Source organism: Glycine max, chromosome 19, assembly GCF_000004515.6.
Source record: "Glycine max cultivar Williams 82 chromosome 19, Glycine_max_v4.0, whole genome shotgun sequence".
Taxonomy (NCBI): Eukaryota; Viridiplantae; Streptophyta; class Magnoliopsida; order Fabales; family Fabaceae; genus Glycine; species Glycine max.
Window position 1 is genome coordinate 15,138,439 of NC_038255.2, and position 67,518 is coordinate 15,205,956.

At 38.8% G+C, this 67,518-nt stretch overlaps 1 protein-coding gene, 38 non-coding genes and 2 pseudogenes across 43 annotated transcripts; 1 reads left to right on the forward strand and 40 right to left on the reverse strand.

Annotated features, from left to right (window-relative positions):
- Nucleotides 1-10,337: 10,337 nt before the first annotated feature.
- LOC100780803 (putative JmjC domain-containing histone demethylase) lies at nt 10,338-25,596 on the forward strand. Of its 5 annotated transcripts, none has more exons than XR_005890091.1 (13): nt 10,338-11,211; nt 11,312-11,427; nt 11,716-11,815; nt 11,901-12,039; nt 13,161-13,224; nt 13,301-14,054; nt 15,226-15,555; nt 16,100-16,588; nt 17,135-17,207; nt 17,294-17,379; nt 17,775-17,894; nt 21,524-22,472; nt 22,572-23,340. XR_005890091.1 is itself a non-coding variant. In XM_006603977.4 (13 exons), the coding sequence occupies exons 1-13, from the start codon at nt 10,522-10,524 to the stop codon at nt 25,386-25,388; spliced, it is 3,048 nt and encodes a 1,015-aa protein (XP_006604040.1). In that variant the 5' UTR covers nt 10,338-10,521; the 3' UTR covers nt 25,389-25,596. The 5 variants fall into 5 exon arrangements, 4 of the variants coding, with proteins under 4 accessions (XP_006604040.1, XP_006604041.1, XP_014627239.1 ...); XM_006603977.4 differs by lacking the exons at nt 21,524-22,472; nt 22,572-23,340 and adding exons at nt 25,137-25,195; nt 25,361-25,596; XM_006603978.4 differs by lacking the exons at nt 21,524-22,472; nt 22,572-23,340 and adding exons at nt 23,467-23,575; nt 23,671-23,890.
- A 5,677-nt stretch (nt 25,597-31,273) lies between these two features.
- LOC113000528 (5S ribosomal RNA) lies at nt 31,274-31,392 on the reverse strand. The gene has a single exon (XR_003265861.1). It is a non-coding gene; the product is annotated as a 5S ribosomal RNA (ribosomal RNA).
- Nucleotides 31,393-31,594: 202 nt separating this feature from the next.
- On the reverse strand, nt 31,595-31,712 carry LOC121174239 (5S ribosomal RNA). Its single transcript, XR_005890135.1, has one exon. It is a non-coding gene; the product is annotated as a 5S ribosomal RNA (ribosomal RNA).
- Nucleotides 31,713-31,912: 200 nt separating this feature from the next.
- LOC121174241 (5S ribosomal RNA) lies at nt 31,913-32,031 on the reverse strand. The gene has a single exon (XR_005890140.1). It is a non-coding gene; the product is annotated as a 5S ribosomal RNA (ribosomal RNA).
- A 200-nt stretch (nt 32,032-32,231) lies between these two features.
- On the reverse strand, nt 32,232-32,350 carry LOC113000572 (5S ribosomal RNA). Its single transcript, XR_003265905.1, has one exon. It is a non-coding gene; the product is annotated as a 5S ribosomal RNA (ribosomal RNA).
- Nucleotides 32,351-32,550: 200 nt separating this feature from the next.
- On the reverse strand, nt 32,551-32,669 carry LOC113000561 (5S ribosomal RNA). Its single transcript, XR_003265894.1, has one exon. It is a non-coding gene; the product is annotated as a 5S ribosomal RNA (ribosomal RNA).
- Nucleotides 32,670-32,868: 199 nt separating this feature from the next.
- LOC113000550 (5S ribosomal RNA) lies at nt 32,869-32,987 on the reverse strand. The gene has a single exon (XR_003265883.1). It is a non-coding gene; the product is annotated as a 5S ribosomal RNA (ribosomal RNA).
- Nucleotides 32,988-33,188: 201 nt separating this feature from the next.
- LOC113000619 (5S ribosomal RNA) lies at nt 33,189-33,307 on the reverse strand. The gene has a single exon (XR_003265951.1). It is a non-coding gene; the product is annotated as a 5S ribosomal RNA (ribosomal RNA).
- A 200-nt stretch (nt 33,308-33,507) lies between these two features.
- LOC113000632 (5S ribosomal RNA) lies at nt 33,508-33,626 on the reverse strand. Its single transcript, XR_005890136.1, has one exon. It is a non-coding gene; the product is annotated as a 5S ribosomal RNA (ribosomal RNA).
- A 200-nt stretch (nt 33,627-33,826) lies between these two features.
- LOC113000620 (5S ribosomal RNA) lies at nt 33,827-33,945 on the reverse strand. Its single transcript, XR_003265952.1, has one exon. It is a non-coding gene; the product is annotated as a 5S ribosomal RNA (ribosomal RNA).
- A 76-nt stretch (nt 33,946-34,021) lies between these two features.
- LOC113000628 (uncharacterized) lies at nt 34,022-34,139 on the reverse strand (annotated as a pseudogene).
- A 200-nt stretch (nt 34,140-34,339) lies between these two features.
- Nucleotides 34,340-34,458, reverse strand: LOC113000631 (5S ribosomal RNA). Its single transcript, XR_005890138.1, has one exon. It is a non-coding gene; the product is annotated as a 5S ribosomal RNA (ribosomal RNA).
- A 199-nt stretch (nt 34,459-34,657) lies between these two features.
- On the reverse strand, nt 34,658-34,775 carry LOC113000623 (5S ribosomal RNA). The gene has a single exon (XR_003265955.2). It is a non-coding gene; the product is annotated as a 5S ribosomal RNA (ribosomal RNA).
- A 166-nt stretch (nt 34,776-34,941) lies between these two features.
- LOC113000606 (5S ribosomal RNA) lies at nt 34,942-35,058 on the reverse strand. The gene has a single exon (XR_003265938.2). It is a non-coding gene; the product is annotated as a 5S ribosomal RNA (ribosomal RNA).
- A 200-nt stretch (nt 35,059-35,258) lies between these two features.
- On the reverse strand, nt 35,259-35,377 carry LOC113000617 (5S ribosomal RNA). Its single transcript, XR_003265949.2, has one exon. It is a non-coding gene; the product is annotated as a 5S ribosomal RNA (ribosomal RNA).
- A 425-nt stretch (nt 35,378-35,802) lies between these two features.
- LOC113000500 (5S ribosomal RNA) lies at nt 35,803-35,919 on the reverse strand. The gene has a single exon (XR_003265836.2). It is a non-coding gene; the product is annotated as a 5S ribosomal RNA (ribosomal RNA).
- Nucleotides 35,920-36,116: 197 nt separating this feature from the next.
- LOC113000611 (5S ribosomal RNA) lies at nt 36,117-36,235 on the reverse strand. The gene has a single exon (XR_003265944.2). It is a non-coding gene; the product is annotated as a 5S ribosomal RNA (ribosomal RNA).
- Nucleotides 36,236-36,363: 128 nt separating this feature from the next.
- On the reverse strand, nt 36,364-36,482 carry LOC113000626 (5S ribosomal RNA). Its single transcript, XR_003265958.2, has one exon. It is a non-coding gene; the product is annotated as a 5S ribosomal RNA (ribosomal RNA).
- A 202-nt stretch (nt 36,483-36,684) lies between these two features.
- On the reverse strand, nt 36,685-36,802 carry LOC121174238 (5S ribosomal RNA). Its single transcript, XR_005890134.1, has one exon. It is a non-coding gene; the product is annotated as a 5S ribosomal RNA (ribosomal RNA).
- A 201-nt stretch (nt 36,803-37,003) lies between these two features.
- On the reverse strand, nt 37,004-37,122 carry LOC113000642 (5S ribosomal RNA). Its single transcript, XR_003265967.1, has one exon. It is a non-coding gene; the product is annotated as a 5S ribosomal RNA (ribosomal RNA).
- A 195-nt stretch (nt 37,123-37,317) lies between these two features.
- LOC121174240 (5S ribosomal RNA) lies at nt 37,318-37,434 on the reverse strand. The gene has a single exon (XR_005890137.1). It is a non-coding gene; the product is annotated as a 5S ribosomal RNA (ribosomal RNA).
- Nucleotides 37,435-37,639: 205 nt separating this feature from the next.
- On the reverse strand, nt 37,640-37,758 carry LOC121174231 (5S ribosomal RNA). The gene has a single exon (XR_005890127.1). It is a non-coding gene; the product is annotated as a 5S ribosomal RNA (ribosomal RNA).
- A 209-nt stretch (nt 37,759-37,967) lies between these two features.
- Nucleotides 37,968-38,086, reverse strand: LOC113000595 (5S ribosomal RNA). Its single transcript, XR_003265927.2, has one exon. It is a non-coding gene; the product is annotated as a 5S ribosomal RNA (ribosomal RNA).
- Nucleotides 38,087-38,292: 206 nt separating this feature from the next.
- On the reverse strand, nt 38,293-38,411 carry LOC113000624 (5S ribosomal RNA). The gene has a single exon (XR_003265956.2). It is a non-coding gene; the product is annotated as a 5S ribosomal RNA (ribosomal RNA).
- Nucleotides 38,412-38,620: 209 nt separating this feature from the next.
- LOC121174232 (5S ribosomal RNA) lies at nt 38,621-38,738 on the reverse strand. Its single transcript, XR_005890128.1, has one exon. It is a non-coding gene; the product is annotated as a 5S ribosomal RNA (ribosomal RNA).
- Nucleotides 38,739-38,945: 207 nt separating this feature from the next.
- Nucleotides 38,946-39,063, reverse strand: LOC121174233 (5S ribosomal RNA). Its single transcript, XR_005890129.1, has one exon. It is a non-coding gene; the product is annotated as a 5S ribosomal RNA (ribosomal RNA).
- A 201-nt stretch (nt 39,064-39,264) lies between these two features.
- Nucleotides 39,265-39,382, reverse strand: LOC121174234 (5S ribosomal RNA). The gene has a single exon (XR_005890130.1). It is a non-coding gene; the product is annotated as a 5S ribosomal RNA (ribosomal RNA).
- A 202-nt stretch (nt 39,383-39,584) lies between these two features.
- LOC121174243 (5S ribosomal RNA) lies at nt 39,585-39,703 on the reverse strand. Its single transcript, XR_005890141.1, has one exon. It is a non-coding gene; the product is annotated as a 5S ribosomal RNA (ribosomal RNA).
- Nucleotides 39,704-39,902: 199 nt separating this feature from the next.
- Nucleotides 39,903-40,020, reverse strand: LOC121174235 (5S ribosomal RNA). The gene has a single exon (XR_005890131.1). It is a non-coding gene; the product is annotated as a 5S ribosomal RNA (ribosomal RNA).
- A 204-nt stretch (nt 40,021-40,224) lies between these two features.
- LOC121174236 (5S ribosomal RNA) lies at nt 40,225-40,342 on the reverse strand. Its single transcript, XR_005890132.1, has one exon. It is a non-coding gene; the product is annotated as a 5S ribosomal RNA (ribosomal RNA).
- Nucleotides 40,343-40,539: 197 nt separating this feature from the next.
- On the reverse strand, nt 40,540-40,656 carry LOC121174237 (5S ribosomal RNA). Its single transcript, XR_005890133.1, has one exon. It is a non-coding gene; the product is annotated as a 5S ribosomal RNA (ribosomal RNA).
- A 187-nt stretch (nt 40,657-40,843) lies between these two features.
- On the reverse strand, nt 40,844-40,951 carry LOC121174242 (uncharacterized; annotated as a pseudogene).
- A 200-nt stretch (nt 40,952-41,151) lies between these two features.
- Nucleotides 41,152-41,270, reverse strand: LOC113000625 (5S ribosomal RNA). Its single transcript, XR_003265957.1, has one exon. It is a non-coding gene; the product is annotated as a 5S ribosomal RNA (ribosomal RNA).
- Nucleotides 41,271-41,346: 76 nt separating this feature from the next.
- Nucleotides 41,347-41,466, reverse strand: LOC113000627 (5S ribosomal RNA). Its single transcript, XR_005890139.1, has one exon. It is a non-coding gene; the product is annotated as a 5S ribosomal RNA (ribosomal RNA).
- Nucleotides 41,467-41,682: 216 nt separating this feature from the next.
- On the reverse strand, nt 41,683-41,801 carry LOC113000583 (5S ribosomal RNA). Its single transcript, XR_003265916.2, has one exon. It is a non-coding gene; the product is annotated as a 5S ribosomal RNA (ribosomal RNA).
- A 215-nt stretch (nt 41,802-42,016) lies between these two features.
- On the reverse strand, nt 42,017-42,135 carry LOC113000615 (5S ribosomal RNA). The gene has a single exon (XR_005890122.1). It is a non-coding gene; the product is annotated as a 5S ribosomal RNA (ribosomal RNA).
- Nucleotides 42,136-42,351: 216 nt separating this feature from the next.
- Nucleotides 42,352-42,470, reverse strand: LOC113000539 (5S ribosomal RNA). Its single transcript, XR_003265872.2, has one exon. It is a non-coding gene; the product is annotated as a 5S ribosomal RNA (ribosomal RNA).
- A 216-nt stretch (nt 42,471-42,686) lies between these two features.
- LOC113000634 (5S ribosomal RNA) lies at nt 42,687-42,805 on the reverse strand. The gene has a single exon (XR_003265959.1). It is a non-coding gene; the product is annotated as a 5S ribosomal RNA (ribosomal RNA).
- A 214-nt stretch (nt 42,806-43,019) lies between these two features.
- On the reverse strand, nt 43,020-43,138 carry LOC121174229 (5S ribosomal RNA). The gene has a single exon (XR_005890125.1). It is a non-coding gene; the product is annotated as a 5S ribosomal RNA (ribosomal RNA).
- A 216-nt stretch (nt 43,139-43,354) lies between these two features.
- On the reverse strand, nt 43,355-43,473 carry LOC113000506 (5S ribosomal RNA). The gene has a single exon (XR_003265840.1). It is a non-coding gene; the product is annotated as a 5S ribosomal RNA (ribosomal RNA).
- A 216-nt stretch (nt 43,474-43,689) lies between these two features.
- Nucleotides 43,690-43,808, reverse strand: LOC113000517 (5S ribosomal RNA). Its single transcript, XR_003265850.1, has one exon. It is a non-coding gene; the product is annotated as a 5S ribosomal RNA (ribosomal RNA).
- Nucleotides 43,809-67,518: the final 23,710 nt, after the last annotated feature.

Genomic DNA, 67,518 nt, shown 5'->3' on the forward strand with positions numbered 1-67,518 from the left:
AGGTCTACAATTCTGCATGCCTGTCTCCTCCAAAATGTCAAGGGCATACTTCCTTTGAGAGATCACAATACCATCTCCTGACTGAGCCACCTCAATACCAAGGAAGTACTTCAAATATCCCAAGTCTTTGGTCTGGAAATGACTAAATAAGTGCTCCTTTAGCTGAATAATCTTAGAAGCATCATTCCCTGTAATCACTATATCATCAACATATACTATCAAGTAAACACATTTTCCAGGGGATGAATGACAATAAAAAACAGAATGATCAGCCTCACTACGTTTCAACCCAAAAAGTTGAACAATATGACTGAATTTACCAAACCAAGCCCGAGGGGATTGCTTCAACCCATAGAGAGATCGACGCAGCTTACAAACAAGACCATACTCCCCCTGAGCAACAAACCCAGGAGGTTGCTCCATATAAATTTCTTCCTCAAGATCACCATGAAGAAAGGCATTTTTAATATCAAGCTGATGAAGAGGCCAATGACGCATGGCAGCCATAGCAAGAAAGAGACGGACAGTAGTGATCTTAGCTACCGGAGAGAAGGTGTCACAATAATCAAGGCCATATATCTGAGTATAGCCTTTAGCTACTAATCGAGCCTTAAGTCGATCAATTTCACCATTAGGCCCAACTTTAACTGCGTAGACCCATCTACAACCCACAGCCTTCTTACCAGGAGGAAGAGAAACAAGTTCCCAAGTACCACTATGTTCAAGAGCTTGCATTTCATCAATCATAGCTTGTCTCCATCCAGGATGACTAAGTGCCTCATGAATATTAGAAGGGACAAAATGTGAAGATAGAGAGAAAACAAACGAAGAATATAAAGGAGACAAACGATGATAACTCAAAAAGTTATAGATAGGATGAGGATTACGAGAGGATCTAGTACCTTTTCGGATGGCAATGGGCCAATCTGAATCAGAGGGATGAGAAGTGGCAGGATCCATGGCTTGAGGATTGATTGAAGAAGGAGGAGAATCATGAAAAGAAGCTTCAGGTATTGAAGGACCAACTTGTTGTATCCTGCATTGGTTTGTGAGAAGAGGTGGAGAAGAAGGAACCTCACTGACATCTGGATTTGAGGTATCTAGAGGACATGGAGAGGGAATTGGAAGGACATTCTGGATGGAAGAAGAATGGTCAGTAGATGATGGGTAGAATGGTGTGTCGATGATGGGTAGAATGGTGTGTCTTCAAAGAAGGTTACATCTGCAGACATGTAGTATCGCCTGGTGGATGGTGAGAAGCATTTGTAACCCTTTTGAAGACGAGAATAACCTAAAAAGACACATTTAATTGCACGGGCAGAAAGTTTGTCTAAACCAGGGGAGAGATTATGAACAAAACAAGTACAGCCAAACACTTTAGGTGGAACATGGAATAAATGATCATGAGGGAAAATGATTGAGTGAGGAATTTGATTCTCAAGAGAGGAAGAAGGCATTCGGTTAATTAGGAAACAAGCAGTAAGCACTGCATCCCCCCAATGGTGTGTGGGAACATGAGAGGCTAACATTAGTGATCGTGCGATGTCAAGGAGATGACGATTTTTCCTTTCGGCGATACCATTTTGTTGTGGTGTATGGGGACATGTAGATTGATGTAGAATGCCTTTTGAAGATAACAAAGAGGAGAAATCATGAGAGAAATACTCTTTGGCATTATCACTTCTAAAAACCTGAATTGTTGTTTTAAATTGGTTTTCAATCTCATTGAGGAAGGAAATGAAAATAGGCAAAAGTTCAGATCTGTCTTTCATTAAATAAACCCAAGTACATCTAGAAAATTCATCAATAAAAGTTACAAAATATCGAAAACCAAAAGAGGAAACACGACTTGGTCCCCAAATATCAGAATGAATGATAGAGAAGGCTGAATTACATCTTTGAACAGTTTTTGGAAATGAGGACCTAACATGTTTTCCTAGTTGACAAGGTTCACATTCTAAGACTCGAAGATTCTTCAGACTAGGGATCATCATTTTCAGTTTTGGTAGACTTGGGTGACCTAGACGATCATGCAAAAGTTTGGGGTTTGAAGTTGCTGAACAAGAAACAGAAAAGTTGGGCTTCAAGTAGTAAAGTCCTCGTGATTCACGTCCTTCTCCAATCAATCGACCCGTGCCATGTTCCTGGATAACAAAAGATTTAGCAGTAAAGGTTACTGAGCAATTTAATGAACGGGTTAACTGACTCAATGAAATTAAATTGTAGGGACATTGAGGAATAAACAAAACAGAATCCAACTTCAATGAGGAAGATAAAAACACATGACCACTCCCTTGAGCTGCAACTTTGGAACCATTAGCCACAGTAACAAGATGAGGAATTTTTGGAAAAGAAATGGATGTAAAAGAAGACTTGTTACCAGAAATATGATCAGAGGCACCTGAATCAAGTATCCAAGGACTGGGACCATCAATAGATTGAGAAATACATGCTGTTGAATAACATGGTACAGAGGAAGATGAAGTCTGGCTGCTGGATTTCTCAGATTTCAGCTTCAAATATTCTTGATATTCTTTATCAGAGAACTTAGACTCTGATTTTTCGGTTTCGGTCTGAGTTACCTGAGCTACTTTGTCAGGGAAGCCATGCAAGGAGTAGCAAGTCTCTTGTGTGTGGCCCATCCTCTTGCAATATGTGCATTGAGGACGTCCACCTCTCCCACCACGGCCTCCTCTACTGTTACGTCCTCCCCCTCTCCCACGAGGTGCAGCCATGGCTGACGTCTCCACTACATCAGCCGGATTTTCTTCTTTCAATGCATGGGGAACACGAAGCAGCCTAGTGATGAGAGAATCCATCGACGGAACCTGATCTCCAGCTAAGACTTGATCACGAACGTGATCAAAGTCTGAATGTAAACTTCTCAAGATGAGAACCATATAGAACTTATCTAGCTTTCTATTCACTTCCTCCAACGATTCAGCCACAAGGAACCTCTTCAATTCTTCCACTGCTGCCCGAGCTTTACCTATGTGTGCAATCATATCGTGGCTGGTTTGTTTGAGAGCTGTGACCTTCAAGGTTGCATCAAACAAACTCTGAATATCATTGGCAAAGATTTCCCGGGCCTTTTTCCAAAAGGAGCAGCATGTTTTGAACGATCTGAGAATCTCCAAAACATCTGCCTCAACTGACTGCCATAAGACAGCACAGAGCTGATAATCTAACTTTTCCCACTCAGGTCTTCTATCATCCGGAACTGCCTCAGCATCTTTTTCAAGATGGTCATGATGCCCTTGCCCAAGGAACCACAGTTCTACTAAAGCAGACCAGGATAAGTAATTTTTCCAATTGAGCTTTGCTGTTGTGATAGTGGGAGTTCCAGAAAACGAAAGTATTGGGCCAGACGAAGCCATTTTCACTCACAGATCAAAGGAAACTAAAGTAGAGAGACAAGGAAGGCACAAGGTCACTCAACAAAGTGCCGAAACCAAAAACTAATGGCTGATATGGACTCAGGAGAGCCCGACGAGACGGCCGGAAGCAAACGCGCGCGTTTCCGGCAAGGGGAGGGCGGCGCGTGGTGGTCACGCGCCGGCGTTTGGCGCGCACGAAGATGGTGCGTGACGGCGCGTGGGGAAGCTCCTGGCCCAGCGGTTAGTTGCGCTGAGTTGCGCTCCTCGAGGCGCACAAAACCCTGTAGTCGCCGGTTGAAACGGCCGGCGGACGGCGGCGGACGGTGGCGGACGGCGGCGCGGACGGCGGTGGATACGACCCGCTCTGGTACCAACTTAAAGTTTGAATATGTGAGGAGAGAAACTTTTCCCTCAGTTGCTTAGTTTTATTTCATTCAAATAACATATATATATACAAATAGGAGAGAGACAGCTTGACAAGCTTTGACAAGACATTACACACTGCTGTCTTCTTCAACAAGATAAAATAGGGAAATCTACTCTAAAGATACATCTAATAATACCCATAATTATAACACATACAAAACACTGACAGAAACAATGGTTATCCAATTCAAGAAGGAAACAACTATAAACAAAACAAATATTCACAAATAATAAAAGAATAACAAATAGACACTTAAAGAACTAAAATAAACTTCCCAAATAGAAAGAAGTTCCTCGGCAACGGCGCCATAAACTTGTTCGACGACCGACAAGTGCACCGGATCACGCAAGTAGTATAACACGGTAAGTGAATACCGAGTATCGAACTCTCGAGGAACTTGTTTTACTTGGTAAAGCTGTGGTTTAGTAAATAAGTGTCTTTGGGTGAAAGCTTGGTGTCTGGTATGGACAAGTATGCAAACTAAACTATTCAAAAGTAAATCACGTGAGTAGTGGTGTGTGAAGACAGATAGACAACTTGTTGGTCTTCCTACAGGGTGGACTAATGTTATTAAGGATGTTCTCTACCTAACAATGTTCCTGTGTTCTATGTTGTCTCCTAAACTACTAAACCCCGATGTCTCGCGCATGTTTAGCCAAATCATAATCAAGCGTCGTCCTCAGATCCCTCTTGTTGGACTACTTAACCAGAATCGCATTAAGACATAACATAACGAAAACTAGGTTATTGTACCCTGATGTCTCGTGAAAATACGATAAGCTAGGCCTATCCTATCAAGTTCTAAGGATCAAACCATTTCCCAATGTTGAGTGACCCTAACTAAGCATGCTAGTGTGTGATCAAGGCAGAGGCACACTAGAATTAAGTACTGATAGCACAGTGAACACATAAAACATCATTAGATAGATATACAAATATTTACATCAAGTACCCCATAGGAAAAACCAACTGAGGATCTAGCTTTCCATAACAGGGAATCTTCCTTTACAACAATGAGAAGAGAAGATGAAAGATAGAAGAAATACAAGTAGTGGGGATGTCTCCTCCACCTCTAGAAACCTCACAATCTCTCAAAATCTCCTCCAAAGCTCCGCAAGATGGCTTCCTCGTCAAGCTCAACTCTCTCCCAGTCTCTCCACAACCAAAAAACTCCCAAAAAAACTCAACTCTCCCTCAAAAATCGTGATTTTATCTTAAATAGGCAATCTTGTCGGTGGACGTGCGCTGCAGAAGATGAGCTCGCTTAGCGCACGTAAGTGACTTCTGGCTTAGCGCCAGTCACACTTGCTCAGCCTGAAGGTGAAGATGGTGCGCTTTACGAGTTGGCTTTCGCTCAGCGCCTCTATACAGCTCATCCTTCTTCCAGAATTGTCCATGCGCTTAGCCATCAGATGGGGCGCTTAGCGGATGATGCGCTTAGCCAGAAGATGAGTGGCTTAGTGAGTTCATGAAATCTGCACTTCACCAATCTTGCCTATTTTACCTGAAATTAAAGTGGAATGATCATTAAATACACCGAACTGGGATACAAAGTACCTATTACCTAAATTATCAAAATGTAATTACAATACTACCAGAAACAACTATACACGGGAGGAGTTGTATACAATTTACAACAGTTTTTTACACAAAAGTTAGTCTTATTAACCGACTAACAAGCCCAATCCGAATAAATACCATATGCAAGATAGTACCTCATATTATATGGAGTTCCATTAATTGTAAATTGTACTGGAGGAGCTCAACCTTGCAAAACATCATCAAACACAAGCGATTGGTTTAACACATTAATGTCATTGTTTGAACTTGCAACTCCAAAAAATGCATGCCAAATCCACAAGTCTTGTGAAGTGACGACCTCAAATATTATTGTGGATTTGCAATGATCACCTCTACGATATTGGCCCTGCCATGCAACTGGATAATTTTTTCACTCTCAATGCATGCAATCAATAAAATCTAACTTACCTGGAAACCCTCCTGCATCTCCAATTTGTAGTAGGCGATTGATGTCATTGTTGTTGGGTCTTCTCATGTACTCTTGTCCAAATATCTCATTGATACCCCTTACAAATTTTTGTAAGCATTGAGTTGTCATGCATTCACCAATTCTAACATACTCATCCACACAATCAGCATGTGATTTGTATATCAGTATACGAATAGCTGCAATGCACTTCTACAATGGTTAGAGACCCATTCTACCAATAGCATTAGGTCTCATTTGTAAATATTCATCATGATTACTAAGAGCATTGACAATTGGATTGAACAATTGTCGCTACATTCGGAACCTACATCGGAATTGAGTCTTTGTGTATACTGAATTTTCTGAGAAGTAGTCATTCATCAATCATAGATGTCCATCTTCACGATTGTGATTAATGACTCTTCTAGGCCTTCTGTGTTGACTATTGTTGCTTCCTTGTTGTTGTATCACACGTAAGTAGATCATGATTTGTTCATCACTATTGTCGTCAAGTGTTTCATAAACAATTTGTTTCCAAACTCTATCGAAATCATTATTTTGACCCATTGTATGAATGATTGATTGCATAAACAAGTGAAAGAAGAATATTGTTTGAAAGAAACTTACAACAATGAATGAGAATTCAACAATTAAATAACAAATTGTACAACGGTTAATTTCATAACGACTAGTTTTACATCAACTAGTTTCATAATGACTAGTTTCACAAATAAAAAAAAATTGAACAAATTAAAATATGGTTACAAATAAAAAAAATACAAGTCAAACATGATTCCTAAAAATACAAATTAAAAGACAATTACAACAAATTAAAACTACCAAACAAATTAATACTAGATTCCTAGTTTGTGCCTAATTATTTTACAAAAGGCTTGATGGTCTTCGAGTTAAGTTTCAAACATTATAGATGTGTCTTTCATTATAATGCCGTAATACTCATTTCCCAATTTTTTCTCCCTTAAGGCTGCTAGTTTGGAATTGACAATATTTCTTTCCCTTATTGCTTCCTCCAGGCTAGTCAAGTCCACAGGATTGGTAGATATTCTTACTCCTTTCCCCTTGCTTTTCCTTTTGGCTGCCTTTTGCCCCATTGGACAAATAATTGGAGATGGTGTGTCAGCTTCAGCATCTTCAACAGGTGTTTCTAGATTACATGACGATGAATATGCCCTAGATGCGGAATTCTTCGTCCTTTTAAAGCAATTTTTAGTAAACTGTTGTAACCATTTCGGTTGATCTTTCAAAAGTCGCCAAGCATGTTCCAAACCGAATTTGCTTCCTTCGTCTTCCTTTCAAATGGCATATGCATTAAGAATCACATCATTATCCGTGCAACCACTTTTCTTCAATGATATCGCTTGCTTGTAATGACCCTTGAACTTTTGCACACCCATATTAATTTTTTGTCATCGTGATTTCAGTTGATTCGCTGCTCTTTTGCGTAGTTCCCCTCGAAAGTTGTTATAATTTTTTGTTACTCTTGTCGAAAAGCGGTCTCTTGCTTGACCATCACCAACAATTGTATCCATTGAGACATTAAACCACAAACCAATAAGATGTCTATCCTCTTCAATAGAAAAGAAAACTCACAACTTTTTCTTTGTAGAATACTCTCCTCATTCCAATGTCATGTTTTCTAGCCGTTGAGTAGAAAATTATGGAAATTGTGTTTCAACGTCATCATTGGAAGGAGTTTGTGGACCACTAGAACTATTTGGAGGGTTATGAAACATGGAAGAACTGTTTTGTGGCATTGAAGAAAAAGTTTGAGAATTTTCAGTGGAAGGGGTTTGATTATTTTGCATATAATTCATTGGTGGTGGTGGTGACAAGTAGGAAAAAAATGAAGTAGGATTTTGAGAAATTATGTTTGAATGAGGAAGTTGATAATTTTGTAAAAAATTGTAATAAACTTTCCAATTATACTGATTTGGATCCATTAAGAATGAAACTAAAAAAGAGATTGAGATTGTAAATAAGAGATTAAGAAATAAATTATGATAAGGAGAAATGGTGTGTAAAATATGAACAACATGTGTTCAATTTATAGGTTACAAAATATTTTTTTTTATAGAAAAACAATAATGGTAATTTTTTTGAAAATTTGGTGGTCCAACATTCATATTTTTTCCTCCAACGATCATTTTAATTTTTAATTTTTTTCTTCTTTTTTCTCTCCCCGACTATTCCACTTGCCCTCTCCCCTTCCTCTTTTTTTTTTTCTCTTCCTCTTGCCCTCTCCCCTTCCTCTTTTTTTTTCTCTTCCTCTTGCCCTCTCCCCTTTCTCTTTTTTCTCTTCCCCCATGTGACTATTCCTTTTCCCATCTCCCTTTCCTTTTTTTTTCTCTTCACCTCCCCTTCCCTTTCCCCTTTCTTGGAGTCTTCCCCTCTCCATGATGTGACGGTGCCGCCAAATCAACACACGTTTGCCGGTGCGATGACGCATCTTAGCCGGTGCGACGACGCACCTTCGTCAGTGTGAAGGTGACATGCATCTGTTCAAGTATTTTTCTTCCATTGCATCTTTTTCTTGTTGCTTCCCTCCCAAATCCGTTAAACTACTTTTGGGATCTTGTGCAAGATCCATGGTGCCATGCTAGAGATCCTAACTCTCTCTATTACTAGATCTTCACAAAAATGGATCTTAAGTGCAAGAACACACTCCAAGTGCCCTAAATTTGCTCGAAGGTGTTTCTAGTGGATTAAAGATAGACCAATCCACATGTTTAAGCCCACATCTTTTCATTTGTTGCACAGTTTCTCGTCAGAAAGACACATCACTCAATCTGTACTTGTTCCACTACTTTTTCTTGGACCCATATTGGATTTAGGTGTGACTTTTGTCCTTCTATAGTTCCATCCATTCAAAATTTATTGGGTAAATAGTCACTTTTGTCCCTCAATGTGTAATTCGTTGATAAATGTGTCACTGAAAGATGAAAATACAAAAATTTAGTCATTTAAAGTGTAAAAAGTACAACAAATATATCCGGATATTATTAATAGATTGTGACTAATTATTATTATTATTATTATTATTATTATTATTATGTGTTTGTAATTTATTGCTCCTATTCGTTTAGTACTTATATAATATATTTTTTAAATTGCCTTTTAATATATATATTTTTATTATTTTGATTTCTTTGTCAAACTTTAATCTTTGTTGTTAAAAAAAAACTTTATCTTATATCTTATAATTTTATCAAATTTTTACTAAATTTCTCACTTTTAATCTTTAAAATTATTTCATATCTCAATTCCAACTTAAATACCCTTATATTTAGATTAAAAATAATATGTTGAGAGTTTTGAGTAGAAAAAATACAATCGACCGCGAGACTAAATTTATTTATTTTAAAAAATGAATTTAATCAACTATGTTTTTTTAAAAAAAGTCTCACAAAATTTTAACCAAATAAAGCTAAAGTATAATTATAAGTCTTTTTTCTTAATCAATAAAATGTATATATATACCTCAAATATGAAAGCATCCCTTGGATAAATCTTATGTGCTTTCACTCGAGACAACACTTATTATACATAATATGAATGAAATGAAAACAGTTTCTAACAAATAAAGAACCCAAATAAATTTAAATAAAAAATACAATAATGCTCAAATTAATACAGAGGTTAACTTCAAAATAAAAAAACTAATATAAAGGTTTATTTTTTATCTTTGGGACGTAGAGTTGTATCTCTTGTTGATTTAAGGGCTGCAACGATCTTACATTTCATTTGACATATTGTGACAGCATACGTAATAAAGATTGATAATTAATTGAAGAAACAAAAAATTTCAAGAAAAAAAAGGCTTTCATTTTTTAAATAGTAACTCAATTTTTATATATCATAAAACTAAAGAAATTTATTTTATTTTGGAAAATAAGTAGTTATATTGATTAATTAAAAAACTAATTAACAATTTGATAGATAGATAATCAAAGTATAAGAGTTCAAATCTTAAGTTGTATTTTACTGTTTTTTTAATTCCTTTTTCCCTAGCTTCTTTTCTATACAATTCATTATTAACGTTCAAATATATTTGTCGCACTTTTCATACTTTCGGAGACTAAATTTTTCATTTTTATCTTTCAGGAATACATTTGTCAACGGAAGACGAAAAGTAAAAAAATATTATAACAAATATGTCCCTATGTTGGCAATCCACGTTGACCATCATTTCAATAACAAATTTGTCCCTCCGTGCCACATAACTATTCTATTAATGGTGACAGATGAAAATTAATGATCGAATATATTTGTCGCATTTTTTACATTTTAAGGGACTAAATTTTGTATTTTCATTTTTTAGTGATGCATTTATCAACAAGTTACACATTGAGAGACAAAAATGATTATTTATCTAAATTTATTTATTCAATCGATTAATTAATTAATAATTTATTATTCCTTAAAATTAAGATTGGCGCCTGTTATGAAAACCCTCGCACTCTCGTGTCTTCCAGAGTTTCCGTATTTATTAATCGACCCCCACAACACAGTTGAGGCACGTGTCGCTTCGCTTGTGTGAGACAAAAACACAAGTGAAATCAAATTAAAATCTATAAGACCAATCAAATCTATTAAGACCCAACCAGAAAGAAAGCTAGGGTTCACAATTTGGTTTATGCTGAACACTTTCTCACCACCATCACTGTGATTCTACTGATACAAACGAAAAAGCTTGATTCTTTCCATTCATGGGGCGTGGGCTCCGAAGGATGAAGCAGCGGAAAGAAACAAAATCTTTGGATTTTGATGGTGGGTGTGAGGCCGATGAGGCCAAAAAAACGACCAATTTCGCCGAAAACAATGATGACGTGGCAGGGGGTTCTTCTTCTTCTTCTGATCGAGAAGGCGTGAGAAAGAAGCTTGGCGAAAAAGGTAAAAAGGATAAAGAGGATGTGAAAGAGAAGGAGATGTTAGAGGGCGATTTGATGGACAAGAAAGATGATGTTCAAGACGAAAATCGCGGTAGAAAAAGAAAGATGTTTCCGAAGGATGACGGTGAGAGTGAGGCCGATGAGGGCAAAACGGTGATCAAGTTTGCTGAAAAGAATGATGATGTGGCAGGAAGTTCTTCTTCTGCTCAAGAGGGTGGAAGGAAAAGTAAAGTGGATAAGGAAGACGTGAAAAAGAAGAAGAATAAGATATTAGAGGGCAATTTGTTGGACAAGAAAGACGAAAAGGGTGGTGAAAGTGGGGTTGATAGAAAGAGAAAGAAGCTTAAGAGTGATGAGGGTGAGATTGAAGTGCCTGTTTCTACTACTGATTCTTCACAAAACGGCGTTCAGAAACTGTATAGTCTTAGGGCGCGTAAAGACAATACACAAGAGGGGATGCTGCTGCCAAAAGTCATCAAGAGAAATTCTGATTCACCATTCATCAAGGTGACGTGATTTATCATTCAACAAGAAAGATGAATGTTTGTTTGAGTTGTTTTACTTTGCATATGAACATTGTATTTGATTTCTGTTTCTCTATCTACAGTTTGTTGAAGAGGAGTCCTTAATGTGCCATCAATGCCAGAGGAATGATAAAGGGAGGATAGTAAGGTGCACAAAATGTAAGCGGAAAAGATTTTGCTTGCCCTGTTTAAGAAATTGGTATAACTTCACCTCTTTTTCATTTTTTTTATCTTCTTTTCTATGACTGTTTTATAATATATCATGTTATTGTATGTCTTGTTTGGTAGGGTAAGATCTATATGACGTTTATCTGAGTCCCCACTGCATTGCCAGCTACAAGTCCTGTGCCCATTTCATCTTAACTTATTTCTTGTTACTGTTTTGACAGTGTTTTTGGTTATTGCGAAATTTGCAAGTTTTTGTTTTGAATGATGATGACTTGACCAATGTTGTGAATCCTTGATGTTTTTGCTGTGGCTTGTTAAGGTATCCTCATTTGAAAGAGGAGGATATTGCTCAGGAATGTCCTGTGTGCTGTGGTAATTGCAACTGCAAAGCATGCTTGAGATCTGATGAACCTATTAAAGTTAGCTCTTCCCCCCTTCTACCTTGACTTTTCCTTGGATTTTCTGAATTCTACATTGGAAATGTTACTGTTTGGTTTACTGTAGAAAATGAAAGGCAAAACAAATACTGATGAAGATGACAAGATTGAACACTCTATGCATTTGCTGCAAGTACTTCTTCCGTATTTAAGGCAGTTGGATGAAGAACAAATGATTGAGAATGAGATAGAAGCTAAGATGCAAGGTATTTTTTTTTTCCTTTAAGAGTCTTGATTAAGGTTATTAATGTGTGAATCAATATTTTTATGTAAAGAGATGAATTTCATGCCGAAGCAAAACTAGGTTTGATTGGTGCATGTTTGTTCCAATACACATTATGCTATACACAAATAATCCATTGTTTTGAAGTGATGCCATGAAGCCACAGATCTCTTTGCAATGAAATCTGACCTGCAAAAAAGAAAAAATTATCTGTTTTATAATCATTGACAAGGTTATCAAACTCGAGAGTTTACGTAAACTGATGAGAGTTCCATAAACTTGACTTGCGGATTCAACTCGTAGACTCGTAAGAGTCTACTTCATATAAAAATAATAACAAAATATCTATAAATTACATACCAATTAAACATTTCAACAATATAATAAAGCAAAATAGTAAATCATAAATTTCACAATACATAAATAACCAAGTCTAGTAATGCATCATTGCTAGATAATAACTTGCAGATGTTATAGTAGTGGTAGATCATTCCCATTGAGACTTTGATGTTATTAGAGAACAGGGGTTTGATGTTATTAAAGACGAGAATTTTTTTATTCGGGAACAACACATTAAATGAAGATATGTTGAAACACTAAACAAACAGAAAACAACCCAAAATGACTTACATTTTGGTCTAATTTTTTTTAACTTGTTGACTCGGTGGTAAATTCGAGAATCTACTGTGGTTACTTAGAGTTTATAGAATATATCCAGAGTCTACTAAAAAGAGTTTACTCACGAGTGAACTCGTAGGGATAAGTGGACTTGTAAACTTGTAAGAGTTAGTGAGTTAACTCGAGAGTTTAATAACTATGATCATTGATAAACTTTTAGCTTCTGAACTACCTAACTGTTACATGTTTCAACTCATTTCTTCCACTTTTCCCCCTTCTTGTTAATGTAGTTTGTTTTGATAATGTTTGCTTGTTTTGGTTCTTTATTTATGTCTCTCTCAATCTTGGACCACTTACCTACTACTGTTTTTCTTGAATGCACAGCATAGCTTAAGTTTATATCTCAATTCATGCTCTGGTCAGAGTTAAGTACAGCTTCCTTATTTTTTTGTTGTATAATTTGCTTTTGGGATGTGCACTGTGCAGGGCTCTCGGTCTCAAAGCTAAATATAGTAAAGACAGATTATGCAAAAGACGAGCGTGTGTACTGGTTGGGATTTTTCTGACTTATTGTTTTTTCCCAGTTATCCCCATTGTTTAGTTGCTAACTTACCACTCTCTTGTAGTGACAACTGCAAAACATCAATATTTGATTACCACAGAAGCTGTACAAAATGCTCTTTTGATCTTTGTCTCATCTGTTGCCGGGAGCTTCGTAATGGGCAGCTTGTAGGTGGTGCAGATCCAATTGAGTGGGAGTTTGTCTTTCAAGGTCATGATTACATGCATGCTCAAAAAGAAAAGGCTCTAAAGGAAAGAAAAATGGTAAAGCAAAATGCATCAAATGCTGATGCTAAGCCTGAGGTTCGTGAATGGTCAAGATGTGGGTGGCATGCAGAAAGTAATGGTAACATTCCTTGTCCAAAAGTCAATGGTGAATGTAACCATGGTTTCCTTGAACTGAGAACCATATTAGGCAAACATTTTATCACTAAGATAGTGCATAAAGCAAACAAACTAGCACAGGCATTCACTCTTCAAGATGTAGTTAAGAACCCTGACAACTTCTGTTCATGTTTGAGGCTTGATAGAAGCACAGATGTTATTTATAACAATATGAGGAAGGCTGCTTTCCGTGAAGATTCCAGTGACAACTATTTATACTGTCCTAGGGCTGTAGATCTACAGCCCAATGATTTAAGGCATTTTCAGTGGCATTGGGAAAAGGGGGAGCCTGTCATTGTCAGCAATGTGCTTGACTGTACATCTGGTTTAAGCTGGGAACCACTTGTCATGTGGCGTGCATGCCGTCAGATAACTAACACTAACCATGATCAACATTTGGATGTGAAAGCAATTGATTGCTTAGATTGGTGTGAGGTTTGTTTAATTTCTCAATCTTGAACTTGGAGCTATTCTTGCACAAATTCCATTGTTCACCTTCAATCTCATGAAGCTCATGTTTAAATTATTTAATGTTGTACTTAATTTAATTGGAATCACTATGCTCGAAAATGGCATTTTGAGATCATTTAATTGAAGCAGTTTTTATGTTGTTGAATTTCCTACATGTTTCTTGAATTTGGTAACTGCACCCTTTTCTGGATTCAGAGTTGTTTTAAGTGCATTTAATATTGTCAATTACTGAATTCAATAGAATGATCAGAATTAAAATATGTTGGTGGATACTTCCATGATAAGAAACAATTTTAGATGTTCTGCTGTCTGTGGGTCATAAAGAGATACCAGTTCAAGGTAGAATGTTGGTCAACAGATCACGCACATTAGGGTGGTAACTAGAATTAGAAGTGTTGAGCTGTATACATTATGTATTAAATGTAAAATGTTGAGGAGAAAATTGAGGGATACTAACAAGGAGAAAGTTTATGAGATGTATTCGATTAGGGGTGATTTGTTTCCTTTTTGGAGGCTTATATTATTCTTTAAATACATGTTAAATTCCTCTTTGAACAATATATTGAAATAAATTTATTACCACATTTCTAGATTTTTCTGTGTTTAGTCCATATATTAGTCAAAACTGTAAGCCCTTGTTGCTTGCTTTATTCTGTCTATCCCAACAACATTATGGGTATTGTGTTAGCTACTATCATCTTCAACTTCATCATCTTCTTAGTACTAGGTTTTGTTCCTTATCATATCATTGTAGAAATTTATCTCAATTCCTTTCTATCTGATGTCGCTGCCCCATTTGGCTGTTCTTGCTTGGCCTACCACGATGCTTTCTTGTTGCCCTTGCATCCTTTGTGCCCGTTTTCCTATTTGTATGTTTGTCTGATTCCTAGGCTTAGTCACAGCATCTAGGAGATGTTGTGTTAAAGTTACTTTTTAGGTTTTCTTGCCATTGTTGAAAATATTATTTCAAACTTGTACTCATTGTTTTTTGCTTTGTAATCGGACTAGAGTAAATCATGTATGCTTTATTTTACTGACTCAGTAATTTTCTGCTGCTTTTACTTGATATGTCTAATTGCTTACTATTCTGTTGCTTTTGATTTTGGTATTTTTTACTTGAGTTGGTTACATGCAGGCAGTAATTAATATCCACCAATTCTTTACTGGGTATACAAAAGGTCGTCAGGATTGGCTTGGTTGGCCTCAGATATTGAAATTAAAAGATTGGCCGCCTTCTAATTTATTTGAGGAACGTTTGCCTCGTCATTGTGCTGAGTTCATATCTTCCTTGCCCTTCAAGGAATATACTGATCCTCTCAAAGGTGCTCTTAACCTTGCTGTGAAGTTGCCTGATGGTTCTCTAAAGCCAGACATGGGGCCAAAGACATATATTGCTTATGGATTTCCTCAGGAGTTTGGACGTGGTGATTCAGTGACTAAGCTTCATTGTGACATGTCTGATGCAGTATGCTCTATTTTCTTATTTATTTCCTGGCCTGTTATTTTCAATGATTTCTTCTGAATTATTTGAACTTTAGATTGTTATTTAAGGTATGATATTGGAAGGAAGGTGCATAGTTTGTAGGATGTATTAATTGTTGTCTTTGATAAGCATAAGCCATTGCAGTTCTCTGTTCTGTTTCTTGTGAGCAGATTGTCGCTCAACTCCATGTTATAGTTTTTCTGTTCCGTGCAATGTCTTCAGTCCATAAACTCCCATTTGATTCTATATTTGATATGTTGTTGTGCTGGCTGTTTTAATGTTGATTGATTATTAGAAAAAATAATCTTGTTATGATTGGTGGAATAATTATATTACTATTTTTAAAGGCTTGAAATGAATGATGCCTTTGAATTAGAGATCTGTAATTAGCATATACTTCTGTCAGTTGCTTAGCTTTTCCGGATCAAATATTGCCAGTGTTTTGTATTTATTGCTGAATGTGGCTGAGTGCATGCTCATTACAGAAGAAATTTAAGTATCTCTTTTAATAATTTGGCTATTTTAGGTAAATCTGTTGACTCATATTGCTGAAGTGAAATTGGAACCAGAGCAACTTCCTATCGTTGAGAAGTTGAAACAAAATCACTTTGAGCAAGACAAAAGGGAGCTACTAAGTGATGATCAGGATGGAGAAACTAATCATAACGTGCTTAATAATTCATCTTCTACCACAAATGCTTCAGACAAGCAAAATTGTGTACAAGTCATGGAAAATGGAGGTAACTTATGTGATGGGAAAGAAGTTGATCAGTTTTATCAACCCTCTGGTGGTATTGAGGTTGTCGTTGCTAATGAGGATGGTCTTTCGTGCGGATCAGATCTGAAAGAGATTGACAAAGTAAAAATTATACAAGAAAGTGATTTGTTTAGGGGGGATGCTTCAGAAGGTGCTCTCTGGGATATTTTTCGGAGACAGGATGTACCTAAATTGCAGGAATATCTGAAGAAGCACTTCAGAGAGTTTAGGCATATTCATTGCTGTCCTTTAAAGCAGGTAAATTAGTGTTGGATACTAATTGTCAACATGAGTCATTAATAAAGCTTGGTTTGTGGTTCCAGCTAAATAGTTTTAGTGCTGGCTTATATTTGTAATATTTGGAGGCTTGCACGCTTATAACATTAGCATTCTCCCATTCCCTTATTTTTGCTCTGATAAAAATTTCATTAAATATACTTGTCAAAGGATTGGGTGACGGATCAAGCTCTAATAAATAGTGGTAAAAAAAAAAGTTGTGAATAGTTTATTTTGAAAATGAAGTTAAATGATTTCCATTTGTGTATTATGGGTACTGAATTGTATTGGTGTGATCACTGATGTTGGACAACAGATGTTACTGTGTCCATTCCTTAAACAAAGACGGAAAAGCATTATGGTGTAATTACGAGTCCAAAATGTTTGTTATTTCAAATAAATATGATTATGCAATTGGCTTTGGCAGTTTTGAAGTTTTGATTTATATAGATAATCGATCAGTCTGAGTTCCTTAGTCGTTGGGCTTTTACTTTTTCTTTTCTTGAATGGAGTCCTTTGGTAATGTAGGTTATTCACCCCATCCATGACCAGACCTTCTATCTGACTATGGAGCATAAGAAGAAGCTTAAGGAGGAGTATGGTTAGTAACACATAATTTTACATATTTTGATTGGTGGGAGGGGTTCGAATTGGTCTCTATATTAACAGTTCTGTATTTTCTTGTAGGAATTGAGCCCTGGACTTTTACTCAGAAGTTAGGAGATGCTGTTTTCATTCCAGCTGGTTGTCCTCACCAAGTCAGAAATCTGAAGGTAAAGTGAACATACCTGGTGAATTTGTTTCATATTTATTGTAGGCACAATATATTGTTTTCTTAGAAGTGTAGGCATAATAGTATCTTTGGCTACTACCTGAAATTAAGCCTAGGTCCTTCATTAGCAAAGCAAGCCTTTGTAGAAAGTGAAAACTGTTGATTCATCTAAAGTTTTCAGTTCACTTGTGTATTTTTTAACACATTTGATTACCTTTTGTTATTATTGTAATTCTTATTTTTATTTTCTGATACAATGAAACTGGAGGTTTGAATCTATTATTTCCTACAAAACTATTCAAGTCCCCAACCACCAGTTTACTTTTTGTGGCTTGATTGGTTTTATTTCAAGTAGTCTTTTAAGTGTTCTTCATGATATATGTCTTCCTTTTGCAGTCATGTATTAAGGTTGCTTTGGATTTTGTCTCTCCTGAAAATGTTGGGGAGTGCTTTCGTTTGACGGAGGAGTTTCGCACACTTCCAATAAACCACAGGTCTACTGAGGACAAATTGGAGGTATGCCAAACTTTTATCATTTATTTGATTACGCCATTTATTTGCTTCTCAATTGTTTTGAGAAGTAGCATCTACATTTTTTAGTCTTTGATTTTGTATTAGGCAATTGTTTTATATATTTATGGTCACATGGTGTTTGGGGCGGTAGCTTGCTGGATGCTTGGAATATGGCCTGATATTTTTGCCGTAACTTTTCCAACACTTTCACCTGTGGCTTGTACCTCTTGTTGTATCAAAGTCAGCATCCCTCTTCAACTCTATCATTAATACCTTCAATGATGCTACCATTCGTTACAGAGATGGATCTCCCTTACTTAGTCTCCACCTTTGCTCCACTTACACTCACTTTAATCACCAACTCGTTAAAATTAGCCTGCATTTTTCCGAGACTGTAATCACTCATCCAAGTATCACATTGACTCCACCTATTTCAAACAAGCAGAAGTCCTGAATTACCTGAAGATTGGGTAATTGCAGCACAAATTGTGTGCAAACCTCTTGGTTGCAAATGTGTCCATAACAGCTGCAACCTATTTCCTAGTTTTTAGGAGTTTAATTTGTTTCTGTTTTACATTTCAAATATTAGGAGTTATGATTCTGTTTCTAAATTTAGAATTATCATGTTATGCCTAGAAATATTTTGTGCTCTTTATATAAAAAAGCTGTTTCAATAACATATTTTATGCTTCTCTGCACATTACTTTTTCCTTCTCTCAAACCCAAAAACAACAAATTTGATATCAGAGCTCTCATCTAAGGGATCTGTGAGATTGAGTGAGCCTACCCATAATTCCTAAACAAAAACACACACCAGAATGAATACAGAAGGTTCATCCATTCCAATTTCGCTTCCATTGTTTGATGGTAAACATTACCACCTCTGGGCTGTTAGAATGGAAGCCTATCTTGATGTTTGTGATCTATGGGAAGCCGTTGAAGATGTGTATGAAGTTCCACCCCTATCAGATAATCTGACGATTGCTCAAATAGAGAGGAAACAGAGAAAGTCAAAAGCAAGAGCAACCTTTTCTGGAGCAGTATCATCCACTATGCTGACCAGAATAATTATGCTGAAAACACTCAATGATATTTGGGAGTTTTTGAAGCAAGAGTATGATGGAAATGAAAAGGTGAAAGCGATGCAAGCGCTGAACTTGATCTGAGAATTTGAGATTCAGAGAATGAAGGAATCAAAAACAATTAAGGAATACTCTGGCAGGCTTCTTGACATAGTCAACAATATAAGGCTCCTTGGTTTTGATTTTTCAAATGATAGAATTGTTCAAAAATTTCTAGTCACGGTGCCTGAAAAATTTGAAGCCACAATTGCATCTATGGACAACTCAAGGGATTTATCAAGCATTACTCTGGCAGAATTTTTGAATGCACTACAAGCACAAGAACAAAGGAGGCTTTTGAGGCAAGAAGGATCTGTAGAGAGAGCATTTCAAGCCAAGAACTACAAAGGTAACAAATACAGCCAAAACAATGATACATGTGTCTTTTCTCCTTGTCCCTATTGCAAGAAAAATAATCACCCACACAAGTGTTGGTGGAGGCCAGATATGAAATGCCACAAGTGTGGTCAATTAGGACATGTGGAAAAGATATGCAAGCCTCATCATCAACATCTGGAGGTCAAGGTTGCAGAGGATCAACTAGAAGAGGAGCAACTCTTTGCAACATCATGCTTTACAACCAACAACTCCAAAAAAAAAGGTTGGCTTATAGATAGTGGTTGTACAAACCACATGACTCATGATTGAAAGCTCTTCAAAGAGCTCAACAAGACTGTTATTTCCAAAGAATCGGAAATGGAGCACATATTGCTGTGAATGGCATAGGAACAAAGGTCTTTCAGATTCGAAATTAATTTCTGATGTCTTTTATGTTCTTGAGATTAATCAAAATTTGATAAGTGTTTCTCAGTTGTTGGCAAAAGGCTATAAGGTGTCTTTTGAACACAATTTGTGTGATTAAAGATGCAAGCAACTTAGAAGTGTTCAAAGTTCATATGAAAGGAAAGAGTTTTTCCTTAGATCTGATGAAGGAGCAAGACGAGCAAGATGACAATGGTGACAAGAAACAACCAAAGAAGTTGCATGAGATAAAACTTGAAGACCATAAGCCTCAAGAGAATAAGCCTACAAAGCTTGAGATGGTTTGGAAGATCAATTTGAGCAATGACAGTTGCATTTCAAAAATTCCAAAAAGCATTCTCTGATGTTTAAAGGTGTGGAATCTATGAATGTTGACAAAGACAAGGATTTGGTGATGGTAAAAGGAGCTATGGATACAAGTCAAATTATTCAATATCTGAAGGATAAGCTGTAGAATAATCTGGTGGTGGTCCCATCTAAGAAGAAAAGCAAGAATCAGATTTGAAATTTTTGAAAATTAAATTGAGTTTGCAATTGTTAAGGCAAGGAGGAGATTTGTTGCAAATGTGCCCATAACAGCTGTAACCTCTTTCCTAGTTTTTAGGAGTTTGTTGTGGGCATAGTTGTTAATAGCGGGCGTAACGGCTGCTATTGCGGCGGAGCGGAGCGGCGCGGCACCCATCCACAACGAAGAGGGTCGTAGTGGCGTGGGATCTGGATTCGATTTTCGTGCCGCTACAGTGACACCATGAAAATTTTGAAAATGGCCTCACTTAATGCAGGAAAGTGAGGGTATTTTTGGTATTTTGCTTTTTGTATTATCTGGCCAGCTCTCCGTCCAGACCATTCGAAAACCGTAGTCTCCACTCTCCAAACCTGTGACTGCGATCGGCGAAGCTGCGAGGACGACGACGAGTCTGCATCCCGTGAAGCTGCGACCCCGACACCTGTGTCCTGTGTCCAGCGGCCCCGACGACGAGTCTGCGCTGCACTGCCACCTTGCTTGAGGTGAGGAAGACGTGAGCTGTTGACCCCGATAGCAATTTTTGTGTGACACGACTGTGATTCTTTTTATTTGTTTTTTGAAAAATGTTATATGATTTTTTTTTGTGTGACCGTGACTGTGAAAAGAATGCTTATTAAATTGTTTTGTGCGTCCTGCACTCCTGCGTAGGCTTTCGTGATTTTTTTTATTAAATTGTTTGAAGCCTTTCAGAGAAGAAATCTATCTAAATATGCTTATTAATTTTTGTTTCTAGAGAAAATTTAATTGCTCCCCATATAAGATAGGTGGTTTGCTATTTTGACCTTTGCAATGTAGATACTTGTTTTTATTCATAAAACAGAACAGAAAAATGAGAAAAATATAAGTAGGATAAGATTTATAATGTGATAAAAAAGAGATTAAAATGACAGGAACTTTTTTTGTATTTAATTGTTACACTACTCATTAATCTTTTTGTACTTAGTTCCGATGAATATAGGAACTTTTGTTTAATTTTTCAATTTTTGTTGGTTTCAATTTTTATACATTTTAATTACGCTAGATGATAAAATGATAGGGAGCTTTTTTTTGTATTTAATTGGTTACGTTAGATGATAAAATGACAGGAGCTTTTTTTGTATTTAATTGGTTACGTTGGATGATAAAATGAGCTCTCTATCATACAATCATGCATGATTTTTTTTTTTGGACTTTTGTGATAATTGAGTGCATGAAAGAGAATGTAATTTTTTATTTGGTTGCAGTGCTTTAGTCTCCTTACAAAATGTTAAATTCAGAGGGGTCGGGAATGTTCAAGCCTACGGGTGATAGGGTAGATGTCTTTTGGAAATGGAAAAGTTTAAAGGATAAAAATAATAGGAAGAGTGTAACCTGTTATTTTTGTCACAAATCGTCAAATAAAAGGAGATGTGGGTTCTTGTAAGAAAGTGCCGGAGGATGTTAAATTAGAAATGATTGCTGCTTATGAAAAGAAAATAGCTGAAACTGCAGCATACATGGAGGCAATGCAAGAAGAAGACGAGCAAGAGGAAGATGGGATCCTAGAGATTGCAAGACTTAAAAGTGGAAAAAAGCGTCCAACAACATCAAATGAAGCCTCCTCAACTGCTTCCAATAAGAGGATCACAAATAAAAAAGGCCCTCTTGATTTTTTGTTCTCCAAAGAACCTGAAGAAAGTATCAAATTGGGAAAAATCATGAGACAAACAAGTGTAAATGAGTCTTATAACAAGGCTGCAAGAGACAGGGCAGTTCAGTACATTGCTCGTTTCTTTTTTAGGAATGGAATAGCATTCAATGTTGCTAAATCAAAAAGTTTCAAGTTGATGATTGAGGCGATTGGAAGCTATGGTCCTCATTTAAAGCCTCCAAGCTATCATGAATTGAGAGTTCCACTCCTTAAAAAAGAGTTGGAATACACGAAGGGCTTATTGAGGGGTCATGAGGAGGAGCGAATCAAATATGGATGTTCAATTATGTCAGATGGTTGGATGGATAGGAAGAATAGAACTTTGATTAACTTTTTGGTAAATTGTTCATTGGGAACACAGTTTGTGAGGAGTGTGGATGCTTCTGAATACATGAAGACTGGTCAGAAGATCTTTGAGCTTTTGGATAGCTTTGTTGAGGAGATTGAAGAAAAGAATGTTATTCAAGTGGTGACGGACAATGGAAGTAATTATGTGTTGGCGGGTGAGAATTCAATCATGCTTAATGAAGGTTTTTTTTTTATAGTTATAACTTTTAATTGTTACACTACTCATACAAGTTTATTGATTTTGATCTTTTTAGGTAAAATTTTAGAAGTCACGAGACCAAAAATATTTTGGACTCCATGTGTTGCACATTGTCCTGACTAGAAGATATTGGAAAGATTCCAAAAGTAAAAAGGGTTATACAAAGAGGCATCAAGCTTGTAAGCTACATTTACAACCATACATTGACTTTGAACATCATGAGGAAATTCACACAAAAAACTGAATTGGTGAGACACGGAGTTACAAGATTTGCTACCACTTTCTTAACTTTGCAAAGATTGCATAAGCAAAAGGCCAATCTTAAAAGGATGTTTACTTCGGATGAATGGTTGAAGTCTAAGGCAGCTAAAGAGACCAAGGGGAAGCAAGTAATAGATGTTGTTCTTATGTCATCACTATGGAATGATGTTGTCTACACTTTAAAGGCTATGGGGCCTCTTGTAAGTGTGTTGAGGTTGGTGGATAATGAAAAAAAAAATCTGCAATGGGTTTCATTTATGAAGCAATGGATAGGGCCAAAGAGGCAATTCAAAGAGCTTTCAATAACAATGAAAGGAAGTACAAGGATATCTTTGCAATCATTGATAAAAGATGGGATTGCCAACTTCACCACCCTTTGCATGCAACGGGTTATTATCTAAATCCGAAGTTCTTTTACACCAATCCAAACATTGACAATGATAATGAAGTGGTGGATGTCCTCTACAAATGTACTGATAGATTTAACGAAGATGATGATTTTGTAGTTGAAGTTCATAAACAATTGCTAGTGTATAAAAGGGTTGGAGAGAGGTTTGGTATGACTGTAGCAATGAAAGCAAGGACTGAAATATCTCTTGGTAAGTGGGAAAATTCACTTACAAATTTGAATGATTAATTAATAATCTGTGTAAATGCTAATGCATATGATTATGAATTGCATTTTACAGCTGAGTGGTGGAAATTGTATGGAGGGAAAACACCACACTTGCAAACCATTGCCATTAAAGTTTTAAGTTTGACCTGTAGCTCATCGGGATTTGGAGTACTTTTGAGCATGTAAGTAACTAACATTCATGTTTTTAAATTATGAAACATTAGAAGCTGAAATTGAAACTAAGTAACTAACATTCATGTTTTTTAAATTATTATAGATTCACTCAAAGAAGAGAAGTAAGCTTGAACACCAAAAGCTTCAAGACTTGGTTTATGTTAAGTATAACCAAGCTCTTCTAGATCGCTTTGTGTGTCATGATGTGATTGATCCTATTGCTTTAAATGATATTGATGATAGCAATGAGTGGTTATTGGAAGAATCGGAAGGAGAAGAAGCTGGTACTGATCTGGTTTTTGATGAGGATGATGATTTGAATTGGTTAGATGTGCTGAGGCAACTGGGGCTGGTGAACCTTTACAAAACACAAGAGTCAAACACATATAAACAAGACAGCAGCCGCACTTGCACCTACAATGAAAAAGGAAAAAAAGTGGTGGAAGTGGAAGAAGAGAATGGAGATGAGGGGGAAGAAGAGTACAATTATAATGCTAGTGAGAGTGATGGATTTCAAGAACACAATGACTTGGATCTTGAAGAGAATGAAGATTCTGATTAGTAATTTAGTATTAAGAAATTTGCATTTGTCTATTTGAATTTTAATGTCTACTTGTCTATTATTATAGTTACTTTAGGCTTTAGCTTAGAGGGATTAAGGCTTTAAGCCCTTTATTTGTTTGACTTTCTACTTTATGTTTTGTAACTTTTGTTTAAGTAACTATGTTTTCAGTTATTTTCTCTGTTTTTGCACTTATATATATACATATTATTAATTATTTAACGTATATAAAAAAACATTAAAATAACGGTCATCCCACTATCTCCTATCTCGCTATCCCAATTTTGAGGTCGGTCGCTCAGCTCCGCTACGCCGATATTGACCACTATGGTTGTGGGTTACATTTGGAGTTATGATTCTGTTTTTAAATTTAAAATTATCCTGTTATGTCTAAAAATAAGGGATGTATTTGTTATACTTTGTGCTCTTTATATTTTCAATAAAATATTTTATGCTTCTCTGCACATTACTTTTTCCTTCTCTCACAAACCATAAACAAAAGTGCTTAAAGTCAGAAGAACTCACATGCATGATCAATGAAAATGTATAAACTTTCTTCTGCCCACTTAAAACTGTGTTTTACCACTGGCCAATTAATTTCCCTGCAAAGCTCTAATAACTGGTTTTATAGAACCAATTTTGATCCTTAAAAAATATATGTATTTTCTGTTTGATACTGTCAACTTTTGGTGTCAACTTGGTCTTTCAAATTCAATGTCCTTTTGGGATCAAGTTGGTCTTGAAGGACTATTTTGGGGAATGGAGATGGCTATTTACAGTTGAACTTAAGGCATGTGGTTAGAAGAGTTCAAATTGTGAGCGATTTTCTTCTGCTTATGATGGGGTGTGGTTTCTGCCTGGTGTTTGGTTCTGCTAGAATTAATTTATTGACGTGCAGTAAGAGCTAAACTTGGCAATCTGCAAACAGTTGTATTATATTGTCATGTCAACAGTTTCGTACCTTGATTTTTTGTAACTTCTCCCCTTGATTGCTTCTTTTGAAACAGGTGAAGAAGATGACAATATATGCTATGCAAGAAGTGATAACAAAATTAGAGAAAGCAAGGTTAGTCAAGGCCCTTTGAGAATGGACTGTGATACGTGCGTTTTTTCTTTGCTGTGAAAGGCATTGTTAGATCATCTCTTATGTACTATGCTCATTCTGATTATGTTCTTTAGGCTCTTGATTCAATTATCATTTGTGAAATTGATGATTGTCGTTAATTTACAGGTCCAGGCAAACCATAGTTCCAAAGTAGATATATCTTTAACAGATCAAAGCCAATTGAAAGTGTAAATTTTTTTAGTCAAGCTTTTATACAGGTGTGATGATGGGTTCTGTATATCGTGACTGTAAGAACGGTTCCATATTTTGTTTTCGCCAACACCTGGATGGTTTTTTTTTTTTGGAAATCATATATGACTTGAACGGTGTACATATAAATATATAATTGTCACCATTTGATACTTAGGATCTCATAATCTATACATTCGGAAGCTCAAAAAATAACTCCAAAATTGAGATTAATGAACTCACGTTGTTTACGAATATGTCATTATATTTTTGTTAATATCAGTTTTTAAAAAAATCGATGTTAACAACCATTTTTTTTACTAGTGTAAATTTAATTAAATTACTAGATTAAATTTAAGGTAATGTTATTTATTATCATTTATTAAAGTTCATTGGTGACAGTAGAATCATCATGTCATCGGTCATTTCTTTGTATAAATAGTAATTCATTCACACTTTCATCTTTGACTCTTCTCAGTCAATTTTCATGAGTGAATTTCCATTGCTTATTGTTTATTCCTCATAATTACGATTAGACTTATATCATGTGGACTTACAATTTTATTGTATAATTATTTAAACCCTTAAACGAGTATCTGATGATCTATATCTACTTTTCATCACTCTTTATTGTATAATTATTTAAACCCTTAAACGAGTATCTAATGATCTATATCTACTTTTCATCACTCACATTGATCTTCATGGGTGCGATTATTACTTATTACAAGTTTGCAAGTTGTCACATGGTGAAGGATATCACCGATAGGAGTGATAACGGGAAGATCAAGTGTAGGGTGACAAAAATGTGGAAGAGCCCTTCTATATACAATCCAAATCACTACATGAAATAATCAAATTCATATTCATAGTGACTATTTTTTGTAGTGATAATTAAGTTGTTGACAAAGATAGATATTTAACAACGACATTTGATTATTGTTAGAATAAGATTTACTTTTTGACGATAAAACGAGTATTGTGAGAAAAATTATACTTATTTATGTGACAAAACTTGTCGCTACTGTTGCGGAAAATATTTTTCTCTCAAAGTGTTTGTTATCGTTGGGAAAAGTACAACTTAATGCTAACAACATTCAAAGTTGTAGCAAAAAAATGTTTTTCTATGACAATGCACGTGTTGTTGCTTAGAAAAGTTGATTTTTTATACCAACAATATTTGTAGTCATTTTGAAAAATTGTTTTTCTATGTTAATACACTTCTTCTCACTAGGACAAGGAATTTCCCTATTGTAGCACGTCCAATGTCATTGGGGAAAGGTGATTTTTTATGCCAATGACATTTAGTGTTGTTGTGAAATGCTAATATTTTTTTATTTCTTTGAACCAATTCAATATATATATCCAAATAATAATCAAGCACATCAATCAACTAACATGAGATCATTTTAGTTTAGCTATACCAAAAAAATATTTATATACTAATAACATTATTTGTTGTATGATAAGCTAAAATTAATTAATACCAAGAATGAACTTAATGAAGTGTTTTCTTATCACATATATGTGAAAATTAATATTTCAACTGCTTTAGTGTATTAAATTAGTAAGTTTCTCAAGTATTTTTAAATTTAAATAAAAAGTCAATTAATAATCTATTGTTTATTTTTGTACAGATATATCTATCGTTAGTCAATAGTCCACTTAATTAATGTACATTTTGCTTAAATTAAATTTTAATATTTTATTATTAATTATTCAAATAAAAAGATTAATATGTCATTATTTAAAATTTATGTATGTTACTTCGACAGAAAAAAACTTTAAATAAAATTTTCTCAAAAGATCCTATTTTTTTTATAGATACTTAAAAGATTTTATTGATGATGAGTTTTGAATTTGGTATATTGACGTTACATGATATTTAACTTATTAATAAAATTTTGATCTTGATGTGAAATTTTAGGATAATTTTTTTGATAAATATTTTAGGGTAGTTAATTTGAATTTAAATTATTTTTAATGAAAAATTAATTTAAAAATTGATAATACATCAATTTTAAAATTTTAATAGTTGACAAAAAAATATTAGCGCTAAAAATTAAGGGAAAAATTGGTCCTCCGATATTTTTCTCCATTTGCATTACTCAACTCTTCCCATCAGCAATGGTATCACAAATAAATATATTATCATTATTATTTATTTTCATTTTTGTTATTCTTATTTTTCATTTATAACTTCTAAACATTTTTCTCATCATGTAAAAAATGTTAACCAATGTTTTTTAAAATCAGTCTTATGATGGAAATAAAATGTCTATATTACAAGGCATTTTATTATCTACATGAAAAAATTATATATTACTTTAATATGATAAATAATTATTTAACATATGAAATTATCAAATAGCTTTTAAATTTAAACAAGAATTAACGGATAAGTACTAAATAGAAGAGTTTACACTTTAGCAAATTTTTTTTGAAGAGTTTACATATATTTATAGATCGTATAAGTATAATAATCGTATTTGTTAGTTTTATTTCATTATTATCGTCATGTGGTTTTTTATTTATTTTATATGTGTGTATTTAAAAAAATTAAGAAAAAGGGAAAAAAAATCTCAATTGAATGCCAAACCTACGGTGATGAAATGTTGATACTTAAAAATAGAGATACACGTTACCAAGGTTTTGATATATAAAAATACAAGGAGAGAGATATAACTACAGGATTTGTTTTAGAGGAGATACCGTTAGAAGAGAAAATCGTGGAATCTGATTATTTGTTTTAAATGTTAGTTATTTTTATTTTACAGGTTTAGTTTATTTGTTTTTTATTTTATTAGTTATAAATTTTAATTGGTTGCAATTAAGGATTATATGTTCTATTGGGTTTGTGCCCATTCAAGAATTTCTCCCATTTTTAATTAAAAATCATTTAGTTAAAATTCTAACTTGATATAAAAAAATAGGATGTTGAAAAAAAAAATAGAATGTTGCACATAAGAAAAGGACGTATAAATTCTTGTTAAGTTAGAAAATTTTATATTCAAAATTTTTTTAAAAATAAATTATGGTTGATTGACGTATCGTTAAATTTTATTTTTAGATTTTATATATATATATATATATATATATATATATTCTTGCTATTATAATAAGTAAAACGGTTAGCATCAAGGTAATTGTTCTTTTCAATTTCCAAAGGGATCCAGGTTCAAACCCACTCAATGCACATTTGGGGTATTAATATTTGATTTATTTATAGTAACATTTGTAAAGTGTGTGACTAATTTAAATTAGATTTAATCCTTTACTAAAAATTAATTTAAATTAGTTAACATTGTGAAAATTTTGAATTGGTAATAATTAATCTAATTATCCAACATTTCAAATAATTATCATAATTACTCAATAATAATTAATTTATAATTATATACAAACTTATCTAAAGATTTTTCATTCAAATGTATAAGGATTTTCTCTAAAACTTCTTTACTTTTATTAATATATAAAGATAAAGAAATGTATGATATACTTTTTTTTTTTTGAAATATTAAATATCTATGAGATAAACCTTATTAATGAGAAAAAAGATTATAATTTCACATGTATAAATAGGAGAATTAACCGCATCTTCACTATCCACTATTTTTCTTAACTTTAATATTCACTTGCTTTCATGAGTTTAATGTTTATGTTCTTCTCATCCCCAATAGTATAAAAGCAATGATTATAACATGTGTACACAATTTTTTATGTTCAGTAAAATGAATTTGTTATTATGCAATCACTACTCAAGGATATTTAATTTATGTTATAAGAAGTTGTTTGACATTGATGAATTGGAATTCTGCAAATATTAACACATCAGCCTACTTACTCAAATATCCTTGCTCAAGTTCAATCACATCATGCTAGCATATTTTGCTGCATAGGTGCATTCCTTTTTATTTTCCTTTTTTTAATATATAATAGATTACACTTCAAATTTTGATATATATAAATCTTGCTAGCTTGTTTAAGTTAATTAACTAGTTAATTTGCTGGTATTATCAATACTATGATAAGGATGATTATTGATTCAACTTTAATCAATCGATTTATTATGAAACCAAATAAATGTGGTTAAATTTTATAACCCCAATTAGTATATGTACCCCTATGTAATGAGTTATATTATGTATATAAGTTGCAAAAAGTGAACATATGATTTATATTAGTTACATTTTTTCTTTTTTCATTATATGTACTAGCGGTCGCGCTTATGTGTTCACGTTTCTATTTCACTATTATGTTTTTTTATATTAAGATTTAATTTTTTTTTTCCTCTTCTCGGAATATAGGAATTTTTTAAAACATACTTTAGTCAAAATCTTATCTTCTAATATATCTGATCTGTATCTTATCTTTATTAGACACTAATATTTTTATCTTTATTAAATATTATTTTTTACTCAAAAAACATTTTTATTTTTATAATATATGGCTATTTTATTTTAGTTTTCTCATTTTTTTATTTTGGTATCCATTAAATTTTTATTTGGTTTTTTATTTTTTACATCAGAATTTTGTATTTATGTGATGTCATAATTATCATAGATTGGGAAATAATTTTGTTAATTAAATAATAAAGACTGAAATAAAAAAACCAATATATGAAAAACTTATACTAAAAAATACGAATTTATAGAAGCTAAAACAATAATGCTATATATTAAAATAAAACAACAAAATTTATTAATTTTTTTTTAAAAAAATTAAAGTGAAAACACAAACAACTATAATGAAAGTAGTTAATTTTTAACAAATAAATTTGAAAAAAAATAATATGTAATTTTTTATATTGAAAAATAATTTTTATAAATTGAAAACAAAAATATCTTTAATTTTGGTTTTTAAAAAATTTCTACCAACATGAACATGTAACCACAATACTACTCCCACATTATTAGCAAAACTACCCATTAAACTTTATCTTCCTCAATAGAATTGTTAATAAATAAATATCAGCACAATACATCTATGCACGCACGTACTAAAATTGAAAAGAATGATTACTCTGAAATCCTTTATCTATTGTTGTATGTTTCCTTTTAACTTTTTAATCTTTTCTATTTTGTATTGTTCATTTCTTTTTATATTTTTTAATCTTTTATTTTATTTTCCATTTAAACTCATTTAGTTATGTACCCCTTATTAAGTAAACTTTCCTGCTTTTTAATTTTTACAAATTGACCATATTAAGTTGCATATTTTAAAATTTGACACATTTTTTTAAAAAATGTAGGAATTCTGATAATAAACAAGAAAAAAAAAGGTGGACAAAACTTAAAAATCGAGCTTCCCTATAGTATTTAAAGGGCATTAATGATTTCTAAGAATTTTCTTTATTCAATTTCAAGAATAAAAACACAACTAGGTGTCCATGTTATAGATGCAACAATATTGACTATAAGATAAGAGATAAGGTGATGTGTGATTTATTAAAATTTGGATTTCAACAAAATTGTGAGCATTGAGAGTTTCATGGAGAGAGCTCAAGTGATTCATCATTTGACTATGATGTCACGGGGCCCACGATACATTTATCTCTCGATCAATCACAAAAATTAGTTAACTTATCGGACCTTTTACTTCGCTTCAAAGAAAAATACTCAGAATCAGGGAAAAAAACGTAAAAAGAGGTGCAACACGAGGACTTCCCAGCGGAGTTCTGATGGGATCCGGTGCATTAGTGCTGGTATGATCACACCTGATAAGTATTGCACAATCAATTACTCTATTCCTTCTGCCTGCCCGGACGGACCGACTTTCGATCGACTTATCGGACCTTTTACTTCGCTTCAAAGAAAAATACTCAGAATAAGGGGGAAAAAAACGTAAAAAGAGGTGCAACACGAGGACTTCCCAGGAGGTCACCCATCCTAGTACTACTCTCGCCCAAGAACGCTTAACTGCGGAGTTCTGATGGGATCCGGTGCATTAGTGCTGGTATGATCGCACCTGATAAGTATTGCACAATCAATTACTCTATTCCTTCTGCCTGCCCGGACAGACCGACTTGCGATCGACTCTCTACACCGAACGAGCCACGGGGCCCACGATACATTTATCTCTCGATCAATCACAAAAATTAGTTAACTTATCAGACCTTTTACTTCGCTTCAAAGAAAAATACTCAGAATAAGGGGAAAAAAAACGTAAAAAGAGGTGCAACACAAGGACTTCCCAGGAGGTCACCCATCGTAGTACTACTCTCGCCCAAGCACGCTTAACTGCGGAGTTCTGATGGGATCCATGCACTAGTGCTGGTATGATCGCACCTAATAAGTATTGCACAATCAATTACGATATTCCTTCTGCCTGCCCGGACGGATCGAATTTCGATCGACTTTCTACACCGAACGAGCCACGGGGCCCACGATACATTTATCTCTCGATCAATCACAAAAATTAGTTAACTTATCGGACCTTTTACTTCGCTTCAAAGAAAAATACTCAGAATAAGGGAAAAAAACGTAAAAAGAGGTGCAACACGAGGACATCCCACGAGGTCACCCATCCAAGTACTACTCTCGCCCAAGTACGCTTAACTGCAGAGTTCTGATGTGATCCGGTGCATTAGTGTTGGTATGATGGCACCTAATAAGTATTGCACAATCAATTACTATATTCCTTCTGCCTGCCCGGACGGACCGACTTTCGATCGACTTTCTACACCGAACGAGCCACGGGGCCCACGATACATTTATCTCTCGATCAATCGCAAAAATTAGTTAACTTATCGGACCTTTTACTTCGCTTCAAAGAAAAATACTCAGAATAAGGGAAAAAAACGTAAAAAGAGATGCAACACGAGGACTTTCCAGGAGGTCACCCATCCGAGTACTACTCTCGCCCAAGCACGCTTAACTGCGGAGTTCTGATGGGATCCAGTGCACTAGTGCTGGTATGATCGCACCTGATAAGTATTGCACAATCAATTACGATATTCCTTCTGCCTGCCCGGACGGATCGACCTTCGATCGACTTTCTACACCGAACGAGCCACGGGGCCCACGATTCATTTATCTCTCGATCAATCGCAAAAATTTGTTACCTTATCGGACCTTTTACTTCACTTCAAAGAAAAATACTCAGAATAAGGGAAAAAAACGTAAAAAGAGGTGCAACACGAGGACTTTCCAGGAGGTCATCCATCCGAGTACTACTCTCGCCCAAGCACGCTTAACTGCGGAGTTCTGATGGGATCCGGTGCACTAGTGCTGGTATGATCGCACCTGATAAGTATTGGACAATCAATTACTATATGCCTTCTGCCTGCCCGGACGGACCGACTTTCGATCGACTTTCTACACCGAACGAGCACGGGGCCCACGATACATTATCTCTCGATCAATCGCAAAAATTAGTTAACTTATCGGACCTTTTACTTCGCTTCAAAGAAAAATACTCAGAATAAGGGAAAAAAAACGTAAAAAGAGGTGCAACACGAGGACTTTCCAGGAGGTCACCCATCCGAGTACTACTCTCGCCCAAGCACGCTTAACTGCGGAGTTCTGATGGGATCCGGTGTACTAGTGCTGGTATGATCGCACCTGATAAGTATTGCACAATCAATTACTATATTCCTTCTGCATGCCCAGACGGACCGACCTTCGATCGACTTTCTACACCGAACGAGCCACGGGGCCCACGATTCATTTATCTCTCGATCAATCGCAAAAATTAGTTAACTTATCGGACCTTTTACTTCGCTTCAAAGAAAAATACTCAGAATAAGGGAAAAAAAACGTGAAAAGAGGTGCAACACGAGGACTTTCAGGGAGGTCACTCATCCTAGTACTACTCTCGCCCAAGCACGCTTAACTGCGGAGTTCTGATGCGATCCGGTGCATTAGTGCTGGTATGATGGCACCTAATAAGTATTGCACATTCAATTACTATATTCCTTCTGCCTGCCCGGACGGATCGACTTTCGATCGACTTTCTACACCGAACGAGCCACGGGGCCCACGATTCATTGATCTCTCGATCAATCGCACAAATTAGTTAACTTATCGGACCTTTTACTTCACTTCAAAGAAAAATACTCAGAATAAGGGAAAAAAACGTAAAAAGATGTGCAACACGAGGACTTCCCAGGAGGTCACCAATCCTAGTACTACTCTTGCCCAAGCACGCTTAACTGCAGAGTTCTGATGGGATCCGGTGCATTAGTGCCGGTATGATCGCACCTGATAAGTATTGCACAATAAATTACTATATTCCTTCTGCCTGCCCGGACGGACCGACGTTCGATCGACTTTCTACACCGAACGAGCCACGGGTCCCACGATACATTTATCTCTCGATCAATCACAAAAATTAGTTAACTTATCGCACCTTTTACTTCACTTCAAAGAAAAATACTCAGAATAAGGGAAAAACACGTAAAAAGAGGTGCAACACGAGGACTTTCCAGGAAGTCACAAATCCGAGTACTACTCTCGCCCAAGCACGCTTAACTGCGGAGTTCTGATGGGATCTGGTGCACTAGTGCTGGTATGATCGCACCTGATAAGTATTGCACAATCAATTACTATATTCCTTCTGCCTGCCCGGACGGACCGACTTTCGATCGACTTTCTACACCGAACGAGCCACGAGGACTTCCTAGGAGGTCACAATCCTAGTACTACTCTTGCCCAAGCACGCTTTCCTGCGGAGTTCTGATGGGATCCGGTGCATTAGTGCCGGTATGATCGCACCTGATAAGTATTGCACAATCAATTACTATATTCCTTCTGCCTGCCCGGACGGACCGACTTTCGATCGACTTTCTACACCGAACGAGCCACGGGGCCCACGATACATTTATCTCTCGATCAATCACAAAAATTAGTTAACTTATCGGACCTTTTACTTCGCTTCAAAGAAAAATACTCAAATAAGGGGAAAAAAACGTAAAAAGAGGTGCAACACGAGGACATCCCGAGAGGTCACCCATCCTAGTACTACTCTCGCCCAAGCACGCTTAACTGCGGAGTTCTGATGCGATCCGGTGCATTAGTGTTGGTATGATGGCACCTAATAAGTATTGCAATATCAATTACTATATTCCTTCTGCCTGCCCGGACGGACCGACTTTCGATCGACTTTTACACCGAACGAGCCACGGGGCCCACGATATATTTATCTCTCGATCAATCGCAAAAATTAGTCAACTTATCGGACCTTTTACTTCACTTCAAAGAAAAATACTCAGAATAAGGGAAAAAAACGTAAAAAGAGGTGCAACACGAGACTTTCCAGGAGGTCACCCATCCGAGTACTACTCTCGCCCAAGCACGCTTAACTGCGGAGTTCTAATGGGATCCGGTGCACTAGTGCTGGTATGATCGCACCTGATAAGTATTGCACAATCAATTACTATATTCCTTCTGCCTGCCCGGACGGACCGACTTCGATCGACTTCTACACGAACAAGCCACGAATTATCTCCGAAATTAGTTAACTTATCGACTTTACTTCCTTCAAAGAAAAATACTCAGAAAAAAAAAAAAACGTAAAAAGAGGTCAACACGAGGACTTCCAGGAGGTCACCCATCCTAGTACTACTCTCGCCCAAGCACGCTTAACTGCGGAGTTCTGATGGGATCCGGTGCATTAGTGCTGGTATGATCACACCTGATAAGTATTGCACAATCAATTACTATATTCCTTCTGCCTGCCCGGACGGACCGACTTTCGATCGACTTCTACACCGAACGAGCCACGGGGCCCACGATACATTTATCTCTCGATCAATCACAAAAATTAGTTAACTTATCGGACCTTTTACTTCGCTTCAAAGAAAAATACTCAGAATAAGGGAAAAAAAACGTAAAAAGAGGTGCAACACGAGGACTTCCCAGGAGGTCACCCATCCTAGTACTACTCTCGCCCAAGCACGCTTAACTGCGGAGTTCTGATGGGATCTGGTGCATTAGTGCTGGTATGATCGCACCTAATAAGTATTGCACAATCAATTACTATATTCCTTCTGCCTGCCCGGACGGACCGACTTTCGATCGACCTTTCTACACCGAACGAGCCACGGGCCACGATACATTTATCTCCCGATCCCTGGATAGGTCTCAACCGAGGGCCCATCCATAATACTACTCTCGCCCAAGCACGCTTAACTGCGGAGTTCTGATGGGATCCGGTGCATTAGTGCTGGTATGATCGCACCTGATAAGTATTGCACAATCAATTACTATATTCCTTCTGCCTGCCCGACGGACCGACTTTCGATCGACTTCTACACCGAACGAGCCACGGGGCCCACGATACATTTATCTCCGATCAATCACAAAAATTAGTTAACTTATCGGACCTTTTACTTCGCTTCAAAGAAAAATACTCAAATAAGGGAAAAAAAAACGTAAAAAGAGGTGCAACACGAGGACTTCCCAGGAGGTCACCATCCTAGTACTACTCTCGCCCAAGCACGCTTAACTGCGGAGTTCTGATGGGATCCGGTGCATTAGTGTGGTATGATCGCACCTGATAAGTATTGCACAATCAATTACTATATTCCTTCTGCCTGCCCGGACGGGCCGACTTTCGATCGACTTCTACACCGAACGAGCCACGGGGCCCACGATACATTTATCTCCGATCAATCACAAAAATTAGTTAACTTATCGGACCTTTTACTTCGCTTCAAGAAAAATACTAGAATAAGGGAAAAAAAACGTAAAAAGAGGTGCAACACGAGGACTTCCCAGGAGGTCACCCATCCTAGTACTACTCTCGCCCAAGCACGCTTAACTGCGGAGTTCTGATGGGATCCGGTGCACTAGTGCTGGTATGATCGCACCTGATAAGTATTGCACAATCAATTACTATATTCCTTCTGCCTGCCCGGACGCGACCGGACTTCTACCGGAGCCGGGCCCACGTACTTTATTCGATCATCAAAAAAGAACTTTACTTTAGCTAAAAAAAACCGAACGAGCCACGAGGACTTCCCAGGAGGTCACCCATCCTAGTACTACTCTCGCCCAAGCACGCTTAACTGCGGAGTTCTGATGGGATCCGGTGCATTAGTGCTGGTATGATCGCACCTGATAAGTATTGCACAATCAATTACTATATTCCTTCTGCCTGCCCGGACGGACCGACTTTCGATCGACTTTCTACACCGAACGAGCCACGGGGCCCACGATACATTTATCTCTCGATCAATCACAAAAATTAGTTAACTTATCGGACCTTTTACTTCGCTTCAAAGAAAAATACTCAGATTAAGGGGAAAAAAAACGTAAAAAGAGGTGCAACACGAGGACTTCCCAGGAGGTCACCCATCCTAGTACTACTCTCGCCCAAGCACGCTTAACTGCGGAGTTCTGATGCGATCCGGTGCATTAGTGCTGGTATGATGCACCTGATAAGTATTGCACAATCAATTACTATATTCCTTCTGCCTGCCCGGACGGACCGACTTTCGATCGACTTTCTACACCGAACGAGCCACGGGGCCCACGATACATTTATCTCTCGATCAATCACAAAAATTAGTTAACTTATCGGACCTTTTACTTCGCTTCAAAGAAAAATACTCAAATAAGGGAAAAAAAAACGTAAAAAGAGGTGCAACACGAGGACTTCCCAGGAGGTCACCCATCCTAGTACTACTCTCGCCCAAGCACGCTTAACTGCGGAGTTCTGATGGGATCCGGTGCATTAGTGCTGGTATGATCGCACCTGATAAGTATTGCACAATCAATTACTATATTCCTTCTGCCTGCCCGGACGGCCGACTTTCGATCGACTTCTACACCGAACGAGCCACGGGCCCACGATACATTTATCTCCGATCAATCACAAAAATTAGTTAACTTATCGGACTTTTACTTCCTTCAAAGAAAAATACTCAGAATAAGGGAAAAAAAACGTAAAAAGAGGTCAACACGAGGACTTCCAGGAGGTCACCCATCCTAGTACTACTCTCGCCCAAGCACGCTTAACTGCGGAGTTCTGATGGGATCCGGTGCATTAGTGCTGGTATGATCGCACCTGATAAGTATTGCACAATCAATTACTATATTCCTTCTGCCTGCCCGGACGGACCGACTTTCGATCGACTTTCTACACCGAACGAGCCACGGGGCCCACGATACATTTATCTCTCGATCAATCACAAAAATTAGTTAACTTATCGGACCTTTTACTTCGCTTCAAAGAAAAATACTCAGAATAAGGGAAAAAAAAAAAACGTAAAAAGAGGTGCAACACGAGGACTTCCCAGGAGGTCACCCATCCTAGTACTACTCTCGCCCAAGCACGCTTAACTGCGGAGTTCTGATGGGATCCGGTGCATTAGTGCTGGTATGATCGCACCTGATAAGTATTGCACAATCAATTACTATATTCCTTCTGCCTGCCCGGACGGGCCGACTTTCGATCGACCTTCTACACCGAACGAGCCACGGGGCCCACGATACATTTATCTCCCGATCAATCACAAAAATTAGTTAACTTATCGGACCTTTTACTTCGCTTCAAAGAAAAATACTCAGAATAAGGGCAAAAAGAAAAAAAAACGTAAAAAGAGGTGCAACACGAGGACTTCCCAGGAGGTCACCCATCCTAGTACTACTCTCGCCCAAGCACGCTTAACTGCGGAGTTCTGATGGGATCCGGTGCATTAGTGCTGGTATGATCGCACCTGATAAGTATTGCACAATCAATTACTATATTCCTTCTGCCTGCCCGGACGGCCGACTTTCGATCGACCTTCTACACCGAACGAGCCACGGGGCCCACGATACATTTATCTCCGATCAATCACAAAAATTAGTTAACTTATCGGACCTTTTACTTCGCTTCAAAGAAAAATACTCAGAATAAGGGCAAAAGAAAAAAAAACGTAAAAAGAGGTGCAACACGAGGACTTCCCAGGAGGTCACCCATCCTAGTACTACTCTCGCCCAAGCACGCTTAACTGCGGAGTTCTGATGGGATCCGGTGCATTAGTGCTGGTATGATCGCACCTGATAAGTATTGCACAATCAATTACTATATTCCTTCTGCCTGCCCGGACGGGCCGACTTTCGATCGACCTTCTACACCGAACGAGCCACGGGGCCCACGATACATTTATCTCCCGATCAATCACAAAAATTAGTTAACTTATCGGACCTTTTACTTCGCTTCAAAGAAAAATACTCAGAATAAGGGCAAAAAGAAAAAAAAACGTAAAAAGAGGTGCAACACGAGGACTTCCAGGAGGTCACCCATCCTAGTACTACTCTCGCCCAAGCACGCTTAACTGCGGAGTTCTGATGGGATCCGGTGCATTAGTGCTGGTATGATCGCACCTGATAAGTATTGCACAATCAATTACTATATTCCTTCTGCCTGCCCGGACGGGCCGACTTTCGATCGACCTTCTACACCGAACGAGCCACGGGGCCCACGATACATTTATCTCCCGATCAATCACAAAAATTAGTTAACTTATCGGACCTTTTACTTCGCTTCAAAGAAAAATACTCAGAATAAGGGAAAAGAAAAAAAAACGTAAAAAGAGGTGCAACACGAGGACTTCCAGGAGGTCACCCATCCTAGTACTACTCTCGCCCAAGCACGCTTAACTGCGGAGTTCTGATGGGATCCGGTGCATTAGTGCTGGTATGATCGCACCTGATAAGTATTGCACAATCAATTACTATATTCCTTCTGCCTGCCCGGACGGGCCGACTTTCGATCGACCTTCTACACCGAACGAGCCACGGGGCCCACGATACATTTATCTCCCGATCAATCACAAAAATTAGTTAACTTATCGGACCTTTTACTTCGCTTCAAAGAAAAATACTCAGAATAAGGGAAAAAAAACGTAAAAAGAGGTGCAACACGAGGACTTCCAGGAGGTCACCCATCCTAGTACTACTCTCGCCCAAGCACGCTTAACTGCGGAGTTCTGATGGGATCCGGTGCATTAGTGCTGGTATGATCGCACCTGATAAGTATTGCACAATCAATTACTATATTCCTTCTGCCTGCCCGGACGGGCCGACTTTCGATCGACCTTCTACACCGAACGAGCCACGGGGCCCACGATACATTTATCTCCGATCAATCACAAAAATTAGTTAACTTATCGGACCTTTTACTTCGCTTCAAAGAAAAATACTCAGAATAAGGGAAAAAAAAAACGTAAAAAGAGGTGCAACACGAGGACTTCCCAGGAGGTCACCCATCCTAGTACTACTCTCGCCCAAGCACGCTTAACTGCGGAGTTCTGATGGGATCCGGTGCATTAGTGCTGGTATGATCGCACCTGATAAGTATTGCACAATCAATTACTATATTCCTTCTGCCTGCCCGGACGGCCGACTTTCGATCGACTTCTACACCGAACGAGCCACGGGGCCCACGATACATTTATCTCCGATCAATCACAAAAATTAGTTAACTTATCGGACCTTTTACTTCGCTTCAAAGAAAAATACTCAGAATAAGGGAAAAAAAAACGTAAAAAGAGGTGCAACACGAGGACTTCCAGGAGGTCACCCATCCTAGTACTACTCTCGCCCAAGCACGCTTAACTGCGGAGTTCTGATGGGATCCGGTGCATTAGTGCTGGTATGATCGCACCTGATAAGTATTGCACAATCAATTACTATATTCCTTCTGCCTGCCCGGACGGGCCGACTTTCGATCGACCTTCTACACCGAACGAGCCACGGGGCCCACGATACATTTATCTCCCGATCAATCACAAAATTAGTTAACTTATCGGACCTTTTACTTCGCTTCAAAGAAAAATACTCAGAATAAGGGAAAAAAAAAAAACGTAAAAAGAGGTGCAACACGAGGACTTCCCAGGAGGTCACCATCCTAGTACTACTCTCGCCCAAGCACGCTTAACTGCGGAGTTCTGATGGGATCCGGTGCATTAGTGCTGGTATGATCGCACCTGATAAGTATTGCACAATCAATTACTATATTCCTTCTGCCTGCCCGGACGGACCGACTTTCGATCGACTTTCTACACCGAACGAGCCACGGGCCACGATACATTTATCTCTCGATCAATCACAAAAATTAGTTAACTTATCGACCTTTTACTTCACTTCAAAGAAAATACTCAGAATAAGGGAAAAAAAACGTAAAAAGAGGTGCAACACGAGGACTTCCAGGAGGTCACCCATCCAGTACTACTCTCGCCCAAGCACGCTTAACTGCGGAGTTCTGATGGGATCCGGTGCATTAGTGCTGGTATGATCGCACCTGATAAGTATTGCACAATCAATTACTATATTCCTTCTGCCTGCCCGGACGGACCGACTTTCGATCGACTTTCTACACCGAACGAGCCACGGGGCCACGATCATTTATCTCCGATCAATCCAAAATTAGTTAACTTATCGGACTTTTACTTCCTTCAAAGAAAAATACTAAAAAGAAAAAAAACGAAAAAGAGTGCAACACGAGACTCAGAGTACCATAGTACTACTCTCGCCCAAGCACGCTTAACTGCGGAGTTCTGATGGGATCCGGTGCATTAGTGCTGGTATGATCGCACCTGATAAGTATTGCACAATCAATTACTATATTCCTTCTGCCTGCCCGGACGGACCGACTTTCGATCGACTTTCTACACCGAACGAGCCACGGGGCCCACGATACATTTATCTCTCGATCAATCCAAAAATTAGTTAACTTATCGGACCTTTTTACTTCGCTTCAAAGAAAAATACTCAGATTAAGGGAAAAAAACGTAAAAAGAGTTGCAACACGAGGACTTCCCAGGAGGTCACTCATCCTAGTACTACTCTCGCCCAAGCACGCTTAACTGCGGAGTTCTGATGCGATCTGGTGCATTAGTGCGGGTATGATGGAACCTAATAAGTATTGCAAAATCAATTACTATATTCCTTCTGTCTGCCCGGACGGACCGACTTTCGATCGACTTTCTACACCGAACGAGCCACGGGGACTTCCCTGGAGGTCACCCATCCTAATACTACTCTCGCCCAAGCACGCTTAACTGCGGAGTTCTAGATGGGATCCGGTGCATTAGTGCTGGTATGATCACACCTGATAAGTATTGCACAATCAATTACTATATTCCTTCTGCCTGCCCGGACGGGCCGACTTTCGATCGACCTTCTACACCGAACGAGCCACGGGGCCCACGATACATTTATCTCCCGATCAATCACAAAAATTAGTTAACTTATCGGACCTTTTACTTCGCTTCAAAGAAAAATACTCAGAATAAGGGCAAAAAGAAAAAAAAAAAAAAAACGTAAAAAGAGGTGCAACACGAGGACTTCCCAGGAGGTCACCCATCCTAGTACTACTCTCGCCCAAGCACGCTTAACTGCGGAGTTCTGATGGGATCCGGTGCATTAGTGCTGGTATGATCGCACCTGATAAGTATTGCACAATCAATTACTATATTCCTTCTGCCTGCCCGGACGGGCCGACTTTCGATCGACCTTCTACACCGAACGAGCCACGGGGCCCACGATACATTTATCTCCCGATCAATCACAAAAATTAGTTAACTTATCGGACCTTTTACTTCGCTTCAAAGAAAAATACTCAGAATAAGGGCAAAAAGAAAAAAAAAAAAAAACGTAAAAAGAGGTGCAACACGAGGACTTCCCAGGAGGTCACCCATCCTAGTACTACTCTCGCCCAAGCACGCTTAACTGCGGAGTTCTGATGGGATCCGGTGCATTAGTGCTGGTATGATCGCACCTGATAAGTATTGCACAATCAATTACTATATTCCTTCTGCCTGCCCGGACGGGCCGACTTTCGATCGACCTTCTACACCGAACGAGCCACGGGGCCCACGATACATTTATCTCCCGATCAATCACAAAAATTAGTTAACTTATCGGACCTTTTACTTCGCTTCAAAGAAAAATACTCAGAATAAGGGCAAAAAGAAAAAAAAAAAAAAAACGTAAAAAGAGGTGCAACACGAGGACTTCCCAGGAGGTCACCCATCCTAGTACTACTCTCGCCCAAGCACGCTTAACTGCGGAGTTCTGATGGGATCCGGTGCATTAGTGCTGGTATGATCGCACCTGATAAGTATTGCACAATCAATTACTATATTCCTTCTGCCTGCCCGGACGGGCCGACTTTCGATCGACCTTCTACACCGAACGAGCCACGGGGCCCACGATACATTTATCTCCCGATCAATCACAAAAATTAGTTAACTTATCGGACCTTTTACTTCGCTTCAAAGAAAAATACTCAGAATAAGGGCAAAAAGAAAAAAAAAAAAAAAACGTAAAAAGAGGTGCAACACGAGGACTTCCCAGGAGGTCACCCATCCTAGTACTACTCTCGCCCAAGCACGCTTAACTGCGGAGTTCTGATGGGATCCGGTGCATTAGTGCTGGTATGATCGCACCTGATAAGTATTGCACAATCAATTACTATATTCCTTCTGCCTGCCCGGACGGGCCGACTTTCGATCGACCTTCTACACCGAACGAGCCACGGGGCCCACGATACATTTATCTCCCGATCAATCACAAAAATTAGTTAACTTATCGGACCTTTTACTTCGCTTCAAAGAAAAATACTCAGAATAAGGGCAAAAAGAAAAAAAAAAAAAACGTAAAAAGAGGTGCAACACGAGGACTTCCCAGGAGGTCACCCATCCTAGTACTACTCTCGCCCAAGCACGCTTAACTGCGGAGTTCTGATGGGATCCGGTGCATTAGTGCTGGTATGATCGCACCTGATAAGTATTGCACAATCAAGTACGATATTCCTTCGGCCTGCCCGGACGGGCCGACTTTCGATCGACCTTCTACACCGAACGAGCCACGGGGCCCACGATACAGTTATCTCCCGATCAATCACAAAAATTAGTTAACTTATCGGACCTTTTACTTCGCTTCAAAGAAAAATACTCAGAATAAGGGCAAAAAGAAAAAAAAGAATTAAACGTATAAAGAGGTGCAACACGAGGACTTCCCAGGAGGTCACCCATCCTAGTACTACTCTCGCCCAAGCACGCTTAACTGCGGAGTTCTGATGGGATCCGGTGCATTAGTGCTGGTATGATCGCACCTGATAAGTATTGCACAATCAATTACTATATTCCTTCTGCCTGCCCGGACGGGCCGACTTTCGATCGACCTTCTACACCGAACGAGCCACGGGGCCCACGATACATTTATCTCCCGATCAATCACAAAAATTAGTTAACTTATCGGACCTTTTACTTCGCTTCAAAGAAAAATACTCAGAATAAGGGCAAAAAGAAAAAAAAAAAAAAAACGTAAAAAGAGGTGCAACACGAGGACTTCCCAGGAGGTCACCCATCCTAGTACTACTCTCGCCCAAGCACGCTTAACTGCGGAGTTCTGATGGGATCCGGTGCATTAGTGCTGGTATGATCGCACCTGATAAGTATTGCACAATCAATTACTATATTCCTTCTGCCTGCCCGGACGGGCCGACTTTCGATCGACCTTCTACACCGAACGAGCCACGGGGCCCACGATACATTTATCTCCCGATCAATCACAAAAATTAGTTAACTTATCGGACCTTTTACTTCGCTTCAAAGAAAAATACTCAGAATAAGTTTTCATTGATTGTCAATTTCGTTTATTTTCGTTTATTGTTCAAGTTCGTTTTGTCGTTGCTATTCCATTCGTATTTCGTTTGTCTTCTGGTTTTTTTTTTTTTTCGTTTTTCATTCTTTTGGTCTTCTGTCATTGTTTTCTTTTTCGTATTGTATTCTGTTTGTGCCTGTCGTATTGTATTCTATCTTCTATTCATAACTTTTGTTTCAGCCTATTCAAATTCTATTTGGGTAAAAATTGCCTAATTACCAAATTTCTAAATTGCCAAATTTTCCTAATGATGATGGCCTATTGAACGAATTCTAATAGCTGGACGTCTGATAAAAGAAAAAAAAACGAAGAAGAAAGAAAAAGAAACAGAAAACAGTTGCAAAAAAAAAAAAAAAACAGAAAAGAAAAAAAGAAGTTTGGAAGAGATTTGGGTGTTTGATCTTTGAACACAAAATTAAGGCAGTTAGAGGCGTTTTTTGGGAAAATTGTGTGGCCAAATCCCCTTTGGGAATTTGCCCAGGGATTCTCCTCTCAATTCTGAGCGTTTTGATATATAGTGGGCCTCAAACGGGCAACCGTAGCAAAAGTTATGAGCATTTGAAGTTTACTTGTCATATCTGTTATCCTATCTGTTATCCTATCTTTTATCTTATTTGCTATCATATCTGTTATCCAAATTAAAGCTAATTTGTTATCCAAATCCAATCTAATATTTTATCCAAAACCAAATCTAATATATTATCCAAATCAAATCTAATCTTTTATCCAAATCAAATCCAATATGCTATCCAAATCAAATCCAATCTGCTATCCAAATCAAATCCAATCTGCTATCCAAATCTAATCTTTTTGTCCCGATAATCCACACACATTCGTACCTTCCCATCCTTCTTAGGGACCGGTACAATGTTGGCAACCCATTCTGGGTACCGAGCGACTGCTAGAAAACCAGCGTCAAATTGCTTCTTCACCTCTTCTTTTATTTTCAAGGATGTTTCAGGCTTCATCCTTCTCAGTTTCTACTTTACCGGGGAACACTCGGGATTTAGGGGTAAGTGGTGCTGTACAATGTCAAAACTTAAACCGGTCATATCTTGGTACGACCAAGCAAAGATGTCTTGGTAGTCTCTTAGCAGGGTTATTAAGTCTTCACGGATAGGTGCGGTAATACCCGTGCCTATCTTTATTTCCCTTTTTCCACTGCCAGCTCCCAAGTCTACTAGTTCCATTTCTTCTTGATGAGGCCCCATTTCTTGTTCCTCATGAGCGACTAACCTTTCTAACTCCGGGGGAAGTCCCACATCCTCGTTTTCTTCATCCTCCGTTTGACTCGTTTCTTGCTTGAATTCGATAGGCGGGTCCCAGGTATTAGTACCTTCGAGGGACTCGTCGTTGGATTTGCCGTTAAATATAAAGAAGTAAACATGCAAATGGATGAGAATGGGTAGAGACGTAGGAACAGATGAAGAAAGATCCTTGTATTATATATTCAAGAGCAAAAGACATAAAGCCTTAACAAAAGAAAACTCTAAAGCCTAGGCCCAACTATAAAGCTTTTAAAACCGTAAAGGTTTACATTATGCTTGTTGCGTAAATGTCCGGGCGCTCCTCCACTTGCCAATTTCCTAGTCGGAAATCAGGAGGGCACGGTTGTACCAAATTCAATGCACTCGGAACATCATCTTTGTATATTGCAACGATTTGACCTTCGTCCCCTAGACCCGCACTTATAAAGCTCCTACTTATGTGACAGGGTGGGCTTCCTTCGCCTTCTTGTCTCAACCGCGAACCTTGACTTCCGCTTTTCCTTTCCGTAATGGTTCTCTTTATATCTGCCTGATTGGGTTTATAGCCTAACCCATACTTCCCACGATTTCCTTTGGCGTTTATCAGGCTAGTTATGCCACCGTTGTCCTTGCCTAAACCCATTCCGGGCTCGTAACCACTCCCCAACATCACTCGGGCCATCATTACTGCTGCATCGGACAAGCAAGCTTGCCTAAGGAGGGAATCCACGGAGGAAATGCTTACCACCTCGAAAGACTGGAAAGCGGTTTCTAACGACTCCTCTGCGGCCTCCACATAAGGCATAGAGGATGGGCAGCTTACCAAGATGTCTTCCTCGCCTGATACGATGACCAGATGCCCTTCCACTACGAATTTCAACTTTTGGTGGAGTGTAGAGGGAACAACTCCCACCGAGTGGATCCACGGGCGCCCCAACAGGCAGCTGTAAGGGGGGTTAATGCCCATTATTTGGAAGGTAACTTGACAGGTGTGAGGGCCTATCTGTACGGGGAGGTCAATCTCTCCCCTAACCTCTCGGCGGGTGTCGTTGAAGGCACGAAACACCATGGAACTTGGCTTTAGGTGGGAAGCATTGAAAGGTAATTTCTCCAAAGTGCTCTTGGGCATCACGTTTAAACTGGAACCATTATCGATGAGCACCTTGGCTACAACGTGGTCCATACACTTGACCGATACGTGCAAAGCTTTATTATGCTCTCTCCCCTCGGCAAGGATCTCTTCTTTGGCAAAAGCGAGATAGTTGTTGGCGGTAATATTATTAACAAGCCCTCCGAAGCCTTCCACCGAGATATCTTGGGCTACGTGGGCCTTGTTCAAAACCTTTACAAGCAAAGCCCGATGAGGTTCCGAGCTCATGAGTAATTCCAACAGCGAGACCCTGGCCGGGGTTTTGTTGAGCTGCTCAATAACCTTGAACTCGCTCTGCTGAATTATGCGGAGAAACTCGCTGGCTTCCTCTAGTGACACCTCCTTCTTGCCATAACCATCCCTTTTCTCCGGAGGACCTTTTGCCAGAATATCCTCGTTCGGAGTGTGGGGGGTTTTATCATCTTGTTCTTCCACAACCTTTGCCTTCCCCTTGACGTTCGTGGGCTGAATTGGTAGGTCGGGGGGCACAAATACACGACTGCTGCGGGTCACACCGCTCAGCCCCGTGATATTGGTTACTTTGGCCAACAATGAACTGATGTCGGTGGTTTCTTCTTCCTCTTTGTTCGGAGGTGTGTACTTCCATGGGATTGTGTGGCTATTTTGGTATGGGAAAGGGACAAGCTTAGGTGCCAAAGGGTGTCGGGGTTTTTGCGAAGCTGCGCCCTTGGTGAAATATATTACCAAAGGTTTGGGCTTCGCAAGACTGCTCTCCCTCGCGGACTGCATGCAGATATGCTGCTCTTCTCTTCCCTCACTGCCGACTTCCAGTCGACCTTGATCTATCATCTGCTGTAACAATTCCTCCACTTACAAACACGTTTCCATGTTATGCAGCTCGCTGGAATGCAGCAAACTAGAATCCTCCTTATGCCCACCATGGGGAATCACACCTCCCTTTTGTAGGGCCTCAATGATAAACCTCCTAGGGGTTGCCACATCCTTTAAAGGTTTAGACCGGCAGGGCCTATCTGACCCAATGGCGTTAACCGCCCCCCCTCCATGATTGGCGAGCGGGTTGGTTTTCACGTTGGGCCGATCCTCTTGGAACGTCAGCCATCCAGCATCTATCAAATGTTGGACCTTGTATTTGAGGGCCAAGCATTTTTTGATGGAATGCCCCGGGGTATTCCCATGGTACTTGCAAGTTGCGTTAGGATCATACCACTTTGGGAAAGAGGGTTGGAAGACCTTCCCGGGAGTTATTACGGCCAGCTGGTTGGCGATGAGGGACGGCAGGAGGTCTTTATGCGTCATTGGGAGTGGGGTGAATTCTTGAATTGGCCTCGGGGGAAAGTTCCTCATTGCGTTGGAATTGCCGGCCGGGCGAGTCGTGGTTGGAGTTGGAACTTGGGGGGCCTCCCTCTGAACGGGTGCCTTAGGCTGCATGGGTGCTGAATTAGAGGAATTCCCGGTGTGAGCCGAGAAGCTCGGATGATGCTGAGCGTACTGATGCGTACCATGAGATGTCTGCGGGGGTTTAACCCACGCGGGCACCGAAGTGACGGCGTGGACATCTCCCTCCTTCCTTTTTGCCCCAGTTGTTCCGACCCTTTTAGCATTGGCACTTGTAGAGGAAACATAATCGAATTTTCCTCTCTTCAACCCTACTTCAATTCTCTCCCCGGCGAACAATAGGTCCGCGAAGCTGGATGGCATGTAACCTACCAACTTCTCATAGTAGAACACTGGCAAGGTATCTACCATCATAGTGATCATCTCTCTTTCGACCATGGGAGGGGCTACTTGTGCTTCCAGGTCTCTCCACCGCTGTGCGTATTCTTTAAAGGTTTCCCCTTCTTTTTTTGAACATATTCTGTAACTGAGTGCGATCGGGAGCCATATCCGAATTATACTGATATTGCCTTAGGAAGGCAGTAATCAGGTCCTTCCAAGTACGGATACGGGAAGCTTCCAGATTAGTGTACCAAACTACCGCGGCTCCGGCCAAGCTATCTTGAAAAAAGTGTATTAATAGCTTCTCATCCTTAGAGTGTGCGCCCATCTTGCGACAATACATTTTGAGATGGTTCTTGAGACAAGTCGTCCCTTTATACTTGTCGAAGTCCGGTACTTTAAATTTCGGAGGGATAACAACATCGGGTACCAAACAGAGATCCGTCATGTCTGCGAACGGATAGTCACCAAATCCTTCCACGGCCCTCAATCTCTCCTCAAGGAGATCGAGTTTCCTCCTTTCTTCAGTTGCCGGGGGCGGTTCTTCCGTGGACAAAACTATTGGATGTGCCGTGAGGTTGGGTTGAGGCAACGTGTTGGGTGCCGACCCCTCGGGGATCGGGGGATAGAACTCGACATCCCTTCGGGCATAGTCTTGAGGATCTTCGTGGACCTCTTCGGGCTGTTGAGGAGGCTCCCTTTCAAGGATGGGAGAAGAGATATGACCCGCATCATCTTGCATGACTGGTGGCAAGTAATTAGGTGGCAATCCATAAGGGTAAGCCGCTCGGTTGTATCCCAAATGGGGGTTGTTGTTGTGCCCCAGTGTGTTCCTTCCTCATCCTAGCGTATTTGGGGGAGGATGGTGCGTGGTGGCTAGGAGAATCGGATCTCCTTCGACAGCCGAACTGACAGCGGCAGCGGTGGCCACGTTCTTCTCCATGAGTTGCCTCATTCCTAACATGGCCTCCATCATAGAAGCCATTTGTTCTTTCAGAGCCGACATGTCGACTTTCATCTGTTCCTGTGTCTCCTCTTGATCACCCATCATTCTAGATTTGGATCTGGTGCGATAGGGATGCCTTGTGGCGCATTTAGTTATGGTGTTCTTCCTAGAAAAACCAAACGTGAGGAGTAGGCAAAAAATTATGAATGCATGTTTAGAGATAAAATGCAGGAGTGATTTGATTTGCATCAACTTTTTGGAGTAGAAACATGGGATAAGCTTATTTCATTCAAAAAGGTTATGTTTAGTCAAGATTTGAGTGACAATACAAATTCCCTAGCGGTTCCTAATTATATGGGCCATTAAGTCTATCATATGATGACAATAGCTGAGAAGTCCATGGATTTCCTCGGGGGCGGAGTAGATGTCCGCCATTGCTTTGGCCTTGGCTAGCAATCGGGGAAGTTCTTGACTCCCGTTCAAGGTAAGAGCAAATCGGTCCATCCACATGGTTGCCTCTTGGTGTAACGAGTCGATCACCCTTCCTCTAGCCTCCTTCTCTGCGTACACTTGGGCATACTCATCCGCCACCCTATGCTCGTGGGCTGTGGCTAGGCTTAGTTCTTCTTGATACTTGGTGATGATAGCTAACATGTTGGTCTCTGTCTCGCACAACCGCTGAGACAAACTTCTCTTGGACCTCGAGCAAGCCTTCAATTCATCTTTCAAGATCAAACCGTCTACTCGCGATTGGTCCCTTTCTTCTTTTCGGAGTTTAAGTTCGCTGTTACTGCCCCACAAAGCCCCTCGGAACTTGTTCCGGCCATGTTCTTTCCTACGGGCCCTTTTGGTCTCTTGTTCCAAAGCCTTGCTGGTAGCCATATTTACATCTCTCAGTTCGACATTCTCCTTTCGGATTTTAAGAGCTGCAGATTTGAACCTTTCTTTGACTGTTTGAGCTTGCTTGAGTTCTGTCCTAAGGGCCTGCACCTCTTCGTCTTCCTCCGGTGCCTCATCTTCCTCCCTTTTAGTGGTTCTTAGACTTGGGAGCCAATCCAAACCTTGCACGTGGGCTTTCAACCACTCACGGTAGTCACTGATGGGCCCATTGTTACTGCCTCTGAGTTCCTTGTCTTTCTTTTGCAACACCTCCCATGCCTTGCGGACCTTCTGAAGTGTCTCCACATTGGTCTCTTTGAAACCTTGTGAAATGACAGGCACGATCTCTTCCTCTAGTGGTGCTCCTCTCATAGGATAGCCAAGTTGTCTTATAGCAAGAACGAGATTGTAGCTGATGCAACCCCTTGTCCCCATCAAGGGAACATTTGGAAATCCTTCGCATGAAATAAGAACTTCGGTTCTTCCTTCCTTCCATCAAGGGAACCAGTTGACAGATGCTCCTTCTTTGCTTGCTAAGAGTTGATCCCAATTCGCCCTTCCTTTCTCTGTGCATGAACGGTGGCTTTCTAATCGGCAAGCATGCCTCACTTCTTGGTGAAAAAGGCGCGAGACTAACCATACATAAAGAGTTGGAGTACAACAAACAATCCTTGTATTGCTCTTTTCACATCTTCGGTCGAAGGTGTCGTATAGATCGGCTAGCATAGCCACAACCGGGCTTTCCTTGTGGTTATGATAGGCGAGAAAAGCGTCGATCGTTGCCAGGTCCACCAACCCATCCACATTCGGAAAGAGGACCCCCCCGAAAATCAACAATGCGAGAATATCTATGAACGGGACCCACTTGCCTTTATCTGCCAAGATTCTTGCTTTTACCTCTAAATATTTTCTCGGTATTCCGACCACCCCATTTTCGACTTGCTTCCTGTGGTCTAATTCCTGCGCCGAGATTTGGACTATCTTGGAAATTCTAGCTAATGAGGGATAGAACCCTGTGAAGAGGTATGGCTTCCTTCCCCCTAGAGGGCATCCTAGGATCTCTTCAAATTCTTCCACCATGGGTGATAGCTGGAAGTCCCCAAAGGTGAAGCACCTCAACGGCTAATCATAATACTAGGCGAGGGAGGCAATGGCCTTTGTAGAGACTTCTATCATGGCTAGGTCCCAGATTTTACCGTAAGCTTTGCGAAAAGCTTGCCGCTGGAGCTGACCCATCAACTGCCCTAATTCTTTTAGACTGGTGATCCCTAGGCTCTTGACCTTGACTTGATAGAATCTCTTTTTAAGCGAAGGCATTTGACTTGATCCCATGTTTTACTAAAGTGAACAAAAATCGGTGCGAATCAAAACCCCAACATCTATCATGGGTGGAATGGATGAACGCATGAGGAAATGCATATGACACGAATGCAATTTATGAACACGGGAGCCCGGGAAATTGTCTCCTTCTTAGATACAACATCTTGGGGTAGCAAAGTGCCTGACGTATGTATTAAAGAAGGTGACACGAACCGTCCGTTGGTTTTCCAATGTGTGTGATGCATATGCGAAAGGCACAATGCGGGAATGTACAATATGACAATATTCACAAAATATAAGCAAAAGGGTACGTGACACTTATGCATGGCAGTGTGAAAAATGGCACGCAACGTGTTCGCTCCGTGCCCCTATTCAAAGGACCTATATGGGAGGGAGCTAACAAGGCTTTTAGTGATAATTCCCAAGGCAGTCATATCTCTCTTGAAGGTCTCTAGAGGTATCATCCCCTTCGAAGAACATATTGCAGCAGTAGGGACTACTAGCAACAATACATTTTCAAAGAGGAAAACTCTAGATGAGGGTTCACTGTAATCAAGCAAGTCGGAGACCTAGCATGATCACAGATTCACCTCCACTCCTTATGTTCCCATGAACCTGGGTATAGGGCCCTTTTTCAACTCACAGTGTGTGCAACTAGTGTTGGTGTTTGTGTGCATCAAATGAATAAATATTTACCTCATGCATATATTTTAAAACGTACTAAAAGCAACAAAGAGTTCATATACACAAGAACATAAAACAAATAAAGGGAAACCAACAAAGGAGAAAGTCATGATAAAACATTGCACAAGATTTAATGGCCTAACTCTCGAAGAATAGTCCCCAGTGGAGTCGCCAACTGTCGCAACCTACCCTTCGGCGGGAGGGCGACGCGTGACTCGCGGGTGAGTGTTCCAAGAAAGGAATATGCGCGGAGTCGCCACCAACGTTTATTTGAGGAAAACGTCGAAAAAACCAGAAAAGACGTGATCTACGAACTTTAAGTGAAAGGTTCAGGAGTTGTATTTACGCGCGGGGAAGGTATTAGCACCCCTCGCGTCCGTCACAAGAGACGACAACCTTTAATTAAATGTGCAAATATGACTTCAATTTTTATGTTCCCTTTTACGTCTTTATTTCTTTTTGTACTTTTTATACTTTTTATCTTTTTGCGGTCGACAAGGGGGTTTCCCTTGCTCCTACGTATTCCTTAATTGCGATAAGGAAATCAGACCTACGTAGTTCTTTGTGAACAAAATGTTTGGTTAAGTTGTTTTTATCCTTTTTGCAAGATATGTTTTTGTTGAATGAAAGGTTATTTAAGGCGTCAGACCATTAAACAAACTTTCGATTCTTTTGAAAAAGAGAGAAGACATTAAGGCATTGGACCATTTTAATGTTCTCTTTATTTTTGAAAGAGGTAATAAAGCTACATGTTGATTTTAGCCCTTTTGAAATTTACACTTAATCGGTAAAAGCGGAAAAGACCATTTCAAGGCTTTGGACCTTTGAAGATGGCCTTTTTTAGGCAACGTCAAAAGTTTGGTTTATGAATTGATTTTAGCCTTGGTTTCACTTTGGTTATTAATCGATTCGATTAAGAAAGAGAAATCCCAAAGGAAAATGTCCGATTGATTCTTTTTGATTTATTTTACTTACTAAAAGATATTTTTGATTATTATATTATTATTTTACCCTTTTTTTTGGTTTCCAACGTAGTTACGACATGACTGAACGGTCGGATTTCATTTTAACAGAAACTAATGGATATTACAATTCAAATGATCGGTGGAAATTTATTTTATTTTTTGATTAGATGAGAAAATGACTTAAGCAAATGACTAAAGCACGTCAAAAGGGGGTACGAAAAGGAAATAAAATGAAAATAAAAAGCACGTAAAAACAAATGGGGACCACCACGGGTACATATAATGAATTGAAAAGCTCGATTTGGAAACTTACCCGTTAAAGACCGAAGAACGATGACGAACGAACGAAGAACGTCGAAGAACGGCTGAAGATCTTCGCGAAAATCCCCACAGAAACGTTACGGAAACCTTACAGAAGCGCCTCGGCTCGGATTTTCTTCACGGAACCAATTTTTTTCACTAATTTCAAGTGATTCTTGAATTACTAGGAGGGCTAAACGAAATTCTTCTTCATTTCTCCCCCTATTTATAGGAAAATGGGGGAGATGCTTGCCACCCAGCTTGCCCAGGCGAGCAAGGTGACTTCCTCCAGAAGCAACCGCCTTCTAGAGGGCCCAAGTGGGCCTGGTTGCTATTTGCACCCCCATTTATGCTAAATACACCCCCTGCCTTTTTTTGGTGATTCTTTTTTCGTAAAGTTACGAAAACTTACGAATTTCGTAACGATACCTGTTTTCTTTCCGTAATGTTACGGAACCTTGTGGATTACATAATCATCCCCTTTTTGACTTACGGAATGTTACGAATCCCCACGAATTGTGCAACAATGCTTCCTTTTGAGTTTCGACATGTCACGAAACTTCACAAATTGCCTGACGATGGGTGTCAAGTACCTCAAAATGGTTAAATGAAAGTTGCATGCCACCAAGCAAAGGTCCCCGGACGAAATTATGGTATGACACCATGGAATTCGTAAAGTTCCATGAGGTTTCGAAAGGAAAGCAGCCAAAAAACACCAAAATGGGGGGGGGGTGAACTTATCAAGTTGGGGGTGTAAATAGTAATTTTTAAATCTGGGCCCATCTAGAGGATTCTGGACCTTTTCTTTCTTCCTGGCTAAGCAACCAGCTTGCCTGGGCGAGCTGGGAGGCAAGCACCTCTACGTTTTGTTGAAAAATGGTTTTCGGGACTTCCGTAATGCTTCCGTAAAATTTTTGAAAACCTTGGGTAAGCATATTTAACTTAATATTGGTGAAAGGGAAGAGAAAGAAAGAGGAAAATCAAGTCCTATATGCTTCCATAACGTTTCCATAAATTACAAAAAGGGGGTGAACTTATCAAGATGGGGTGCAAATAGCAATTTTCAAATTTTTGAGTCTATGCCCTTCCAGAACATTTTGGAAGCGGGCTTGCTTAAGGAGGAAGCAACCTAGCTTGCCTGGGCGAGCTGGGCGGCAACCTCCTCCCCGTTTTCCTATAAATAGGCGTGGGGGGGCTATTCCAAAGGGGCCCTAATCCCCTTGGCTATGCATTTCAGTTGTTTTGGGTGAAAAAATATGTTTCCGTGAAGAAAATCCAAGCCGAGGTGCTTCCATAACGCTTCTGAGACATTTCCGTGAGCAATTTCGTGAAGATTTTCCGCCGTTCTTCACCGTTATTCGTTCGTTCTTCGTTCTTCAACCGATAAGTTTTCGAATCCGAGACTTTCAATTCATTTCTTGTTTTGTTGGCTTTTATCTTTATTTCGTTCACTTTAGATTTTTTTTTCTTCCATTTTTAACAAGATTTAACCGATCGTTTAAGCCGTTATCTCGCCTAATAAAAGATAAAATGAATTTCAACCGATCATTTGCATTGTAATCTCGTTTAATCACTGTTAAAGCAAAATCTAACCGATCGTTCACACTGTAACCTTGGTCAAACCAAAAAAAGCAAAATAATAATAAAATAATCAAAATATCTTGAAAAAAATAATAAAATAATCAAGAAAAATCACAAATCAAGCTTTGTCCGCAAAAATCACTTGAAACCGTTTTAAGGTCCAACGCCTTAAACGGTCCTCTTTGCTTTTATCGGTTAACATGGACCGTTCAAAAGCATAAAATCAACACGTAACTTTACCGCTTTTGCAAGAACTACGTAGGTCTGATTTCCTCATTGGAATTGAGGATACGTAGGAGCAAAAGCCCCGCTTTTGTCGACCACCCCAACAGATCGTTAATGGTCCAACGCCTTAACGTTTCTCTCCTTTCAAAACCAAGAGATCGTTAATGGTCCAACGCCTTAATGTTTCTCTCCTTTCCAAAAATCAAAAGATCGTTTGATGGTCCAATGCCTTAAACGACTTTTGTTCAGCTAAAATCGATCTTGCGGAAAAAGATCAAAACAACTTAACCAACGTGTAGTTCTAAAAGAACTACGTAGGTCTGATTTCCTCATCGCAATTGAGGATACGTAGGAACGAGAGAAATACCCTTGTCGACCACAAAAAGGTAAAAAAATACAAAAAACATAAAAAGCATAAAAACACAAAAAGACATAAAAAGGGAAAATAAAACATTTTGAAGTCATATTTGCACACTTGATTAAAGGCTGCCGTCCCTTGTGACAGACGCGTGGGGTGCTAATACCTTCCCCGTGCGTAAAAACAACTCCCGGACCTTTCACACTTAAAGTTCGTAGACCACACCTTTTCTGGTTTTTCCGACGTTTTCCTCAAATAAACGTTGGTGGCGACTCCGCGCGCCTTCCTTCCTTGGAAGACGCACCCATGAGCCCTTGCGTCGCCCTCCCGCCGAAGGGTAGGTTGCAACAAATATCGTATGAAATATCTTCGTTGATAGATTGACTACGAATTTTATCTCTAACCTTATCTCCTAATGATCTTGGAAGTCCGGCTAGAAATTTCTCTTTCCAGAAAGGTTGTTGGCTATCTTCTCTGGTGTAAACTTTAGTCAAGAAGGTGTCTCTGTACCACCTAAAGTCTACTAAAGTCCTACACTTAAGGTTGGATAGTAATTTTGCTGACCTATCATTCCAAAGTGATGGATCACCAATAAAATGTTGGGCTATTGTAAAAATAAGGGTATTGACAGCGTAAGAGATTTCTTCATTATCGTCATTTGTAATAACTTTCCCATTTGGATCCGTTTTAATCGCGCTGTAGATTTTTGACTTTTCTTCGTTAGTGAGATAATTATCCCACCATCCTTTTAATTGACCAGAGAATCCTGCCACAAGAATGTCTACAATTGTTTCTTCTGGACACTCATGGGATGTTTGGTATGCCGTAACCACCATGGTCATATGTTGAAGGGTATTCATGATGTTGTATTCTGTTTGAGCATCTATATTCCATTCATAGATGTTTGCACTAAAACTTTTAAAGTTATTTTTGTCTTTTTCTTCTAATAGAAAATCAGGGGCGATTGGTCTTTGGTAATAAAGTTTGGAAGGTGTTTTTCAATGTTTGGTGTTAATAGGATTAATTACCTTTTCAGATACTGAACCTTCTTCAGATACTTGTTTTGAATTATTGTCACTATCCTCATTAATGGAATTAATTAGTTTGGAGGTATGTCTAGTCCTTATTTTGGATGATTCCTCCAAAGGTTGAGGGGTTTCAGGGATGGTTTTAAGTAAACTATTAATCTTACTTAATAATTCACTATTGCTATCACCTACCTCCTCAGTAGAGAATCTTTGTTTTCTAAGTTCCCTGAATTTCTGTTTGGCTTTTTTGCTAACCTTAAAAGGTTTGAACAAAGGTTTCTCCATTTGAACGACTGATGATGATGATCCATGGTCCTTGGGTTTAGTAAAGACTTTTTCTTTACTAATAGATTCCCCTAACACTTGAAGGTATTTGTCGGTGTAATTAGCCTATTCCATTAGGCTCCTGATTCCCTTTGGGTTAATTTCTTCATTGACATCCTTTGTCTTAAATGATGTGGCCATGACAGGTTTATCATTGTTGTCTTTGACCTTTGGCAGTTGATATTAGGTTGTGGGAGGTAATTCTAATTGGATTACCTCACCATCTTTGATCTGCCAATTGGTAATAACATTGGTTGTTGGATCACCTATTAGGTTATGTTGCCAAGGGTAATCTATATTTTCTTTGACAGTATATGCATGGAACCAATCAAAAGAAAGGAATATTAGTTTTGACTCTTTCGACAAATTTATAAAATTTGTCTTCAATTTGTTGTCTTTTTGATCCCCTAAAGTGCTGAAAAAACCATCTACTCTGAGGTTCATTCCCTGGAGAATAAAAGTCTTTTCTAAGGGTTTCCTTATCGATGCTAAATTCATCAGATAACACCATAAGGTTCATGGATAGAAGAATATGTTGGAGATTGAATTGACTTTTGGTCATCTTCTGGTTCCTGATTGTACGTGGTTCTAGGTATACTAGAGGTCGTATCTAATCCTTGGAGGCTTATGCTAGAAAACTGGTTATGCGACTGAGATCTAGATAATCCTACAAGAATTGATCGGGTCCTTATTGAAAAAGGCCTTCTTGCTGATTCATACTCAGATTGTCTTAAGGCTTCTATTCTGGACGAGAAAGAGTTTCTCCTATTGAAGGTTATTTCAACCTTACCAGAATTATCTTGTTTGATTTGGTCTATGGTAGGGGCAGGTCTGGGGACTGAAGGCGTAGCCTTGTCCATGACCCATTTTTTAAGAAGAGTTACCTCATCCCATTTTATAATTCTAGGGAAAGAAACATTAGCCTTTGTCATATTAGTGATAAACAAAAATGTCTCTCCTTTTTGGGGTTTTAGAAGGACTCTTCATGCACAAGTGTTCATGACCTTGTACCAAATTCTGTAAATTAGAGCTGTTGGAATTGAACCCTTTTTCATGTCGAGGCCATGAAAGTGGATATTTAGGAATAGAGAGTCAAGGATGTTTCTATCCATCAGACTCACTGTTTTGTTTGGGTAACAGTTGAAATAGATTGGTCCTTGTCCTAGGCTTGTTTCTACTATTCCTATTAAAGAATCTTTGAATTTATTGTGCTTAATATCTCTAAGACACATCAAGACGATGTCGTATATACCCATGTCAATTCATGGTTTGATTGCTACCTGGACACATCCTATGTGTAGATATTTGTATTTTCTATTATGTTCATAAATTTAATTTTTTGACAATAAATGAAATTCTTCCCCTATATATTGTCCTAGAGGAATATTATTTTCTACAGTCTTAATTATGTAATCAAAATTGTGTTTGTTTTTAGTTGTCTCAGGAACATATAATGTATCCTGAGGGATTTCTGGAATACTCCAGTCATCCATGTTTAGGTTTATCTCCTCAAAGCGTACTTCTTCATCGAAGAAGATGTGTTTAGGGGTGACCTCGTGGGTCTGATTGTCTTGCTCAGTAAGCAAATTTAAGTTTTTTGGGTCTGAGTTTGAGGATGAAGATGACGAGCTAGAAAGAAAAGAAATATGGGAAAATGATCGTAAAAGACGAGACATAATAATTTTCATCCTCTAGTATCTTTGCCTTCATGTGGTTCCATAGAAATGTTTCCATAAGGTTATATGTTACTAAATTCCTGGATTTGGAAAAATAAAAAAATTTAACTCTTTTTTTTTTATACAGATTGAACCTTACTCCTATAACCACCAGTATATTATGTCTTAATATTTTATTTTAACAATACACCTTAGTCTTACTGCCCTTTCTCATCCACGGGACTTACTGCTAGAGTATCATTCAACTAAAATATCAGACTGTTGTACTTCCAAGAATATTGTTCAAACACGTACTGTTTAGATTAAAGTTACTGTACAAAATATTTACTGTTCCTACTTCCAGATCCATGAAATCAATATACATATTTCCTTACGGATTATTTTCTTACTTCCCCATCAGGCTCTGATACCAGAGATCAGCGAACGAATCAAACAGACAGATAAGAAGTAGGAAACAATTTAATATACAATAGATAAGATATGCATGCCAACTATATAGTTAAAGAGTAAATGAAACCATACAAGAAAACTGAAACGGTGGTAGTCCGTGCAGAATTAGTTAAGGAGGAAGAAGAGAAGAAACTAAAATGGCGGTAATCCGCACTGAATCAGTAAGGAGGGAGAAGGGAGATAAACGAAGAAACTTGAAAATTTATTTGATAATGAAAGAAAAGCTTACAAAGAGTGTTTCCCAAAGCACCATCATTTTCATAATCAAATTAATGGAGCTTTCACTTAAAATTGAAATGTCACCTTTATAGTTAGTGATATATCATAGCGACGAGACAGGTCGTTATAGCTAGCTCTACTCAAATAAGAAAGATTTGTTGTTTTACTTGCACAATAACTAACTCTATAAGCATCTTATAGGCAAATATTCAATCTCAACACTTAGTCTACTCTCTCGATATGCTCAAGGTGTTTTGAGAGCTTTTCTAAACTTTACAAGAATTTATAAATAGCTTTTCACAAAAAGAATTTGAATGAATGCTTGTAAGGTTCATGTCCTATTTTCTGGTATTTATAGGCCTTAATCTTCAAGTGTCTGTTGTCTCACAACGGATGGAATTCTTCACTTAAGTTTTGTTCGATAATTTTGGTCGTTGGAGCATTTAATGCTTGCATTAAGTGCACATCCCTTCTCATGCAGGGAAATCACTGGGGTTGGTTTTCACTTTTAGATCTTCAACTTTATTTATTTTTCAAAGGTTTCAACAAATCCTAGAAGAATGTCTCTGTAAAATGAATCTCAGACATAAAGTATTAAACGAAGTCTTAAATATCATTTTTTTAAATGTTGTATCAGATCATGGCTTTAACTCTCTATTGTCTAATGCAGATCAACTCTTTGGTTCCGCACATACGGAATTTCAAGATGCGTAAGCTGCTTCCTTTTGATTTCCAGCATGTCTGACTTCACATATTGTGAAACAAAGGATGCCAACTATCTCAAAGCGGCCGATCAAAGTTGCATATCATCAAGTAATAATCCCGGACAAATTAGGTATGACAATATATATATATATATATATATATATATATATATATATATATATATATATATCAGTTGAGGACAATCATAGTCTTACTAGATGCAACAAATAAAATGATATGAAAACACATGGAATCATAAGACTTTGAGATAAGGCTTTTTCATTTATTAGAAAACATCTTATTTTATTCGTTAAAGGTATTTACATCAACAAGATGTGTTTTCAATATAAGAAACAAATGAATACAAAGAAAAGAAATAGATATAAGCAAAATAGCTCCCCATGAGATGATGTTTTCTTCAGACTTTAGCTCCCACTTAGATGGTGCAATCTTCTTCATCTTTTACATCTTCTCCCCTTTTGGTTTGGCAGCTTCTTCATCAAGCTTTGTCGGGAACTCATAATTGAAATAATCAAAATTTGATGAAAGAGCAATATTATTTCATGGAATAATGGTTTTTTGGGAGGTGTCAGACCCTAATTTTGTCCGGGGACTACCATTCACTGATGTTTTGATTCTTGATAGCCGAATTGCGGTGTTCGACACCAGTTACCTCAAAAAGCAAAGGATTACTCAGTGTTTTGATTAAGAATACAAAAGGATACCAAGGAAGGGGGCAAAAGGGTCTTTTTCTTGATTTTTCTAGACCCCAGCTCGCCCAAGCTAGCATCTGGCTCGCCTGGGCCATGGAAATAGCTCCTGGCTAAGCAACCAGCTCGCCTAGGCGAGCTTAAACCACCCCAAGTGACTTTTTCCTATAAATAGCATGATGGGGGGGGTTTAAGGGGTTGGAGGTTCACACTAAAGGGAATTGAGAGAATTGAGAGAAGAAGAAGAAAAGAAAGAAGAAGAAGAAAGAAGAGGAAACGAAGCCAAGGCTACCGAATTGCACCGTGATCATTCCCTACTCGTTTCTTGTTCTGTGTTCTTCGTGCGACGTCGGTTAGTTTTATTTTTAAGGATTGAATGTGATCTATGTACCCTTAGGGGTCCCCTTGTTATTATGTGCACATTCATCTTCCTCGATCTATCATCGGTAATCTCATTTTTTTGTAAAGTTTAATCTCGATCGATCACTAGTGTCGTAAAGTTGTCTTTAAAGAGATTGAAAGTTAATAGACAAAAAAACCAAAACAAAACCAACTCATAACTAAACTTCATTTCATCAAATATCACTTGAGATCGTTTCAAGGTCCAACATCTTAACGATTATCTCCGCTTTTCAAAATTTAAAACATCGTTCCAAGGTCCAACGCCTTAAACGACTCTTTGTTCGCAATTAAAATAAATCTTTCAAAAACATAAAATCAATTTAACACACAAACATTCAGACTTAAAGAAATATGTAGGTCTGAATTCCTCCTCGCACCTGAGGATATGTAGGAGCAAGGGCACCCCCTTGTCGAGCCCAAAAAAATAAAGAAATATAAAAGGGAAAAATAAATAATTTTGAAGTCACGTTGTGCACACTTGATTAAAGGCTGCCGTCCCTTGTGACGGGTGCGTGGGTGCTAATACCTTCCTCATGCGTAAAAAACTCATGAACCCTTCTTTTCGAAATTTGCAGACCTCTTTTTCGTTTTTCTAACATTTTCCTCGAATAAACATTGGTGGCGACTCCACGCGTTTTCTCCCTAGGAGACGAACACTTTGGCTTATCTATTTTGCTGTTGTCGTCCCGTCATGAGGTAGGTTGTGACATGAGGCTCCCATTTAGTGAGCTTTTTGTAGAAGTAATCACCAATGAGAAACCACTTGTTAGCTTCCTTCTCAGCATAATTTTTTTCTTCCAAAGCTTGAGAAAGTGCTTATCTCATCCTCAAAAGCTTAGCCTCAATGAGTCTAACATACTCCTTTGATGGTGGAGGATTATAGACTTATATAGCAAGAGCTTCCTGATCAACTGCATCCTCAACATCATAATTCACTTCTTTAATTATAAGTTGAACATGATGGGTGAAGATGAATCTGGAGTGAGGTCGACGCACAACATAAGAGAAGTTGTGATTAGACATAACATCAAACTCCCTCTTCCACAAGTAGACCATGTTGAAATGAGTCTTAATAGTGAAGAGGGTATGATTTAGAGTCTCATAGCAACGTTCCACTTCATGATGCACGTCTTCTACTGGGGGCTTCTCATCTGGTTCCAAACTTGAGCAATAAGCTCTGAGTCTATAAAACCTTTTGATGGCATACAAATCCAAGATTGAAAGCCTAGTCTTTTGCTTTAGAGCCTTAAGTTCATGTTTGAAAAGTCTATTAGGGAGAGCTTTTACATATCTTGTTGGAGAGGCATCCTCATCATCTTTTGTCATCAGCTCTTTGCCCTTATAGCAGTTAGCCTTTTAATGAGAGACAACATTGTCCACTACTACCTAAAAATGTGTGTTTGGAGTGGCCACACATGAAAACTAGGAGTCTATCATGAAATTCATATGTGTGTTGAACCCCCCAATCTTTGCAATAAAGTCTATCTTGCTCTAATCTCTTCCCTTTATATAGACAACTTCAACCTCAGTTCAACTCCATAGTCCGATTTCTCCCACTCTTGGGTTTCTTTCTGATACATCCAGAGCTATATCCTTAGCCTGAAAGGTTTAGTCAACCATGGTGCAATCCCAAAAGAGAATGACACTCATCGTAAACATCAAACCTAATAGTTGTTGAAGATCCAAGGGAGTAGAGAAGTGCATCTCAAAGGGTTCTATAACTTTGTTTCTCCATACTGTGGCAATGGGTGGATAAACCTTCCATGCAGATGGCCTATGCTAAAAAAAATCAAACATTTGATATTATCTTCATCCATTTCATCAAATAGTACAACATTGAGTGCCTGTTCGTCAGCTTCAGACACTGGCCTTGGTCTAATTAGTTTAGAACTTGGGTCTGTTTCAATAATGTCATCTTTAAGACCATGAAAAGATGCTTCAATAATAGACCGAACCATAGCTTCTTCAATAGCATCCTTATATGCAAGGTCCAAGTCTTCAGAAACCATGGTCACTTCTATTTCTACTTTTCTTTCAGCAATATCTAAAAAAAAAGTGCAACACCATGTGTCCACTACAAATTGAACTCTCTCAAGCTCCTCAATTTTTGCTCTTGTTCAGATTGAGCTTGGATTAACTTAACAATCACATCTTCAAACACTGACTCACCATCTATCTCCATCATGGTGGCCTCATTAGCAACTTTCCTCTACACTTCCTCAATAGATAAGGTCTTTAGAGACTCTAGAATAACATCTTTAACAATTTTCTTCTGATGCTCTTCAATAGACAGAGCTTCCACTAAGGCAATGATGCATTCTTCTTCTATGGCATCATTCCACTCCAAGATATGGTCACACTTGGCCTTCTTTCTTGACTTAGCCAAGGATTTCTTCTTTGCCTTTTCCAAGGAAACAACTTCCTTCTAGCTCATGGGGGGGGGGGGAACTAATTTTGGTGAGGGTTGGTTAAGAAGTTTGAGGTGGAAGGGCCAAAAAGGGTGAAGGTTAAGGGGTTGGAGTGTCGAGAATATCAAAATCAGATTCTTGAGCCTTAGATAGTGAGGATGGTTTAAATGGTGAGGTTACAAGAATCTCATATTTATATTATTATGGCTTGGGAGGAGAGATATGAGTAGGTTGTGGTTGGGGTTGAGGATGTTTGATCTTAATCATTGGTATTTTGCTGGGGGTTGAGATTTAGGTTCAAACTTAGAATCCAGAGCCTTCTTCTTTTAGGTTGTTATAGGGTCTAAAAGTTTGGGGCCAGATGGAGGTTGTTTCTTGGGTTTCTTAGCTGGGTCTAAGGGTTGTTTCTTGGGTTTCTTTTGGTGGGGAGTTTGGATCTAGGTTGGATAGGTTTGGTCTGAAGGGTAGGTTTGGATTTAGGTTTAGCTTGAGATTGCTCCAACTATGTCTACCGAGATGAAAAACCAAACTCGAGATCAACAGGTTGTTCTTGAATGCCCATCGTCTGTGGGCTGTGGTTCCTCCTTAATCTTCTTATTGACCTTTCATTTGATATGCTTCTAACCATATTTTGTAAAGTTGTCAGCAATCACCAATTTTACCAAGGTCATACCTTAAAGTTGTGTTGCTCCTCCAGACGGTGCCATGCCAGACACATCAACGCTAGAGTTTCTCATGATTTGAGTGAATAACATACCATAAGGGGCATGGTTCTTCTTTACCTTAAGGTTGAACATATCCTTTAAAGCTTGCAACTAGTAATATAAGATATCTTTTGGTATATTCACCTTTTCACCTACCATAATTTTGTTCATGCAAAATCTATCCTGGTAATTAACATAGTCTTTGAACCCAAGTCTGGGTATAACCATGTTAAACATAAAGTTGTGGATGAGTCTACAGATGTAAGAGAGATATACGGTCCTTAAGAATTTGATGAGCTCAACTCTATCCTTTGTGATTGGTCGAGCACGACCATAGAGCATGATGTCAACAGTCTCTTGGGTGATATCCTTCTCCCAATCTTTGTCAAAAACCAGGCCTTCTTCCAACAACCAGATGTAGGGGCGATGGTTGTTGGGTAGACAATGATATCTTTTCCTTGAATGGTACCTCTGATGTTGACTCCTTCTTGCCTTGTAGTTCCCCAGAACAATGCATATGGACCATAGTGCCAAGCACTAAACTTTTTTTATTTAAAAAATGGTCCAGCCTACTTGATCAAACAAGTTTCTGTTAGTGCTTAGCTCTACTGAGTTTTAAAAGATTGGCTAAGATTTTGTTAAAACATAAGCACTTAGACAATGAAGGAAAGCTGGAGTTGCTGCACATGATGTCCAACGTTATGTCAAAGAATAAGATCGGGCTGCACAATGCACAAGGCAAGATGAAATGTCAAATGAAGAATTGTAGCTGCAGGATTCACGATGTCGGATACAATGTCCAGGACATCCTGCCCGAGAATACTGGAGTTGCTGTACAATGCAAGATAAAAGTCAAGTAGTGAAGCTGCAGGATCCACGATGTCGGATACGATGTCCTGACATCCGGCCCGATAATACTGGACATATAATTCTGTTATATCTTTAACAGATTATTGTGCAGTTAGCAAGAGATAAGAAGATCTATCTTTAGGAACGAATTAAAAGATAATTAAAGTTCGAATTTCAAAGTAGAAGAGTTCGTTCAGGGATTAAAGATTAAAGATAAAAACTAAAAGATCAAACTGCATCTTTTAGATCTTTAAGTGCAGATTTTCAGGAAGAATGATAGATCTCATCCAGCACAAGTAGTTGCAGCCCAGAAACGCACACTGCTATATAAACATGAAGGCTGCACGAGTTCTGTACCAAGTCCGAGATTGAAGAGTTATTTTGTGAGTTTTGGGACTTGAGTCTTTTGTGAGCCACCTTGATGTTACTCTAACATCAAGTGTTGGACCTGAGTGTGTAGAGTTGATCTCTAGTGTGTAGAGTTGATCTCTAGTGTGTGGAGTTGATCTCTATTGTTCAGAGAGCAATCTCTGGTGTGTCTTTGAATTGATTGTAAACACGGGAGTGTGAGTGAGAGGGAGTGAGCGGGGTTCTCATATCTAAGAGTGGCTCTTAGGTAGAGGTCGCACGGGTAGTGGTTAGGTGAGAAGGTTGTAAACAGTGGCTGTTAGACCTTGAACTAACACTATTTTAGTGGATTTCCTCCCTGGCTTGGTAGCCCCCAGATGTAGGTGAGGTTGCACCGAACTGGGTTAACAATTCTCTTGTGTTATTTACTTGTTTAATCTGTTTATACAGTCAAACACAATCTGCATGTTCTGAAGTGTGATGTCGTGACATCCGGTACGACATCTGTCCCCAGTATCAGAATTTCAATTGGTATCAGAGCAGGCACTCGAAATCACTGAGTGAGATCTAGGAAGATAAATTCTGATGAACATGGAGAAAGAAGGAGGACCAGTGAACAGACCACCAATTCTGGATGGAACCAACTATGAATACTGGAAAGCAAGGATGGTGGCCTTCCTCAAATCACTGGATAGCAGAACCTGGAAAGCTGTCATCAAAGGCTGGGAACATCCCAAGATGCTGGACACAAAAGGAAAGCCCACTGATGGATTGAAGCCAGAAGAAGACTGGACTAAAGAAGAAGACGAATTGGCACTTGGAAACTCCAAAGCTTTGAATGCTCTATTCAATGGAGTTGACAAGAATATCTTCAGACTAATCAACACATGCACAGTGGCCAAAGATGCATGGGAGATCCTGAAAACCACTCATGAAGGAACCTCCAAAGTGAAGATGTCCAGATTGCAACTATTGGCTACAAAATTCGAAAATCTGAAGATGAAGGAGGAAGAATGTATTCATGACTTCCACATGAACATTCTTGAAATTGCCAATGCTTGCACTGCCTTGGGAGAGAGGATGACAGATGAAAAGCTGGTGAGAAAGATCCTCAGATCCTTGCCTAAGAGATTTGACATGAAAGTCACTGCAATAGAGGAGGCCCAAGACATTTGCAACATGAGAGTAGATGAACTCATTGGTTCCCTTCAAACCTTTGAGCTAGGACTCTCGGATAGGGCTGAAAAGAAGAGCAAGAATCTGGCTTTCGTGTCCAATGATGAAGGAGAACAAGGTGAGTATGACCTGGATACTGATCTGACTAACGCAGTTGTGCTCCTTGGAAAACAGTTCAACAAAGTGATGAACAGAATGGACAGGAGGCAGAAACCACATGTCCAGAACATCCCTTTCGACATCAGGAAAGGCAGTAAATACCAGAAAAGGTCAGATGAAAAGCCCAGTCACAGCAAAGGAATTCAATGCCATGGGTGTGAAGGCTATGGACACATCATAGCTGAATGTCCCACTCATCTCAAGAAGCAGAGGAAAGGACTTTCTGTATGTCGATCTGATACAGAGAGTGAACAAGAAAGTGATTCTGACAGAGATGTGAATGCACTCACTGGGAGATTTGAATCTGCTGAAGATTCAAGTGATACAGACAGTGAAATCACTTTTGATGAGCTCGCTGCATCCTATAGAGAACTATGCATCAAAAGTGAGAAGATTCTTCAGCAAGAAGCACAACTGAAGAAGGTCATTGCAAATCTGGAGGCTGAGAAGGAGGGACATGAAGAGGAGATCTCTGAGCTTAAAGGAGAAGTTGGTTTTCTGAACTCTAAACTGGAAAACATGACAAAATCAATAAAGATGCTGAATAAAGGCTCAGATACGCTTGATGAGGTGCTACAGCTTGGAAAGAATGTTGGAAACCAGAGAGGACTTGGATTTAATCCTAAGTCTGCTGGCAGAACAACCATGACAGAATTTGTTCCTGCCAAAAACAGCACTGGAGCCACGATGTCACAACATCGGTCTCGACATCATGGAACGCAGCAGAAAAGGAGCAAAAGAAAGAAGTGGAGGTGTCACTACTGTGGCAGGTATGGTCACATAAAGCCCTTTTGCTATCATTTACATGGCCATCCACATCATGGAACTCAAGGGAGCAGCAGTGGAAGGAAGATGATGTGGGTTCCAAAACACAGGACTGTTAGTCTTGTTGTTCATACTTCACTTAGAGCATCAGCTAAAGAAGATTGGTACCTAGATAGCGGCTGTTCCAGACACATGACAGGAGTCAAAGAATTCCTGGTGA

What these genes read in the sequence shown, in the direction of transcription:
- LOC100780803 (XM_014771753.3), top strand. Translation starts at nt 10,522, where the DNA reads ATGGGGCGTGGGCTCCGAAGGATGAAGCAGCGGAAAGAAACAAAATCT. An exon ending in ATTGCTTAGATTGGTGTGAG is followed by an intron (nt 14,055 to 15,225) that starts GTTTGTTTAATT and finishes GGTTACATGCAG; the next exon opens with GCAGTAATTAATATCCACCA. An exon ending in CTACTGAGGACAAATTGGAG is followed by an intron (nt 17,895 to 23,670) that starts GTATGCCAAACT and finishes AAATTATTATAG; the next exon opens with ATTCACTCAAAGAAGAGAAG.